This window comes from Coptis chinensis, chromosome 2 (assembly GCF_015680905.1).
Source record: "Coptis chinensis isolate HL-2020 chromosome 2, ASM1568090v1, whole genome shotgun sequence".
In the NCBI taxonomy this organism is placed as follows: domain Eukaryota; kingdom Viridiplantae; phylum Streptophyta; class Magnoliopsida; order Ranunculales; family Ranunculaceae; genus Coptis; species Coptis chinensis.
In genome coordinates this window covers 101,765,600-101,834,204 of record NC_141457.1, presented here as the reverse complement: position 1 = coordinate 101,834,204, position 68,605 = coordinate 101,765,600, and the positions used below count along the sequence as shown (strand labels likewise).

The 68,605-nt window shown below is 38.2% G+C and overlaps 2 protein-coding genes and 1 pseudogene across 7 annotated transcripts; 2 read left to right on the top strand and 1 right to left on the bottom strand.

The window, feature by feature from the left end:
* Window positions 1-34,213: 34,213 nt before the first annotated feature.
* Window positions 34,214-44,056, top strand: LOC147519730 (glutathione S-transferase L3-like). Of its 4 annotated transcripts, none has more exons than XM_086591285.1 (10): window positions 34,214-34,422; window positions 34,499-34,570; window positions 34,692-34,752; window positions 35,386-35,472; window positions 35,643-35,741; window positions 36,214-36,316; window positions 36,412-36,488; window positions 42,805-42,912; window positions 43,629-43,709; window positions 43,819-44,056. In XM_086591285.1, exons 1-10 carry the CDS (start codon window positions 34,406-34,408, stop codon window positions 43,828-43,830), a joined length of 717 nt encoding a protein of 238 aa, XP_086447411.1. In that variant the 5' UTR covers window positions 34,214-34,405; the 3' UTR covers window positions 43,831-44,056. The 4 variants fall into 4 exon arrangements, with proteins under 4 accessions (XP_086447411.1, XP_086447409.1, XP_086447407.1 ...); XM_086591283.1 differs by having other exon boundaries at window positions 34,496-34,570; XM_086591281.1 differs by having other exon boundaries at window positions 34,496-34,570; window positions 36,394-36,488.
* A 199-nt stretch (window positions 44,057-44,255) lies between these two features.
* On the bottom strand, window positions 44,256-45,479 carry LOC147519729 (uncharacterized). 2 transcript variants are annotated; one of them, XM_086591286.1, is made up of 2 exons: window positions 45,325-45,479; window positions 44,256-44,928 (listed from the first exon to the last, which is right to left on the bottom strand). In XM_086591286.1, the coding sequence occupies exon 2, from the start codon at window positions 44,917-44,919 to the stop codon at window positions 44,461-44,463; it is 459 nt and encodes a 152-aa protein (XP_086447412.1). In that variant the 5' UTR covers window positions 44,920-44,928; window positions 45,325-45,479; the 3' UTR covers window positions 44,256-44,460. The 2 variants fall into 2 exon arrangements, with proteins under 2 accessions (XP_086447412.1, XP_086447413.1); XM_086591287.1 differs by having other exon boundaries at window positions 44,256-44,924; window positions 45,325-45,458.
* A 13,081-nt stretch (window positions 45,480-58,560) lies between these two features.
* Window positions 58,561-68,387, top strand: LOC147519728 (chaperone protein dnaJ 10-like; annotated as a pseudogene). Its single transcript, XR_015212331.1, has 9 exons — window positions 58,561-58,748; window positions 58,820-58,879; window positions 58,959-59,041; window positions 59,140-59,308; window positions 59,394-59,523; window positions 60,522-60,681; window positions 60,778-60,950; window positions 61,132-61,200; window positions 68,068-68,387. The product of XR_015212331.1 is annotated as a chaperone protein dnaJ 10-like (transcript).
* Window positions 68,388-68,605: the final 218 nt, after the last annotated feature.

Here is a 68,605-nt window from a genome sequence, read left to right as displayed (position 1 = left end):
TATTTTACCAACTACCAACTTGGTTTATAACTGATTTAGTCTTTATTCTCATTCCAAATGTTTTACCAAAAAAAAAACCCCCCCTTTGCTTGCCATTAAGTCTCTTAGAGCATTCCCAATGCAGGTGGTTTTGGGGGGTTTGTGACTATAGTCACCGGTTTTTGTTCAAAAGGGTTGTTCAATGCAGAGGTGAAAAACTGGTGACTATTTTCCAAAATAAAAAACCAAGTGAAACTTTCAACCGAGATAGTGCCTGACTTGTGAACTTCGGACGGGATGTTAGATTCCGTCTCGTGTGTTTTTTTTTTTTTTTTTTTCGGACGGAATGTTTCATTCCGTCTTGCGTGTTTTTGCGGTCTTTTTTTAACTTTAGACAAAATACCGGACGGGATGTTACATTCTGTCTCAATCAAAATGCCTCCAGACGGAATCCAACATCCCGTCTAGGATTATTTTTCACCTTTGTATTGGGCAACCTCACCTTGCTTTTCGCCAAAATGGTGAAAAACTTGGGAAATACTGCCTACGTGGTAGTGATAAGAGGGGAAATAAATCAACCTGCATTGGGAATGCTCTTAAGCTTGGATCCACTTTCTTTCACGTATACTGCAGCCTTTACTTCAAGAGGAAGGTTAATAGCAACCCCTGCCCTGAGGAAAAACAAATTTTGGGCTAAACTTGGGGCTTGATAAAAGCACCTTTACAAAATTCGCACCTAATTAGTGGAAGTCGTCACTCATTGATCTTGGTTCGAATAAACTCAATGGTCCACTTCCTGATAGTCTCTCCTCTTGTCTAGCACTGAGAGCTATTAATTTTGGTAGGAATAATCTCAACAGTCAAATTCCCGAAAGCTTCAAGAATTTGCAGTCCCTCTCTTACCTCTCGCTTTCTAACACCAAAGCATTCACAATATTTGTTGCTCTTCTTGGCCGGTTTGCAAAGAATGCGAGAACATAAAACCCTTGTGCTCACCTTAACTTCCAATCTGAAGTGATGCGGGTTGAAGATCTAAAGTTTGAGAACCTTACAACTCTTGTAATTGCATATTGTGGCCTAACCGGATCTATTCCACAGTGCGTGGCTAAGAAATTCCACCAAATTGCAGTTGTTGGATATATCGTTGAATCACTTGAGTGGAACCATTCCAAATTGGTTAGGCAGGATGCAATCCCTATTTTACTTGGATTTGTCGAACAATTCTCTTTCTGGATAAATCCCAAGTAGCTTGACCAAATTGGAAAGCCTCATTGACCATAACATCTCGTTGGAAGAACCGTCTCCTGACATCCCATTTTTCCTTAGACAAAACCAGAGCAGTGCTAGGCTGCTGCAGTATAATCAGATTTTGAGCTTCCCACCATCTTTGGATCTTAGCTATAAGCCTATAACAACCTCACTGGACCTGTTTGGTCAGAGTTTGGGAATCTAATTTGATTTTCAACTTATACTTGCGATTAATTTCTATGGATTCATTGTTGATTGTTAGACTGTACACTCTTACGCCAATTTAGTTCTTTCTAAAAGTGGTTCCCTTAAAATTAAAGAGCATGAGATATATATTGTGTTGCTTCTTGATCGTAGTAGTTAATATTCTTCACAACAGTACACAATACACAAATGATAATTTCATGAAAAGAAAAAGTACACAGTACATATGATATGCTTAATGCCGTTAATGGTGATGAATCAATCAAAATGCATGGATGCTGGTGGAGTTGCATTGGTTACTGCCCCACGAGCAGATGTTGAATCAGTCAAGTATTAGCTTGCCCTTGTATCAATCAAAATCGAGGCAATCGCTAAGACCCTTTGACAAATCCCGGTAGTCCAGTCGAGGAAATCACCTTTTGCGTAGGGATAAACGGTGCAAAATAAATCTGTCGCTGCCTTCAAATTTTTAGTAACTTTGATGTGTAAGCCATTTGGAAATACTATCCCCGAGTCTTGACTACTTCTCCCCCTAATTTTAGTCCCACGAAATAATTTTATAGTGTTAAACTGGTAATACGCGTTAATGCATTATGCATGTCTTATCCACATACGCACAATTTTTTATTATTATAAAAATGGCTTGAATGATTATTACCTATATTTCGTTACCAATGAATGGAGAACAACAGACATTTGCAACTTTGTGAATTCTGCTCCAGCACATAATCTCATTCCTCCGAAAGCCATGAAACTCTTGCTACAAGTCCTTACATGATTGCAATCTTTAGGTGGAGCAAAATTGGGTGGATATACTATCTAGCAGTGGAACAGAAAAAGAATTGCTGGTATCAGAAAGGCAACCTCAGAAACCTGCAGTGTTGTACTCCTCGCAGTCTCAGGGCTAACAGGTCCAAATGCTGAAAAAGGAGTGATTGCCCCACTCCTGCCCGATCTAGAACTGTTTTCAACAGATAAAAATTGAAGCATTCAAGTAAGTAAGAGTTGAATCAAGACAGGAGCAGATCTATTAGGGAAAAAAATTGACTAAAATATGCACCTTCCGGCAAATACACACGAACCATGACCTGCATATCGACAAAAATATAGAAAAAAGACTGTCAAATGGCAGGATTTCCAATAGAGAAAGATAATCAGTAATATTAACACGGAATGAATGGGTGCTTATGTTGGATAGTAAATGATGGTTTTATTATTGTTATCTTTGTCATGTTGTACACATAGATTTTCTCAACCTATTTTGCATTTACTAATGAATATCTACTTGCACCAAGCGAAAAAAAAATAACAATAAGAAAGTTAAAATTAATATAAATCAGGAATGAATATACGCGAAAAATGTACTGAAAAAGAAAAGGTGTATGGTTGTTGATAACAGTCTCTACGTTCAAATTTCTAACAACCCGAACTGAGTACACTACACCTGAAGTTTGCCAAAAATCAAATATAAAGAATACATAATTTGGCCTTTCCAGTTATTTAAGACACAACAGCAAGTCAACAATTTCAAGTGTTGAGTGCAAGGTGCAAGTGTTGAGGATCTCTTACTTTCACCTCCATACCAATCAAAAGAGTTAATAACTTAATATTTTAAGACATTATAGACATCACCTTTGATGCTTAACATAGAGCAAATAACATGAAAACTCTTCAAGGTTTTTGAAGGACCCCAGCCTTTGCCTTTCTAAAAGATTTCTAATAAGCATGCACATTATGACGGAGAATGTTTTTTGGGACAATCTAACCAGAATTACAGCCTGGGTAACATCTTCGTTTCTTCCTGTTTTTTCAGAAGACTGAGACATGGCAGCCCTTCTTCCTGTATTTTAAGAAGACTGAGACATGGCAGCCCGTGTAACTAAATCAACACATCTGTAAGAACTATAAATATTCCCGCTTTTCATAATAGATTCTAACGGATGCTAGCCCAATTGTGCAACAAACACCGAAGTCACGGGAGGGTGGGATGTACGCAGCCTAATCCCTGCAGTTGGAGATGTTGTTAACAGGACTCAATCATGTGTCCGGGCCACAACGGGGATTGGTTTTTAGATCCTAATTATTAGCAACCATAGTGAACCTGCTGCTCCAAAAATCACATACTCAACTTCCACTTTTTCTTTTCTTCCTTATTTCTACATCTTACGTAATCGAGCTATGCGTATATTACTTCAACCATTCACAATAAAATAGGGTACATACTACCAAACAAAGTCACGATCTAAACAAACAGATGAAAAAAAATAGGACACTATTGTAGCATCATATCACAAAGGATATCAGTCGGTACCACTGCACTGAAGTAGTCGCCTCTACAATGTCATTCATCTCAGAAATTGTTGGGGGGATCAAAATCACTTAAAGAACAAATCGCGGATGACAGAAGTTAACAAACTTTTAGAAAATAGGGTACATAATACTAAACAAAGTATGACCAAAATAAAATAAATGAACAAACAAAAAATAAAAAAAAACAGAGGGCACTCTTCAGATAATGAATCAAATCATAAAAGGATATCGGTCGGCACTCAGATCAAGAAGTAGTCTCCTCTATAATGCCATTCAACCGAGGACACTGCGAGAGCCCATGAAAGTGGTCCAATTGGAGTCAACAAAACCCTAAACCTAACGATAGTATTAATGCAAACAACAGATGATTTTTATATAGAGATGATAGAAGAATAGTGTCACCTTAAGATGCTTCAACCTTATACCGTCGTACTTGTTATGATGAAGCCAGTTCACAGCGGATGTGACATGGCCTATAAAAATAGAAAAAGGATAAGCAACCATAAGATATAATAATAAGATGAAAGCGGATATTCAATTTTACCAACGGATTCATCAAGTGGTTGAGGAGCCTCAATATGTAAAGTTTTTTAATCTTTTCTGTTCTTCTTCATTACCAAGTCCGAGTTGGGAAGAAGCACATCGTACCCCTAAAAAGTTAAGATAAGCTAAGAGTGATGTTCCTCAAGTAGCTGCAAATACAGTTGGTAAGCTAAAAGTAGAAACAGCAGACAGACTAACATAGAGGCTGCCAAGATTCTTAGCTCCGGTACTGGGTTCCAGGCAACATAGTGGACAGCTTCACCAACTTCCCAAATTCTAACACATTGACCAATTTCAACCTCCCATACGCGTACAGTTCCATCACTCGAACCTTTAATCAGATTGGAGACGAATGTGTAATTTATGACATGGAAAACCAAATGAAGAGAAGAACTAAAGTATAGATTTCCTTAACAGAGGTCTTAATGCATCGAGACCCTCAGTTTCACAAATGATTTGATTGTAATGCGAGAGTACACAAACATCAAGCAGATTTTGTGAGGAATCCGCGGTATCAGACTCGGCCAGCTATAAACACATAGTACTTCAATTAAAAAGGATTTCCAACACACACGAGGTTATTCATCCATGAAAATCACTAAATATACACTGCACATCAGTCAAGCTCAAGTAAGTCATATTTTGGCGTGAATTTCTCAAAAAAATTATTGAATGAAGAATTCATTTATCTTAGGGAAGGATGTAGCTTGTAAAAGTTGAGCATTCCCGATACGTTGGAGATGTCTAAATCTGGACTGAACCACTATATAATGAATCAGTTTTGTCCGTTACGTAGACTTATATCCACATGTTTCTCTCACAATAAGACTACCATACCGCCATTACAAATGGTGGTTCAAAATTCAAATCTTGGAGATCCTAAAAGAGTAGAAACCGAGCACATCGCTTGATCTTTTCCAAGTTAACAATTTCTTTAGTAATCTTTGTATGCATGTAAGATATTTCTGAGTTTATATTGTAGGTGTTGATGAAGGGTTGAGAACCCAGGCAGGTAAATTCTTAGGGTTTAAACATCGAACTTGAGAACTCGAATCCCCAAAAATACCCACGGCTTCAACTTCTTGTTGATGGCTGTAAACAACCACCAAATTTAACGGACGCTTTACATAAGTTGCACAAATGGCGATTGTCCAAGCATACCGCAACAATATGCTACTTGCATTTTTCACTTGAACACGGCAAAATGAATCTCCAAATAATAAATATCCTCAGTTCAAAGTAAATAGCCTTCTTGAATTCTGCTATTTTTCTTTATACATATATTTCTAATAATATCAGCTAGTTAGTCCCAACTATTTCAACTTGTGATATTCATATGATACTACCCCTCATGAGTTCACTGAACTATGCGAATAATTTACTTTAGCACCAATTTTTGAGTTATGAAAAAATGACGACACAAAGAAATTAAATGTAGAATGAGTACAAAGAAATTAAATGTAGAATGAGTACCTTCAAATTGTGATATACTTCCACCCCCATCTTCATTGCCTCTTTGAAAGAGGAGGCTCCCACTGGAAGGATCATGAACTCCTGAAATTGAAGACCAAGTCAAAGTCAGAACTTAGAAACTCACAAGAATAATGAAATTTCTTCAATGAAAAAGATTTGGATTGACAAAGTCATTACCTGCATCGCAAGCTTGTTAAAATTCAACCAAAATGAAACTTAATAGATAATACTATACCCACACCCACACACACACAAAACACGATACACACATAAGAGAACCTTCATTGGTCCATCAATGTTATCCGGTTGTTACCTTTGAGAAGTAAGCAACAATGTTTTTGCCTCCGTGTATTTCATCTGTTGAACCAAAGAGCAAAAAAGATGATTGTATCCCAACTCAAAGCTTCTATCCGCTTTGACCTTAAGCTTAATCCATCATTCCTTGAACTTCGGATGCTCTTCCAAATGGATACCAAACATGCAACAATGTTGACTTTAAAAAGACACGATCTTAAAACTTCGAAGTCTTTGATAGACATCCATACACGCATCCATTCTTCCTAAACGATATAGAACCTGAGTCTCTAACAACATAGTAGCAGATGTTTGCTCCTGAGAATGCATACACTCCAGAGCTTCATCCAACTTGTTTTGTTTCCAGACAGCAAAGATGCCTACTTAGATAAAAAAAAAAAAAAAAAAAAAATTGTTCAGCTCTAATAGATATATATAGGCCAAGTCATTATCAAGGACACATTTCACAATTAAAAACACCAAACAATCCAGTTTTCTCCATGGATGATTCATATTCACAAAAATACAGTTAAATCTGAAACTCATGTAACTATAGACCAAAAAATCCATACAGTTAATCCTTATAGATTATTGTTATTACCTTATAGAAATTGAAGGCGTTGAGAGTAGAGGGTAGATTTTGAATGGTGGAAAGAGCCTTATCATAATCATCCACCTTAATCAACCCCACAATTTTACAACGCAAAGCGTCAACGTCACCAGGAATAATACCAAGAACTGTAAAATAAAATAAAATAAATTAATAGTCTGAAGAAAAATATAAAATTGTAAAAAGATTAATTAATATAAAAATACCTTGATCTGAAACTTTAACCGCTTGTTCGAAATAAGATCTATGGATATGTCGATTGAGGGTAGAGAAAAGATCTTCGGGTGAAGGCATTGAACAAAGGTAATAAAGTTCTGTATATCAGTAACCACGCATAACAGTGAAATTTTTCTGAAGTCCTTCTTTAGTTCTGTTCGATCTAACCGGAATTGGAAGCATAAAGCAAAAACCAGTACTGGAAAGAGTTCATGGAGAAAAGAGGGGAAGTTGAAAGAACTCAGTATTAATGGTAGTTAAGTGGGTATTAATGGTATTTAAGTGGGTATTAATGGCAAGGTAACACCGCAGCATTACATGTCAATATAAGTGGATTTGGGTTTTGCCCGAATTTACATAAAACTCCTTTGTCTGTGTGTTGTAATTGAAGGGTATAAATAGAAATAAAAAATTAAATGACGAAATAGTCCTTTTTTAAGACATTGAATAATATTTTTTTGTATTTAATTAGGGGTATTAGGTGGTAGAAAAAAGGCTGGTCTAATTTAAAAGGCCAGGTTAATTATGGTGTATTTTACTAATAGAGAAAAATACAAACTTAAATATCCTTAATCTAAGTTTTAGGTCTAACTAGCTACCATTAACAAAGAGCTAAGCTTTAGTTTTTATATGTTCAGATCCAAAAATCGTGCATGGGCTTGGATCCATGTTTTGGGCCAGAGAATCAGGCCCAAAACCCAATTCTTTTAGTCCAAAAAGGCCTCTTCAGCTGCAGTTGGCTTCAACAGACTTTTCGTCCACTTCTGCTCCTCTGATTGGATCAAGGCTTAGACCATTGGAAAGCTCTTTCCGAGCTGGTCGTCTTGACATAAGGTAGGCCCCATTCTGAGGTCTGAGTCCAAAGATACGGCCTTCGGAAGTTCTGCTGACTTTGTGTCTTTGTTTTACGCCCGCGTCGACTTTTCAGCTTTTGACCGGGATTTAGAAAGGCTTTGTCTTCTTGAATCTTGGCCTTTAATCACGGAACTCTTTAGTAACCGACCTTTGCTCCTTTATCTCGCTAAAGTGGCACATTTATGCACATAATGGACTTTGAAGCCTGAAATGCATAAAAACACGTAATCAGTGTTAACTCTTAATTATTACTCACATAATTGGTCTAAAAGTATGACTGTTACTGGGTTAAAACTACAGTTTTGGGCTCTTATCAATACACCTCCACAATGTCACCTATTAATCCTACAAACATTTTGTTTACCAAATGCTGGTACGTGGCCCCTGCATTTTTCAGTCCGAACGGCATGACCTGATAGCAATACAGGCCATCCTCGGTTGTGAAACTGGCATGCTTGTGGTCCTCCTCGTGCAACGGGATCTGGTTGTAACCAGACGACCCATCTGTGAAGGATAACAGTTCATGTCCAGCCGTTGCATCCATCAATTTGTCAATTCGTGGCAGAAGGTAGCTGTCTTTTGGACATGCACGGTTCAGATCCGTAAAGTCGATACAGATTCTCCATGACCCATTCTTCTTTCTCACTGGGACAATATTAGAAATCTAAGAGGGGAAATTGATTTCTCTGACAAATTTAGCTTCCTTTAGCTTTTCAACTTCGACTTTTACTGCCTTGGATCTGTCAGCACCTATTTTTCTTGGTTTCTGCTTGACTACTACTACATCACTGCAGACATTGAGTCGGTGGCATGCCACATGGGGATCAATTCCTAGGATTTCTTCGAATGACCAAGCAAACACGTCCTTGTACTCTCGGAGGAACTGTATCAGAGTCATGCGCTCTTCATAACTCAACATGGTGCTAATGAAAGTGGTTCTTGGCGAGCTGCCTCCCCCAATATCCACTTCCTCTAACGTCTTTAGTGAGGGGGGATCCTTCCTTTCTCTTGGGACCAGGTCCGAAAGAGGGGGATCCAACTGTAATTGCTATTTGGCCGGTTTCTCTACCTCCATTGGTTCAAAAGGGAGTGGGGACTGCTTCGTCGCCAGAGCGTAGCATGTTTTGGCAGCCACCTGATCTCCTCTGATTGTCTCAATTTTCCTGTTAAGTGGGAATTTTAGACATTGGTGATAGGTGCTAGGAACGGCACAGAGTCTGTGCAGCTAAGTCTTGCCCAAAATCATGTGATAAGGTGTATTAGCTTTTACCACAACAAAATTTATGATGAGAGTTACTGGACCAAAGAGCTCAAGTTGGATCTCCCTAATTTGTTAAAGCTTTGTTCCCACTGAATCCATATAGGTTGGAGTTGGTGGCAACCATCTCAGCATCTGGGATATGCAACTTTTTTAATGTGTTATAGTATAACACATCTACCGAACTTCCTAGGTTAACCAATATGCGGTGCAAATCATAATCTCCAAAAGAAAGTGTGAGAACCGGTAGCATCCTCATGTGGACTCTCGGATCTTTGAGACGGTCGACCCTTTCGTGAAAAGAATGAGAGGATCTTTCTGAGGTACCGCGTTGACCTGAGCACCCGTAGTCAGTTCGCTGTTCATGATCCTCATCTGCTTGGCAATGCGCATCTGATATCACGCACCCTTTTCAGCGACCTGCCCACTTCGCTTACTTGCCTTTCCGGAGATCATATTTATTTGGAGTCAGCCATTGAGAGGTCCAGTTCCTGGAGGATCTTGAACTAACGTGTTGATTTCCTCGGGTTATCGCGCATTCGCACCATTTTAGGTGTCCACAAACCGCTTCAAATACCCCTTTCGATCGGATCCAGTGGAGTTCATTTTTCGTGGTCCCGCAAGCTCGCATGCGTGACCCTTACTCTTATGGAACTTGCAGTAAGTCCTTTGGTCTCGGGTACCCAAGGAGCATGGCTTAAGAGGAGCTTGCCATTTGAGGTAACTTTGATTCTTGATTGAATCCATAACCTCATCCGACATTTTGTTCAGAGGGACGAAGTTCTGGTCCATCAATGGAAGAGCTTCTTCAGCTCCTTCCATACGTGGCTTCTTTTATGGCTTTCCATCTGCACTACTGGCTACATTTTGGTACTGCCCTCTGGGCATTCATCCCTTTGATGGGGATTCGGCCCTTTGGTGACCACAATTACGGTCTCTCTTTGATTTTTGAGGGGAAGAATTCCCGTTCCCTTCTTGGGGGACCACAAGAACTACCCGATTAATCTTCTTCGCTTCCTGACTTCTATTCAGGACATCCTCTTCCCACCTCGCATGAGTTTCAACCCTGTCTAGGATTTCCTCTAAATCACGGGGTGGTTTCCTAGAGAGAGATCCGAATAAGGCATTGTTTTCATCCAACCCTTGTTTGAAAGCTATTATAGCCATTTGTTCGTCACAAGACTCTATTTGGATTGAAATTTCCATGAACCATTGCATGTAGGACCTTAATGCCTCCCCGTCTTTTTTCTTGATGTTGAACAGTGCATTGATCCGTTTTGGTCGATGCTTGTTGCACGAGTACCTATCTCTGAAGGTCCTAAATAACTCCTCTAAGGACCTGATCTGCTGCTTAGGTAACCTGTGGTACCACTGGAGCGTAGATCCAGACAGAGAGGCTTTGAACTCTTGACACATGACATGGTCATACCTTTCATATTATCACATAATGACACGATACCTGAATATGTGATCCACCAGATCTGACTTGCCACTAAAGACACAGAACTTCGATTGTCTATAACCATCGGGATATGGCTTCCTCATCACCCGTGATGCGAAAGGAGATCTTTCTGCCCCCATTATGGCGGATTGAACAAGGGAGTCTTGCATTTTTCTCCCCTCGCGGCTCGTCATCCGATGCATTTGGTGGATCAGTCATTCTTTTCAGTTTCTCATGCACTTTCTTTGGTAAAAAGTTTCCTGTCTGAGTTCTTTTTCAGTGTCGAGGGTTGACATCATGATCTTGGTCAGTTAACTCTAGTTCTGAGGCTATTCCTGAGTCCTCATCTGAGTTGTTGTATTCTGACTCAGATGGCTCGCACCGCACTGGATCCCCACGACTTGGGTTCCTAGCACGACCACCTTCTGGAAGGTTGTCATCATCGACATCGATGAGTGGCTCCTTCCCAGTGTCAAACTGGTATAAGTGCCTCAGCAGCTGTAACTCTCGCTCAAGGTTGTTTCTTCTCTGATAGCGACGCTGCGTGTGGTAGCGCCACCTTTCGTTTTTTTTGCTCCTACCATCACAACAGTAAGAGTGTTTAGACTAAATCAGTCATTTGGAATGAATATTTACCTGCTTTCATCCGCACAGACGGTGCCACAAGATGTAAGGGATTTTCCGAGTATCCCCTGATCTTCCTATGTGCCTTGTGATCTAGAAGCCCTTACTAGGTAGATAAAGGATGAGATGATTGTGAGTTCAGGGTTGAACCGATTAGCGGCTGCCGACGTATCTCCTTGTTTTTCGTTGGAGAATCAAACCCTATTTTGCGTAGTTCCTAAGAGTGGAATCCCTATGGTTTATAAAGGAAGAGCTTTGAGAGTCCTAGGGTTAGGGCTGTCTCTACCGCTTGTGAGTCCCCTTCCATCTCTAGATTCTATCTTCCTATTAGGAATTCCCTCTTTATGGAAGTCTGAATCTAGACCATATCTTATGAGAGGTAAGTTTTCTTGTTGATAATAATGTCTCATCGTTTATGGGAAGATTATATCTAAAAGGTAACTCTCCAAGATATGCCATCACGATTCCTTCCTTATCATCAAAGATCTCCCTCATCAGTTTCTCTCTGTTCAAGAACCATATCAGTTCCGAACGACTTGGAGAACTGTTGTGCTTAGAGGTGGTCAGTCACGTGCCTGGCACATGTCCACTAAACACTCGTGCGAAGCGTGAGTTCACTTATCCATAGAACTAATCCGATAGTCCTCGTCTCATTCTGGACATCTATAGTCCTAGGTTATTTCCCATGCACGTGTCATCTATCTAATGATGGGAAATCCCCCTTACACCACTTATGAAGGACGAGAGGGAAAGGGGTGTCGAGGGATTAAAAACTAATATTGTAGATATTGTGGATTACTAACTAATTAAATTAAACGAAACTAAAAATTGAGATTTGGAAATAGAGAGAGAGAGAGAGAGATTCAAATCCACTAATACTTTTGATTCAAGGACCTTTTACTTCATGTTGTTCTCCCAAGTTATTATTATGCATGTGTTATTAACATTCCGTTTACGGACTTGTATCTTGAACAACTTATATAGTGTCGTGAACAACTTTTATAGTGTCTTGAACAACTTTTTTAATTTATGCTTATTAACTTTTTAATTTATGCTTATATATGACACTATATAAGATGTGCAAGACATTATATAAGCTACGCAAGACACTATATAACATGTCCGTAAACGGACGTCCGTTTAAGAGCCAGGCTGTATATATATATATATACAGTCATTCTCTAAAAAGTAACTACTTAAGTTAACTTAAAATAAGTACGTAAGTAAAACTTCACCTAGAAAATGAATTCCAACCTAATCTTTTGTGGTTATGAAGCACTCACCATAAAGATCATCTCCACAAAATTTCAACTCATTTGGAAACATCCAACATAAATAAAAATTGTTGTCATCTTTAATAAGAAATCTAACGGTCCAGAAATGTCGAGTTTTTGCAATCATTTTTTACCAATGTAAAAGGTTTCCAAATGAGCTGAAATTTTGTAGAGATAATCATTATGGTGAGTATATCATATCCACAAAAAATTATAATTAAATTTATTTTATAGGTGAAGTTTTACTTACATACTTATTTTAAGTTAACTTAAGTAGCTACTTTTAAGAGAATGACTGCATATAAGTTTGGGCAGCCATTCAATAAATCACCATCCAAGGCAAACACAAGGAATACTCCTCTTACTCTAAAATACTGATAATTGTAAAATTGAATAGTTTTACTCACAAATATGCGATGAAACTCTAAACGCAAGTAAAACTAAAACTAAAACTAAACTTGTACTAGATTTATCAAAGATTTCTACTCTCGATACTATTGAAGTAGAGTTGGAATAGAAAATTCGTTCCACTCCTAGTTCTTTAGCATTCAAGTTTCCTATGACTATCAATCTTACCAAAGTCAATGAGAGAATTATGAATTATACTATGAAATGCTAGGGAATACTAAGGTTTGAATCTAGAATACGAATTAGGGGGGAATTGAGTCCACCTTGAATCCAACTTAAGAAACTAGCATAGATTGTTGTAATCCAATTCTTACGTTCTTACGGTAAGAATTGGTCGTTCTAATCGCTAATTATACATGGCATCTCTACCAATTCATAACTAGCATGTGAGGATGTCCACCCATTCTCATGGCAAATCAGTGACCTTCTAGAGTGGAATAGACTCTTACAACGACTCACCGCTAACAAAATCAAGTTTTCATCAAGGCTTCATTCAAACCCCTCTAATGGAGGTTTAGTCTCGATTCATCAAACTATCATTTCCAAATGAAATTGAATAAGACATAATATAAAGATTCTAAATTTATTAAATTTAACTAAACAATAATTGAAATCAAAATTAACAACTAAGAAATCAGTAAATAACAAGAATCGAAATTAATCTAAACAATCATTAAATAACAAGATCAAATTTAACAAGAACTAACTATTTTATTTATCTAATGAATGATATTTAATGATTCAAATAACTAATCTAAAATAAGGAATGAAATTAATTAATGGAATGAAAACTAATTAATTAAATCCAAAAACTAGATCTATAACTAAGCTTTTTAATGGCTACTTTCTAACCTAAGCTAATTGATTCTTTTGAGCTAAGTCTTGTGTGTGGAAATGGAGGAGACCAAATCCACATTTTCGTGCATGGGCTGAGGGTCCATGTTTTGGGCCGGAAAATCGAGCCCAAAGCCCAATTTCTTCAGTCCACAGGCCCCTTTTCAGCTGGCTTTGACTTCAACAGTCTTTTTATCTACTTTTGCTCCTCTGATTGGGTCAAAGCTTAGACCATTGGAAAGCTCTTTCCGAGCCGGTCGTTTTGACATAAGGTACGCCCAATTCCGAGGCTTAAGTCCAAAGATATAATCTTCGGTTCTGCTGACTTTTGTGTGCTGTTTCTGCCCGTCTTGGCCTTTAATCCCATAACTTCTTAGCAACCAACCCTTTGCTCCTTTATATCGCCAAAGTGGCATATTTATGCACATAATTGATTTCAATGCCTAAAATACATAAAAGCATGTAATTAGCATTAACTCTTATTTATTACTCGCATAATTGGTCTAAAAGTATTATTGTTAAGGGGTTAAAACTACAATTTTGGGCTCTTATCAAACCACCCCCAAACAGCATTTTGCTTGTCCTCAAGCAAATATGAGAAATTAGCATAAGTGACCAAAAGTGGAGTTCTAACTAATCTCGTTTCGCCGAGTACGATTGCATTGATCATATTCAACAAGGCCTTAAACCACTAGGAATTCCCTAGTGGACGAGTTATAGCCTCGTGAGAGTTTTCCAGTGAAGGTACTCACAAACTTCATCTATACTACAACGACTCAAAAATAAAACTATTGTTTCCTTATCTATATCTCAATTATCTATACATCTCACTAGCAATGAATACAGAATAATCAAATCGAAACCTAAGCTAATATATGCATAATAATCAATCATCTACGAATAAACATATATACAATGAGTAATACTTTGAGATGAACTAGCAGGTCTGTTTCTAAAAACTCGGAATAGCATCCTTAAATAGGTCCTCACATAAATGTCAAGACAAAAACCACTCTGATTTTTCCGCTCAAGTTTCGCTACTCCAGTGTGTAGTGGACACATTTTACCTTACAATCTCAATGACACACAAGGAAGCCGGAGTCAATCAAACACATCTACCACTTACTATCACACTAACCTATTCCTAATTGAGCTAGAGGTCTTTATTAGGTGTTGCGGGAATTAGGAGATGGTTTAAGAAGGAAGGAAATGGATATTCAAAGATGACAAGTCTGAGATAATAGAGTCTTCATATTATGTAATTAGAGAAAGTCTTATTCATTACTTTGCTTCTACACTTTGTTTCCATCCTTAGCCATTTTTTTTTTCTTTTTCTTTGGCTTTTGACTCCTTGATTCTATTTTTGGAGTTCTAACTCTTTATTTCCTTTTTTTTTTATTTTTTTTTATTTTTTTATTTGGATGGAAACTTACTTTTTTCTTCTGAAGCGACTAACGAATTCTTGATTTCAAAGGTTCTTCTCTTTTCTATTCTTCATCTCTATTCTCAGACTTATTCAAAGAATTGGGTAGGTTGATTTTTTATTCTGTTTTGTTTTGTAACAGGGTAACGGATTTGTGGTTTGTGAAAGGCTCAAAGGGGCGACTAGCGGAAAATAATTCATAGGTTTGAATTTCTGGTTATATCAATCCAAAGAGGGCCTAAATTCTTGCTTAGGATATGGTATAGTAATCAAGCAAGTGGACGTGTGATTTCTCTATCCGGATTTTACTTCTCCCTTGTATCATTTCTCAAATATTCACTCATATAAGGCTTTAGGCTATATTCTCACAGGATTTGTAGAATAAGTACTCTAGCCTAGATTTTAGAAACTTACTGCCAACAATCATAGATACTCATGTAACATATTTATAGATAGATCCAAGGATTATTACCTACATATCTACATATTAGCCTAAGTTTCTAAAAACTATTCTAATGCAAAAGCTATGTGAGACTTCTAGATTATTGAGAGCATAAAAAAAGAAAACAATACCAATATTCCTAAGTGCATAGCATACTTTTTATTTATATTTTTTAAAATTTTTGAATTTTTTAAATAGAAAACAAGTGCATATTATACATATCTATATCCTAACAGATGCCTTAATTATACGTGTTTCTATGCTCCTCCCCCCCAAACAAAAAGCATGCTTTGTCCTCAAAGTATTTAAATAACTAGGGTAAAGAAATACCATTGAAACGCGTGAAATTCTGGAGCATCTGCAAAATAAGGTTAAACATACTAATATAGAAAAGAAAAACTGACGCAATTCTATAAGAGTTCCACCCGTTATAAGGTTAATGAGAAATAAATTGCTTGGGACATAAGCAGACACTAACTGAAATAAAAACTAACCTTAACTCCCGTTTAAGCATTTCCCTCCACATCCTTAATAAAGAAATGAGGTTCATTCGCATCCTGCCACGCCATGGTAATTTGTCAGGCTTCACGCCACTTATCGTCTACTATAGCTAACCTGTCAAGCGCCACTTGGTCGGATGGGGTGTAAGGCGCAACCTGATGAGGTTATATCCTCCACCCTTGCCAAGTCATTGCACTGAAGGATCGAACAATACAATTGGTGGGTCTCACAATGTCGACCCCAACCCAATCCGTGAAACGGGTACAAAAAACAGGGAAGAAACTGAGCATTATACGGCAAATTAAAACAAGCATAAGAAGGTACTCATGCCTCTTGCGATGGGCTCGGGCTAAACTAGACATTAAGGTCTGGGGAATATCATAGAGTGTACGTCCCCCAGCTAAAGCAAGGAAAATATCACAAGTTTCATCATACACAGAAGAATAACGTTATTCCCCTCTAATATTTAGCATGATCCAAAACATAACAGTGCCCACGTTCATAGACAGGCTACCAAGGGCGACGTTATAATCCCCTTGGTCTTATATCCTAAAGATTCCCGACCCGTAATGCTCATGCAAATCATCATAGTTATACATGTACATATTATCTACCAAATAGGCCCATAAGTCTTGTATTTCGGCCGGCATAACAAGTCCAAGCACAAAAGCTATCAAGAACCTGGAAATTTCCATTGGTTCATCCCCAATAGTGATGGAGAACACTTGTTCTCCATCTGGTCTATCAAAGAACTTACAATTATCATAAAAATAAAATGTAAGTGTGGGAGAATAAAGTTCATCAGGACTTACCAATAGTGGCTCCCATCCTACGAGAATGATCACTTCGCGAAACCAACCACCATAGGTGTCACTTTGGAACAAGTCTTCAAAAGACTGTTATGGTATGATACGAGAGAATGTCATCCCCAATAAACTTGCTGGAATAGCTGCGAAGGATCCTGGAACAACCCACAAAAAAATGGAATTTTTCTTGCCTACAAGGTTTTGGGCGCGGGGTGCGCTCCACCTATGCTTGGTTAGGGCGCGGGGTGCGACTTGGTAATTTTCGAGTTCCAGGCGCTTGGGCGTAGGGTGCGCTCACTTTGTGCCTGGGATGGGCACGGGTCGCGCTCAGGATGAAAACTGGAATTCCAGTGTTGTGGGCACAGGTCGCCCTCAGCTCAGGGCTTGGTAGGGCGCGGGTTGCACTCTGATGAAATTCTGTCAGAGAGTGCCTAGGGCGCAGGTCACGCTCCACTAGGGCGCAGGCGCGCTCCGAGCTGCTGATAGTACTAAAATGGATAAGAAGATGGGAATCGTGGGAGTGAGAGGTGAGAGATGAAAGTGAGGTGTAGTGTGGATGAGTGAGAGGTGAGAGATGAATGAAGTTTTTATAGGTTTTAAATTGCTAAAATGAATCAGGAAGTTACCAAAAAGTTTTAAGGCAATTGCCGGAAAGAAAAAATTTCCAAAACCGAAAACGGAAACAACCCATATTCTCTATTCCAAAACAAACCTAATATCTTTTAGGTTGAATTTAGGATAGAAACTGCCTAATTCATCGAGATTTCATCCTATCACAATATCTATTCATGGTGATGCCCATATCGGCAATATTCTCAACCCTCACTCCAACACAAATTCTAAACTGGAGGATCATATCAAAAATCATGCTAGAATACATAATACCACCCCCAAACAATTCGGGAAGGTGGAATTAATGATAAAAACAATGCACAATTTAAAAAGAACTGAATTATATTAAAACGGAAATTCAAACAACATTTAACAACCAAATTCAAAATTAAATACAGAATTCATAAATTAACATTTGAACTAAAATAAAAAGCAAATACAAAACAACATCAACTCATAATATTCCTAAACCACTCCCTACTGGTAGTGAAAGGGACATGGGAAGGTGATGTCTCCTGAGCTCCTGATGGGCCAGAGCCATCCGTCCTGCGGCGACGACGCTCGTGCCTCACAAACTAGTCCTCAGAAGAAGCATCCCCTTGGGGTGGAAAGCATGCAAGCATATCATCTCGGAATATGCACTGAGCTTCCATCTCGGCCCTCGTCTGTTCCCACCGCTCATCCTCGCGTTGGGCACGAGTCTTGAAGTTATGATGCATGGTAGCCTATCGAGTTCGGAGGTCTTCACAAATAGTATTGAGAGGACGCATGCCACAATGAATCACAGCCATGCGTTCTGCATCCGACCTACACCTCTCCAAGGCATCGGCATCAAAACATGTCGTGTCCTCCTCATCCTCCGAGTCATCCTCATCGACTACCCTCTCTTCAAGCAACCTCCAAACTCGTTGGATACACTCCATATAAATATGGGGATTTCAGTGCTCTTTCAGGAAAATCCTATCAGAAGTCGGAGTCACTCTCAAGGTCAACATGATCTTGGTTATCAAAATGGGGAGAGGTGCAATACTCTTCCCAACTCCCCTAATTATGTTACCTAAAACTCCAAAATACAAAACTCGTACTTCTGCTGTTGGAGTATCCATAGAATGCGAATGCAGTTCAGACCGATGTCACTAACTTTCTCCTTCCCTATGACATTCCTACCAATCTACTGAGCTACAGCCAGCTGGTTGGTTCTGAGAGACGACTGGCGAACACAATGTGAGCTCGCATTGTAGTTTCCTTCCGAAACAGTCACGTTCATCAAAGGTTCTACCCCAGTAAATTGGGAATCCTGTAGTGTGGCATCGAGATGGCGTCTAGGCGGAATGCCTAAAATCTCAGCTAACAACCCAATAGATACTTCCCTCCTCCTCCCATCCACCTTAATAGAAATCCTATTTACATCTAACTACTTCGTCCTATAAAACTGTCGAACCAAATCTTCATGGTAAAAATCTTCTGTCGAGTACCACAAACCACTCCAATCTCTCCTAACCATCTCGTCACCATAAAACTGCGCGAAGTGGTCGGCATTAAACGCGTGCTCCGGCAAAATCCGACGTCTTTGAGCCATTTTAAGATTTGGGATGAGTTGGGGCTTTAAATTGAATGTGGGGATGGTGTTTGAGACAACCTCACTAACCAAACAGTGGTGGTGGCACTGTGGTGGCGCGGCAGTTCAAATTCCTCAATTTTTTTTTGTTTTTTTCTAATGTTTTGGTGGTGGGAATTTGTGGGGATGGTGGTGGGTGTAGTTTGGAGAAGATTTGGGGTCGATTTAATTGATTGGCGTGGGTGTAATTAGATTTCTTTTTTTTTTTTTTATTTAGGTTAGGTTTTTTAAGCTTGTTAATGGCGGTGGTGGGAGATGGAATCGCGAACTGTTGGTGTGAAGGAAAGGGACACACGTGCGTGGCACATGCGCACGAGTTTGGGCCCAAGCCCAATTTGATTTTTCAATTTTTGTCGAGTTTTCGCGCAACTTCAAACTAAAATTGCCGCTTCGTTACCGGTCCGATTTTTGCGAATGAGTTATAGAAATGATCAGGAGAGAATTTCCAATCCAATGATCCATAAAACACTCTATTCTGACCGTGGATGGACATATAAGAAGATGGAAAATGCCTCAAAGTGCGTGCATGACGTAAGTTATGCGAACGAATGAACTCTAATTTCATATATAAAGTCAACTCAAATCGAAATACAATTAAACGGCCTACACAACACAAATGGAAAGTGGAACAATCCAGTACATAAACAAACACCCCACCCCCAAACAATTTTTTTTATTTTTTTATAAATAAGGTTTAATATAAGAAAAACAATAAAGCAATAAATGCATAATTCACACCATAGAAGAACATGACTCAAAATCCGAGAAAACATGTAAGAGTGGAAAACGTGAATTATGTTTAACGTGGACTTAGGATCCGGTACTTACAACCACACACTCCATAAGGAGGGCTCGGTTACCTGAATGGTGCACTTACCAATATATGGAAATGAAAGGAAGTACACCAATGAAAAAGGTCAGTCCTCATAGACAGGGCCCTGTAAAAGGACTTCCTCTACATCAGGGGACAATAGCTCGTGAAAATGTTTCAACCGTTGGCCATTGACTTGAAAGGTATTGTTATCCTTGAGATTTACCAAGGTGATTGCCCCATGAGGTGACTTCAGTAACCAGAAAAGGACCAGACCAACGGGTTTTTAATTTCCCTGAAAACATATGTAGACGGGAGTTGTAAAGCAAGACTTTTTGACCTACCACAAACTCTTTGCGCAAGATTTGCTTATCATGAACAAGTTTCATGTTAGCTTTATAATCCTTCACGAGATCATAAGAATCGCTACGGATTTCTTCAAGCTCATTCAATTGCAACTTGCGCTTGACACCCGCCTCATCGACATTGAAGTTAAGGATTTTTATAGCCCACATAGCACGGTGCTCCAATTCAACGGGCAAATGACAAGGTTTCCCAAATACAAGTCTAAAGGGAGACATACCTATAGGAGTTTTGAAAGCCATCATATATGCCCATAAGGCATCAGATAGACGCTTTGACCAGTCCTTCATATCAGGATTTACAGTTGTTTCTAATATCTTTTTGATTTCCCTATTAGAAACTTCTACCTGTCCGCTAGTTTATGGATGATACGGAGTTGCTACTTTATGTGTAACTCCATACTTTTTCACTAGAGATGCAACAACTCTGTTGCAAAAATATGTTCCACCATCACTAATGATGGCTTTGGGAATGCCAGATTGATAGAAAATATATTCTTTAACAAAAAACACAACTGTCTTATGGTCATTGCTACGGCAAGTCATGGCCTCTATCCATTTAGACACGTAGTCCACGGTGACTAGAATATAAATGAAACCGTGGGAAACTGGAAAGGGACCCATGAAATCAATGCCCCATCCGCCAAAAATTTCTACCACCATGATTGGATTCAATGGCATTATATTACGTTCGTGATTAAGCCCAAGTTGTTAGCAACTAATGCACTTCTTGCAATGCACTTGGGCATCTTTAAAGAGAGTAGGCCAATAAAACCCACATTGAAGAATTTTAGCAAATTGTGTTTTCATACCACTAAAATGGCCACCACACTCTTTTGTCATGCCGGAATGAGAGAACCTCATTATATTCCCAATGGGGAATACAACCACGAATAATCGATCCGCACAATAATTGAAAAGGTAGGGCTCATCCCACAGAGTATAGCTTAACTCGCCAAAAACTTCTTACGTTCATTTCTTGACCAATCATAAGGAATAACATCAGACGCTAAATAATTCACAATGTCAGCATACCGTGGTGCATAAAAAATAGCATACAAATGCTCATATTGAAAAGAGTCCGGTATAGAGTCAGAATCACTATCATCGTCGTTTGTAAGTCTAGATAAGTGGTCGGCAACTACGTTTTCGACCCCTCGTTTGTCCTTTATTTCTAATGTGAATTCTTGTAGGAGAAGAATCCATCGGATTAATCTCTGCTTAGCATCCTTCTTTGCGAGAAGGCACCTAAGGGCTGCATGGTCTGTGTAAACTAGAGTCTTAGAACCAACCAAATAAGGGCGAAACTTATCTAAAGCATAAACGCATGACTAAGAATTCTTTTTCAAGAGTTGTATAATTCCTCTAAGCATCGTTTAGAGTTTTACTAGCATAATAAATAACGATTGGATTTATTATCTAGTTTTTGTCCCAAGACGGCACCAATGTATAATCACTAACATCACACGAAGTTCGAAAGGTTTAAACCAATCGGAGGATGTATAATGGGTGTAAAGTCCTGAATTATTATTAGGGGCAGTAAATTTCATATCAACTCTAGGGCCCTTTCAAATTGGTCGTGGGGTTTATTTTTCACCCATACGTAACTTACTAAAACTTAACTCCGACTCATAAGTCACGTTAGGTAAGCGACTATAGGCGGAAATTTGGCAAAAATGTCGGTTAGCGGCTTTTCCGCGTCGAAGCTGGCACGAGTTAACAGCTTACACGCATGAGTGGGTTATTGTTATAGCCTGCGGAGAGATAGAATATAGAAGATTAAATTTAGCGGGATGAGCCGGAAAAATAATTACGACGCGACGTCAAACGAGTGGTGGTTAGGCGTATTAGGACCTTAAGTCCAATTGGAATCGATCGGGCTTGGGCCCAAAAATATCGGCCGAAATCGCGAAAATAGAAATCGCACTTCATCTTCTCCAATTCGACAATACTCAAACCCTAGGAGAGAGAAATCTCAAATCGCCAAATTCAACCGATTCCACCCAAAAATTTAAACCCCCAATCACTAGGAACACTAAACTGAAGTGAGAGAATTCAAAATCTCTTGGAAATTCGAGCATACCGAAGCCAAAAATGGCCGGTTGGGTGGGTTAGTTCCTTCAATCGATTCAAACCAAGAATTAGAGCACCCAATCCTTAGAAACCTATAAAACCAAAGTTACGGCCGAAAATTGAGTTGAATTTCAACAGAAGTTAGCGAAAGGTAAGTTTGAATTCGTTTCAATTAATAGTTAGCTTCAATTTCGGTTGCACTGATAATTGAAATGGATTATATTAGGGGTGTTGAAGTTCGGCGGTGCTAAATTTCTTAGGGAATTTCGAGCATACCAAGCGAAATTGAAGTGAAAGGTGAGTGATTTTGCCTCCATCAAATAATTTAAACTCGATAGCGTTAACTTGTGATGTATTGATGGAATTAATTGGGTTGGGGTGATGTACCGCGGCAGTAGCTCGGTTGGAGGCGCTAGAGTGGAGCAATTTTGGTGGAGCTGCGAGCTAGGAGCGATTGTTGCTTGCTGACTCGGTAAGAATTTGATTATTCATTACAATTTCAAGAGATTTATGTCGATTTATAACTGTATAAGAGTTGATTGAGTAATGACCGAGGGATAAGGAACACCCACCGATTTTATTAATAGAATTAATGTTAATTGAGAGGTGTAGAATGGGTTGTAGTTAAAATTTGGAATTTGAATTGAGACGTGATAGGATTGACGTTGATATGAGGGCCTGCCATGGTCGAAATAGCCCGTAGAGACCGTCCGTAATAAATCGAAATGGCCTGTAGCTCTGTTAACGGTAGTTAGATGGAAAGTTATCCGAAACCCAATTCTTAACATCGAGAATTCTTCTCGACTTACACTAGATAAGAATTCCTCGTTGTTCGATCAATTCTAATAATCGGCGATTTGTATATGCTATTATAGGAATTAATTCGAGTGGATTGGGTTAAGCGGGATTGATTGGTTTAAAGTGGGAGGAGAAGCGGAGCTTGCTAAGGTAGGAACCTACATACCAATATATAGTCCGCTTATTTTCATGCATGATTTGAGTTGTTTAAAATGTTAAGAAATAGTTTGCATTATCAACCATGCATGTATATATGATATTCATGTTTTGCATTGTAGTTTTCCTCGATATGAATTAAGTATATGGATAGCTTTCAAAATGAAATGGTAGAAAAATCGGGGGTAGCGAGGGATTGTTTTTTACGGTTAAAAGTGAAAAACTGGTTTTGGGGAAAAGCGTCTCTTGTCTCAATAAGGAGACAAAGAGATGGATTTTATATCGGGTAAGGATTACCGGTTGTTTGTAACTAGGTCGCGAAGTTCGGATTGGTCCGGGATAGTCGTGTTATTTACGATGATTAGCCGTTTGGGAATCATCGGTTGTTATTTACTATGGACCGCCCGTTTGGGAGTCATAGGTTGTTCGCTTTCGATTTGGAAATCCGGGAACTCACACCTATATAATCAACAGTTTTAAAAGAAAATCTAGATATGTAACTAGAGTATTTGAAAACAATCGGTAATATCTGAGTATATATATATAGATATTACTATGTTTATCACGAGGGGATTTAGAAAAGGAACTGTGAATTCTATAAAGAAGGAAGCGTTGTCGCATTTCGGAGGCAATGGCGGTTGCTCTAGGATTCCAAATGGTGTACACCTTCGAGGTGGTGGGCCACCTTTAAAGGGATGCATCACTGGATGTAGTCCGGGAATTCCTTTTCTACTTTTCTAGATAACCATGCTTGTAGTGTCACTATTTGTATGGTGATTAGCTTGAGTGGGGTTACATGTTACCTCGATGAGGTTTTAGGCCGAGTGAGAGTTTAGTCCACTCTGGATGTGTGTCGAGGATCCTGGAAAGCGGTCTCATGGTCGTCGAGCGGTTGACCACCGTAAGTTAGGTGACAGCCCGTATGGGGGTCTCGTGGTCACGGGCCCACGAGCCCTAAAAGCTTTGGGGAAACGAAACAACAACGGCATTCGACTCCGCCGGTGAAATCAGGAAAACAACGGTGCATGGTTCACACCGGGAAGAAATCTTGAACCGAGATTAGATCGAGTACCCGGTCGTAATCTCACCATTCTAATAGGATGCAGCGGCCACAATAGTTGTATGATGATTGTGAAAACTCTATTTTGAATATAAATGAAGCATGTCGAGATGATTTCTGCTAGTTAGTGATGTATATATACATAGTCACAATATTTGAATACTATTATAGAAACCCTGCATGTTTTAAATGTTTTCTATAAGTAGCTATTTATTGGTTATGTGAGTTTCTACTGGGCATAGTTGTTTGCTCATCCTACTTAACATTTCAGACGAGCCAGTTGCGGAGGAGGGTTTCCCTAACCCTAGGGATGACGGGTATGGTGATTTGGGAGGATTTCCCATGCTTGACGAGAGCGAAGTCAAGTTTATATTTTGGATCGTATAGAGATGACCTAGGTTATTCTTTTCTTTGTATATAATGAGCCTAGCTCTTTTCCTTTGGTTGTATAGAAAGAGACTAGTTTCTTTTGTTGTATATATAGAGAGCTAGGTCATTTTGATGTAATAATCGTATTTGGCAACGGTTCTCCTTGTTTTGTAGTTATATCGTCATATCCCTGTAGTAGTTAGAGTTAAGTGTGGTATATATGGTTGTTGGATGTATGTATGGTTGGAGGAATGAATTATAAGATGTCCAGGGTTTATGACAGGTTTTTAGGGTTTACGAACGTCGATCAAACAAAGGAAACTCACACGAAATTTCGGTAGAATCGGGATAGGTGACTGCCTCGAGATTCATTCCACGTCCTCGGGATGTGTGTTGGGTCTCGGGGCGTGACAATGGGTGCAGAAGTTAAGGCGGCTTTTAAAGTATCAAAAGCCTGTTTACAGTTAAAATTAAAATCAAAGATGGCCTTCTTTAAAAGCAAATTAGTTAAGGGTCTAGCTATTTTAGAAAAATCTTTAATAAAACGCCTATAAAAACCTGCATGGCCTAGAAAGGCTCTAATATCACGGACAGTCCGTGGTATAGGTAGAGTCGCTATCTTATCTAGTTTGGCCTTATCTACTTCGATGCCATCACTAGATACGATGTGACCTAGTACTATGCCTTTTTTCACCATGAAGTGACATTTTTCCCTATTTAAAACGAGACTCTTCTCTTCATATCGTGTTAAAACTTTAAACAGGTTAGACAGGCATTCAGTGAAAGAGTCTCTATAGATAGAAAAATCATCCATGAGCACTTCCATGAAACGCTCTACCATGTCACTAAATATATGAAGCATACACCGCTGGAAGGTACCAGGAGCATTACAAAAGCCAAAAGGCATTCATTTATAGGCGTATGTTCCAAAAGGACATGTGAAGGTAGTCTTTTCTTGGTCATCAATATCAATAATAATTTGGAAATAGCCAGAGTAGCCATCCAAAAAACAATAAAAAGCATGACCAGCTAGACGTTCAAGCATCTGATCTATAAAGGGTAAAGGAAAATGATTTTTCATGTCATGGCATTTAAACGTCTGTAATCAATACAGATCCTCCATTTCATAGGACCATGTGTGGCAATATATTCACCCTTGGTGTTACGTACCATGGTAATCCCTGATTTCTTTGGAACTACATGAATGGGACTTACCCATTCGCTATCAGAGATTGGGTATATGATACCCGCATCGAGTAACCGTAAGACCTCTTCCCTGACCACTTCTTTCATGGCAAGGTTTAAACGACGCTGATGTCGCGGGAAGTCTTTGCGTTATCCTCTAAATGGATACGATGAGTGCACACATTAGGGTCAATTCCCTTTATGTCGGCTAGGGACCAACTAATCGCAGAACGATGTTTCCTAATCACCCTGATCAACCGTGTCTCTTCCTCCTTAGATAACAGAGAAGATATAATTACCGGATGACTACCATCCGGAACAAGTTGAATATACTTTAACTCAAGAGGAAGAGGTTTAAGCACCGGGGTGGAAGAAATATCGATAAATGCTTTTGGAGGGTCCTCATCTTGAGTAATGAATACTTGCTTAGGCAGCAGGTCTTCAAACTCTGTATATGGAGCAACCGAAGGGTCTACAATTTGTGTAGACTCGAAGATGGTGTTGACTTCCTCTATGTAGGAGTCATCAACAAAATCTGAACTTCCAAAAGAAAGGAATTTATGCATATGGTTTTTCGGAAACGTGTTATTAAAGTAATATTGAGCTAAGCTCTCGATCATGCTAACCTCTCCATCTATAGACAAATCTGGTAATTGTTTCATCATTTTAAAAACATTTACCTCAACCGAAAGATGGCCAAAAGACAAGGACATCGAACTATCGCGGCAGTTTATAAGCGTGTTGGTAGTCGCTAAGAAGGGACGCCCTAAGATGATCAGAACAAAGTCGTTAGCGACTTCTATATCGAGGATAACAAAATTAGCAGGATAGTAGAAATCCTAGACCTTAACAAGCACATTTTCAACCACACCCTTAGGGTACTTAATAGATCAATCCGCTAATTGCAACGTCATTTGGGTTGCACTTTCTCTTGAGCTAACTGCTGTAAGGAAAGTTGGATGGCTTGTAAAATCTATTGTTGAGATTGCATAAAGGTATCAAAACGATCCGGTTGTGGAGTAGTATTTGCTACTGGTTGTGTGACAAGAACTATGTCACGTTGATTATTAATGGGTGGATTTTGGTAGTTATTATTTACTAGAACGATACCTCTATTAGTATTATAATTATTATTGTTATAATTATTATAATTACCCTGACCTTGTCCTTGTCATGGTTGAACTTTGTTGTTATAATTATAATTACCCTGACCTTGTCCTTGACCTTGTTGTGGTGGGCCTTGGTTATAATTATTTGTTGGCCTAACATTTTGATTATTAAATCCTGGAGGTGTTACTTGTTGATTATTTCTCCAACTGAAATTAGGATGTGGTCTCCAAGGGGCGTTAGGAATAGGAAAACTATTAATCGAGTAAACATTATCTTGTTGTGACTGTTGTTGTTCATAGGCGAAAGGACAATAGGAGTCGGGATGCTCTGGACTCAAACAGAAATTACATAGATTGAAGTTGACATTCATGACAGGGATCGCGTTTGTTGAACAGAAATAGCCTCTACCTTTTTAGTTAGAGATTCGATTAAATTTTTAAGTTCCGGATCGGGTTTCATCTCAAACATACCCGCAACTTTAACTGTTGTAGAAGAACTAGCGGAACCATCCCCCTCCCCCCCAGTTATTATTACGCTTAGTTTGATCTTCTAAAAATTTATAAGCCTCTGAGGCTCCCTTAGTTAGGAAACCACCCCCATTCATTATGTCAAGCACCTCCTTGTGGTGGTGTAACAGTCCCTTGAAAATGGCACGAACTAGCGTGTCTTTCGCCAGGTTATGGTGTGGACACTCTATAAGTAGATCGGTGAAACGATTCCAAGCCTCTGAAAATGATTCATGAGGATTTTGTCGAAAGAAATGAATCTTGGAAAGCATTTCATCGGTCTTCAGTGGTGGCCTGGGTAAAAATGTTCCATAAACAGTTGAACAAGTTTAGCCCACGAGTCCACAGAATTTAGCGCTTGGGCAGTTAAGCAAGACGCCGCCTTATCGGTTAAAGTGAAGGGAAATACCCTCAGTTTAATTTGTTCATCACCAACTGTAGGATGGTGGAATGTAGTAAGGACTTGGTCAATCCTATGCATGTGTTGATAAGGCTTTTCATGGTCTAACCCATGAAAAACGGATAACAAATTAAATATATTTGGGGGGATTCGGAAATCCCCCACTGGGTCTGATAGAACGATGCAAGATTTAGGGCTATCGTTCAAGGCTTTGTAAAAGTCAGAGAGAGGAGACTCTCTTTCTTCAGCCATTACTTCAGGTGGTGTGTGTTGTATATTAGTTAGAGGTGTAGTCAGTGGTATACTAGAAAGGCGTGTTTGTTGACGTTGCCGGTTGATTATGTTAGGCGTTTTTCTACGACTTGACCTTAATCTCATGCAAGGCTAAGCCAATCTTAATGAAACACAACAACACTCCAAACAATCATGATATGCTAGTATTAACCTCTAACAGGAGATGCGAGGTGTGGAAGAAAAGAGTACCTGAATGCCTCCTTGCTTCGCTTATAAATAGCGTCTTGTTTACGTATGCTCAGTGTGTATAACAAGTTAAAACACTGAAAACTATGAAGAAATGGAAATTTGAAACAAACCTATGGAAATCGGGCAGTTTCAGCAGAGGGCACAGGTAGCGCTCCGGTTTGAGCTAGAGTTCCAGGCTCTTGGGTGCGGGTCGCGCTCCAATTTAGCCTTGGTAGGGCGCAGGTTGCGCTCAGGGAAAACCTCGAGGTCCAGGCGCTTCAGTGCGGGGGGCGCTCGTGTTTGCCTTGGCAAGGCGCAGGTCACGCTCAGCCAAAGAGTGGAGTTCAGCGCTTTGGGCAGCGGTCGCCTCAATTATGCCTACCGGTATGGATCGCTCGTGTAATTTTTCGAGGAAAATTTTCAGTCTTTGAAATGGACAACCACAGTGAGAATCAAACAAGGGTGGGTGGGTTATGGGACTTTGGAAAATTAACAATTCTAAAGAAAACAATGCTAAAGGCAACTAAGATGGCAGCAGCGCCATTTGATAATCGTAAAATGATAGTTTTACTTATGAATAAAGCGATGCAACTCTAAATGCAAGTAAATATAAAAACTAAACTTGTACTTTGTACTAGATTTATCAAAGATTTCTACTCTCGATACTATTGGAGTAGAGTTGGAATAGAAGATGCGTTCCACTCCTAGTTCGTTAGCATTCAAGTTTCCTATAACTATCAATCCTACCAAAGTCAATGAGAGAATTACGAATTATACTACAAAATGCTACGGAATACTAAGGTTTGAATCTAGAATAAGAATTAGGGGGGAATTGAATCCTACTTAAGAAACTAGCATAGATTGTTGTAATCTAATTCTTACGTTCTTATAGTAAGAATTGGTCGTTCTAATCCCTAATTATACATGGCATCTCTACCAATTCATAACTAGCATGTGAGGACGTCCACCCATTCTCATGGTGAATCATCGACCTTCTAGAGTGGAATAGACTCTTACAATGACTCGCCGCTAACAAAATCAAGTTTTCATCAAGGCTTCATTCAAACCCCTCTAATGGAGGTTTAGCCTCGATTCATCAAACTATCATTTCCAAATGAAATTGAATAAGACATAATATAAAGATTCTAACTTTATTAAATTTAACTAAACAATAATTAAAATCTAAATTAACAACTAAGAAATCAGTAAATAACAAGAATCGAAATTAATCTAAACAATCATTAAATAACAAGATCGAATTTAACAATAACTAACTATTTTATTTATCTAATAAATGATATTCAATGATTCAAATAACTAATCTAAAACAAGGAATGAAACTAATTAATGGAATGGAAACTAATTAATTAAATCCAAAAACTAGATCTATAACTAAGCTTTTTAATGGCTACTTTCTAACCTAAGCTAATTGATTCTTTTGAGCTAAGTCTTGTGTGTGGAAATGGAGGAGACCAAATCCACATTTTCGTGCATGGGCTGAGGGTCCATGTTTTGGGCCGGAAAATCGAGCCCAAAGCCCAATTTCTTCAATCTACAAGCCCTTTTTCAGCTAGCTTTGACTTTAACAGGCTTTTTGTCCTCTTTTGCTCCTCTGATTGGGTCAAGGTTTAGACCATTAGAAAGCTCTTTCCGAGTCGGTCGTTTTGACATAAGGTACGCCCAATTCTGAGGCTTGAGTCCAAAGATACAATCTTCGGAAGTTCTACTGACTTTTGTGTGTTGTTTCTGCCCGTCTTGGCCTTTAATCCCATAACTTCTTAGCAACCAACCCTTTGCTCTTTTATATCGCCAAAGTGGCACATTTCTGCACATAATTGACTTCAATGCCTAAAATATATAAAAGCACGTAATTAGCATTAATTTTTATTTATTACTCGCATAATTGGTCTAAAAGTATTATTGTTAAGGGGTTAAAACTACAGTTTTGGGCTCTTATCAAATACTACACAACTAGAAGAAAATTAAAGAACGGTAGAATGACATTCAATTACAATAAATAAACCATATTCTAGCATTATATTCAATTGCAATAAATAAAACCCTAAACTAGCGCAATAAATAAAAACCCTAATATATTACTTCCATCCCCTGGTCTGGGCAATGGAACTAATACTAAGCAAAACATAAGAACTAACATGATTGAAAAACATCATGAACCAAAAGAATCACCAAACCCCAAGTCTAGCTTCATATTTTCCCTTGAAAGAGATCAAAATTTTGTTTTCCATAGAAGTCGAAGAACAAGAAGAACATAAGACTAACGAGATTAATTTACTACGATTATGCTAGTAAAAACCTAATATTTTATTATTAATCTCCATCTACCTCAAGTTTTGGAAACCAAGAAGAATGAATGAGGTGAATGAGATGTTTACAACTCACACTAAGGTGCTATTTATATAGGGGTTACAATGAGTTCTCGAAACATATAAAATATGGGCTTTTGGGTCCAATTTCCTATTCCATCAACTTTGACCAAGTCCCAACCGACATTGAATTTTCTTTTACCTAAAATTAGGGTTTTGTTGTTTTTCGTGCGTCTAGGACATATTGACTGCTTTATCGCATGACACAAATCTTGTAAACTTAGTATCTTTTGAATCGTAAGTCCGTTTGAGTCGTGTGACCTATCAAAATGACCATTGCGAAGAGATCTAAGCTACAATATATGGCATTGCAATGTTTGACAGAGAAATTCTTGCTGAATTTCTAAACAATGTCTCAGGCATCCAACATGGCTTCCAAATAGGTCCATCTGCGCGGGTTTTGATCCAATCAATGAGTCCAATGTCTTGGGCTCCCAAATAAGCTTTAAAATAGGTTCAAGTGCATTCGTTTCATAAGTTTATAAATCTTGGGCCTTCTCCATAATATTCCATGAGTTTCACATGATCCTTAATGCTCTAAATTGTTTTTTTTCCCCCCTTTTTCTCCAATATTATACAAATCTCTATTTTTCACCTGTAAAAACACAAAGCTTAACATATAAACATAATTAGTCCACTAAGTGGGACAAACAAAATACACTTTTTGAGCACTTATCAACCATCGCTAAATCTTTGATCGAGGTTTGTTTTCCCGTATCAAATTAACAGGCCCAGTTTCTCATTGATCAAATTCTATGCTCTGATACCACTTATGTTAGTTGTAGATTCAGCCAAAGTAGTTTGAAAATAGAGAATAAGTTGAAAAGTTGGAGAACTCTTTCTCTAGAAAATAGGTTCATTCATGTTCTTAATATTATCAAAGAACACACTTATAAAGGACACACTAACTTATAGTTTATAGGCATAGAAAATACATTATGAACCTACTAGACATTATATTAACATTAATTAGTAAGACATAAATATTCAATAAAACATGGCATTAGTTTTAACACTAGTTTCAATTGATAACACCTGCATTGTTCTCCACTAATAGCACATACCTTTTTCTCCACCTAAAAGATGACTTGCCCATCTATCTTATAGTTTTGAGACACATTTACTTGATTCTAATTTTGTACCCAACATCTCTAACCACGTTTGAAAGTGGCAGTAGACCATAGTACACAATACCACGATATTTCACAATATATATCGAGAAATAAAAAAATATATATATAAATATCACGATATCCCGTGGGATATATTTCAATATAAATATCATCGCTATTTTAGATATATCACAATATTTCAATGATATGATGGATATGACAATATATCACTAAACATTTGAATTTATCACGACATATCCAAGATATTTCAACGATATCAACTCTATTTTTCATTATTGGTGGCAATTTCTAAATGTCAATCTTTTTGCTAAGTGTGGAATTGAACCTTGTAAACTCAAATTGTACACTACCTTACCTACCACTAGTGCCAACAACTTCTTGTGATAACTATTGGCTCTCAAAATATTCATACAATTTGTGGAAATTAAGAAAATAGAGTTTTTAATAATAATTAAGTGCGCTGCTTGGTGAGATTGAACCTTAGCTTTTAGGTAAAATAGTATGCACACTAAAACATGGAGAATGAACAACATTAATATACCTAGACCAATCTATTAATTTATATCTATTGATGAATAAGCCAGTAACCCAATCCCTTTACTGGGTTGAGGTCCAGGCTAGGTCTGCTAACATTGCTTGGTGGTGGTGGTGGTAGTGGTAGATATTGAGATTATAAAAAATAAATGGTGGTAATTATTGAGTTGATTTGAAAGAAAGTAGAGGAGAGTGAAACTTGAGTTGAAAAGAGAGTTGATGACCAAAATTCATTACAAACAGACGAATTCTCAAGGCTACAAAAAGATAAGTTCTCTTCTCTCAATATTCATCGCTTTCTCAATCCTCGAAAAATTGTGGATTAACTCCTTGCTTTGTGGATATTCATATGTCAGTTTTTATAAGTTTTCTTTGTTTGTTTTCACTTGATGTACTTCCTAAAATATTTGAACTTATATTTGGAACTTAAAACATGACTTTATAACTATATAGAACAATCATAAATATGTGCAAATAAGTTAGTTACCATTTTTGGACACTAGAGTACAGTAGCTCATATTAAAAATATTACAATATTACTATATTTAAAGAAAATATAGACAATTTGCCGTAAAAAAATACTCACGCATAGTCTTGTGTTGATATTTGTCGATATATCCACAATATTTGCAGTAAAAAATACTCACACATAGTCTGTCGATATTTGTAGACGGGTGATGAGTCCCCCAATTACATATTGTACATACTGCACCATCTTAATGTTAAATTTTTTGTTGGACAAAAAAAGTTCTTGTTTGTTAATGATTGCACCCACTTTAACAATTAGAATTTTTTTCCTCTCTATGCACAAAACGTAAATAAAAAATAAAAATAAAAATAAAAATAGATGATGTATTCTTCTTCTTTTTCTGTTGACAATTGGGATCTTGGAATTGAACTATCATTCTTTCATCTATGTCGAGATACATTTTAGTCACAACTTTACAATCTTGAATAGTAGGGTTTGTATAAGATGTTTGACTGAACTCAGGTCGGTGTTCTGAGCTGCCTACGTATCCAGTTCTCTGATGAACTGGAATCAAGTCAGATGTAGTTCATCTTGAGTGATTGAGTTGGAGATGGAGAGAATGTGAGCCTCCTCTTTAGGAATGGAGAAGACGTCTCCTTTTATAGGCGTAGATTCCCTTTTTGCGCTGTCTTGATGATTGCTTTTACTCCCTCCATTATGAAATAATGATCTGTCATTAATGATGCTGTTGACTAGCTTGCAGCGGTTACGTATCCTAGGTCGTTTGGACGACTAATCTTAGGTCGTATGCACGACCTGCTTGTAGTCTGGACACGTGGTCTGCCACGAGTGTTTGAGAATGGAGGGTACTAACAATCTACGTACTTAACGTCCTTAGTCGAGCTAAACAACTAATTAAATGAAGCTCATAAGTTTATCATAGAAGAGTATAAGAGCATGTACTCTATATGGGGTTCTTGGTTAGGTTTTTTAATTTTTGTTGTTTGTTTTAGGGAGTTTATATTTTACCAAGGTTATGACTTGTGAATTGCTTCATTTTCATAATGCATTATGGGTATATTTATGTATTATAGATTGGAGAAAGTATTGGCCTAGTTCATGATAGATGATAGGAAAAAAATGAAATAACAAAATTTGAAAAAAAATAATAATAAAAAAAATGGGTTTCTTAATCAAGTGAGTGCAAATCTCTAGTCACGTGGGTTTAGTCAATAAAAGTAGGTGTAGATATTTGTGGATATTTGTCTCGATACATCCACAATATTTGCAGATGTCGCACTTCCAATGTAAAATATCCCATAAAGTATTATCGAAAAAAAAATATCCATCCCACACAGGAGGTGGAACACTTGGCAGTTAACACTTGGCAGTTCTTTCTAGAAAAAAGACCCAAACCATCATCCATGGGTACATTCATTGTCAGCAACAAGTCGTCATTCCTTACGCTTTCTTCTTCTACTAATCCTACTCCCACTTATCAACACGTAAAAAGAGTTCCAGCCTATAAATTCATAACAACCACCACAAGATTTTTATTACCTTCACTTTCACTCCTCCTCCTCCTCCTCATACATCAAGAACAAAACAACAGTAACTATGGCCACAGCAACTGGGTGAGAGCTTGTTTCTTCTTTGATATATGTGTGTTTATGTGTTTTGACCAGTGAACTAACTAATGATTTGTAGTAGCTTTCCGGAAGTTCTTCCACCTATTCTTAATTCTACCTCAGACCAACCACCTCTTTTTGATGGAACCACAAGGTGTGCTTTTATATTTATATGACATTTCTGTTTCTTGTAAAAGTAATCATTGGAATTGTGTTTCTTTATGTACTTTCTGACTTGAAATGAATTGATTGGTTTTGTATTAAATTTGTTCAAGGTTGTATATATCTTTCATATGCCCCTACGCCCAAAGAGCCTGGATTACTAGAAATTGTAAGGTACCTATCGTTCCTCTCGTTTACTATTTACGATTTATTAACTTTTGATTTTGGAATTGCCCTTCAAACTTAAGTTAGATATAACCAAATTATTTAGTATAAAGAAAATTTACCCATAACATTGAAATGTTAATTAGATATGACCACCACAAGATTTTGCTATTTCTTCTCGAATTACTGTGTTATCTAAATTTAAGTAGGATTAGGGAAATCTTCCCTCTTGACTTTATTGGTTGTCATGATTGCAAACTTCAACAATGGATTTTCTACTGTGCTACTTGAAGAGAACTAATCCCTCTCTCGATAGAGTGTTAACCCTAGCCTACTTATCGATGGAAAGATGAGAGGTAGGGGCTCACGAAACTCCGATAAATTTTTGTTTGAAACTTGGATAGCTCCTTCTACTGAGTATTTTAGTGATATATGCTATTATTTATTGTTTGGAGGTGTATTCATATACCATGTTTAATGACATCTTATTTTACGATTAAAAAAAAAATGTACAGTAAATAAGAGCTTAAACTTACGTATGTGAGTATCTTTCTTATATATGCTTTTGATTAATGTATCCTGTATTTCGTTTCTAAGTCAACTTGTGGACTTTGTTTTTCAAATCAATGTTTGGCGTACCAGGGATTGCAGGAGAAGATAAAGTTGGTTCCCATTGATCTACAAAATCGACCCGCTTGGTACAAGGAGAAGGTTTACCCACCAAATAAGGTAATGTTAGACTGTGTTGCTCTTATTTATCATTTGTGAACTTCAGCATTAAATTTGATTAAATTCTGTGATATAACGGAGTCTCCTTGTTTAAGAAAAGGGAAAACAGTAGAGCTGACAAGCCTTTTCCCCTTCCTTTCAATACTTATTGTTGAGTTGCTTTTTTTTAGGTGCCTTCATTGGAACACAATAATGAAATCAAAGGAGAGAGTCTTGATATAATTAAGTATCTTGATCAGCACTTTGAAGGGCCTTCTCTCTATCCTGATGTAAGCAAAATATTCACTCTTTCTACGGCTTCTGCTTTAAAAGGGTGACGTTGAGGATTAATCTTCTTATTTACCCGCTCTCAACTATGGCCAAGTGGTTGGGTGAGCATATTTATAAGGCCACATTGGCATTTTTGAAAAAGAGGAATAATTGAATGTTTTTTTTGTGGTGGGAAAAGGAGAGGATTGTTTGATAACAAAGAAAGAGAATTGGATGTATTTTTATTCGTTTGGGCAGTAGGGGATCCCGCTTTATAGATTTTACTATAATACTCTGTTTTTAATTGGATTTTATGATTCTGTATATGTTGGATCCTTCTCTTGTTTTTAGGATCTCCTGCCACCTTACTTCTAGTGAGTATGCAGACCCAAATGATTTTTGGGGGTCATGCGGGATGTGTTTGCACAATGATTTTTTTTACTGATCACACAAACAAATCTCGACTCTGAGGTTACTCTAAAACTTTGTTAGGATCCCTCCAAAAGAGAATTTGCTGAGGAATTACTATCCTACACAGAGACTTTCAATACAGCTGTAACAACTTCATTTAAGGAAGATGCAGAGACTCAAGCTGGTAAGTTCAGCTACTCTGTAAGGGTGAGGACATTGGGAAGTATTGTTACTTAGAACATACAGTTATTGGATGATTAGTTGGCTACTCTGCATCAGGTGCTCCTTTTGATTACTTGGAAGGAGCTCTATCCAAATTTAACAATGGACCTTTCTTCCTTGGCCAATTCAGCCTGGTAAGTTGTCGATGTGATGATTTTTACTGTTTTTGTCGTTATTGTTTTTTAATTCGACTTGTTTAATTTAACCCCTTGTGATTATTATTCCCATGCTTGTCTTTGAAAAATTAAACTCAACTAGTTTAGTCGTTTTCCAGACTTGTTAAATATCTTAAGATTGCGATATTACATGGCATGTTTTATGATTCATATTCCTTGGCTAACCAAGCAGTAAGGGGTTAAGTCGTGAATCAACATGAATGGCTACCATGTATTAAAAGCAAAGCCATAAGTCACTATGAAGGGCACCCCTTATGTTGGAAGTGAATAAACACATTAATTGGATACGGCAAAATTTAACTTGCCCCAACACAACATCGATTTGTCGATTTTTTCTACACTAGAAAAATGAATTATGAAGTAGTGGTACTACGGCCGTCAAGTATATGGCTACCTATAATTAGTGAGTGGTCGTGGAACCATCTTTGTATATCCGTGATTATTAGTTTCAACTTACGTGTGTTGGAGTTATCCCTCACATGAGGAGAAAAGGATTTATGCTTGCGTGCATAAGCTGGCGATCCGCCTTCGAATAAAGCTCGGGTCAAGGCGACCAGCATTCATTCCTTAGTCGACCTCAAGATTACTTTTCAAACGACCTTGACCAGCGACTTTGCCTTTAACGGCGACTAGCGACCATGTCTGTCTTTTCGGAAGAATTCTATTTTTTGTGAATTTGCGAGTTTGCAAAAAGGTTGGGGTTTTAGCAAAACCTAACACCTCGGAAAAGAGACACGAAAAATACACAAGAACAAAAAGAAACCCAATCTTGAAAGCAATCAAAGATCGGAGATAACCTTTTACGGAGACAACCCTATAAAAGAGAGGAGTGATGATCTAGTAAGTGAGAGAAAAGGAATGATTGTAATCTTCCTTTCCACTTTATAAAAGGACTAGTTCTTGTTGTTTTAAGAATAGGCATTAGCGGGCCACGGTATATTTTTATATTTTGTTGTGGTTTGTTTTTGTTTTTACATTATTATTAATATTATTAATAGTTATTTAGCGAGTTGGATATGCTAGTTTGGTTGTAGGGAATATTAAGAAGTTGTCTGGAGTTGAATTGTGTTCAAATACAAGTTATCTGTGTAGTGGGGAATCGATTCCAATCGGTGCTTAATTCCTCAACAAGTGGTATCAAAGCCAGGTTAGATTAGCCTAGGGGTTATCCAAATCTTGGTCGGAAGGTGTTTGACAAAACTCCTAAGAGAAGATTTGAGTTTAAATAACTTGTAGAAATGGATCATTCCATGAACACTCGCATGACGAGTCTAAATAAGAAAAACTGCACCATTTGGAAAGTCAAGATGGAAGACTTGTTTTATTGCAAGGACTTAACACAACCCATTGAGAATGGAGGAGAAAGATCGAAAACGGTTGCTGCGGCCGAGTGGAGCAAGTTTAACAGAAGAGCAATTGGATACATTCGACAATGGATTGACGACAGTGTCTTTCACCATGTATCCCAAGAGACTACAACTTTTGGATTGTGGAAGAAACTTGAAGACTTTTATGAGAGAAAGTGGCTAAAACAAAGTCGGGTCGTTAAGAAGTTTGTCGAATAAAACGAAGTACCAAGAAAATTCTTCAATGTCCGAAAGCATCTTAACGAAGCTAGAATGAGAATACCATCAATCGATGCATTTGATGAAGATTAATTTGGGAGACGAAGTTCGGGCTTTGTCTCTATTAGAAACCATATAAAAAAAAGCTACCGAAAGTTGGGAGACGTTAGCGCCTCTACTACATGGAGCTAAAGCCGAGGATGGAATTGTTACCATGGAGATGGCTACCGCGTCTTTGTTGAATGAGGAGACTAGAAGGAGTTCAAAATGTAGCTCCTTTCACTCAGAGATCCTTGTCACAGAGAAATGGGGGAGAGATAGATACAAAAACCATCTCGTTCTAGAGGTGATGAAACAAAGTATAAATCTAGGAGTGAAGCTTAGAACTCCTAAGGCGATAGAAGGCAATATTACTATTATGCCACAAAGGGCCATTTCGGATATGAGTCGCGAGAACAACGAAGAGGGATGAGAAGAATAAGCGTGTACATGAAGACATGGTGCGAGGAAAAAAAAACAAGGCAGATAGATATCGCACCGACTAGTTGGTCGAGGACCTAGTGGGAATCAGGTCGATCACTGTGGTGTGTGTGCCGTTTTAATATCTCATGTCGGGATACTGAGTAGGTGATAGATATCTGAGGGAGCATCCTATCCGCTATTAATCGCGACAGTGGAATTCTTCAACAACCAGCGGTGGTAAATATGGTGAAGTGAAGATGGGTAATCAACATTTCAAAATTAATCGAAAATTATAGATATTGGTAAGGTTCATGTAGAAACCTATGCGCTACACCTTGACACTTTCGAGGATGTGATACATGTTCTCGACATTCGCTAAGCCCAATTTCGGTTGGGAAGTTAGATGGCGATGGCTTTATAAACTCGTTTAACGTGGTATGGAACCCGAAAGCAAGAGGTTCCATCAGAAGTGCGAAGAAAAAAGAAACTTCTCTCTCTTTACAAAACACAAGTTATTTTGTGTAAAGTAGAAAGATGAATGTGAGAAGGAAGAAGTTTTTCCAAACCGGTAGCACAAGAGATCGTTTGTCATATGGGCCTAAAAGGGATAGAAGTTCTTGCTAAGCAAAAGGCCAAAACCCGGGACATCAAAGGTACACATTTCATATATATGTACTCACCGTTTGGTAGAAAGCAAACACGGGGTGTTTCCAAAGATTTCCGTCTCACGAAAGGACAATGTCCTTGAACTAGTAATACCTTATGTGGTCCTATAAAAGTGAAGTCCCACGGGAGCTTCATCTTGCCGTGACCTTCATTGATTATCGTCAAGAAAGATATGGGCATATAGTCCAAAACCAAGGATGAAGTATTTGGGCGTGTTTGAGAAATTTCATAGCATAGTGGAAAAAGAGAATGGAGAGAAGTTGTTGAAGTGTATTTGCTTTCGGATAATGGGGGGCGAGTACATTGGGCGTTTGAAAGTATTATTGTGAGTCATGGGATTCGTCATGAAGCGAAGACCGTTCCCAAGACTCGCAACGAATGGAATAGCAAAGAGAATGAAACAGATTACCATTGTAGAGGATGAGATGCATCTTTGTCCGCCCCACTCTAAGTTATTTAGAAGTTCTTGGGTAGAAACAATGTACATGAAAATGCTAAAATGCGTGTGATCAACCTATCGCCATCAAAGTCTCTGAATAGTAATTATCCAGAGAGAGTATGGTCAAGCAAAGATGTTGATTATGGATACTTGAGGGTATTTGGGTGCAGGGTATTTGTGCACATTCCGAAGGATGAGAGATCCAAGTTTGATGACAAAGCCAAGCAGTGCATTTTTCTGGGCTATGGAGATGAAATATTTGGTTACAAACTCTATGATCCGATTAACAAGAAGGTAATCCGAAGTCGAGATGTTGTGTTCTTGGAAGACCAAACCATAGCAGACTTTGAGGAGGGTGAGAAACTACAGGCTTTCACTAATGATCTTGTTGATTCAGAACCAGAAGTTCCTACTGTGGAACGTGCAGAAGGTATTGAGAATGCAGAGAACCATGAGTTTGAAGTTCATGATGAGAATCCTATTACTCATGATGGGATAAAACCTATTAGTATAGGAGATGCAGATGAAGTGCATGAACCATCACCGAGAAAAGCAAAGAAGTGCATCTTCCCGGGCACCGGTGATGGGGCATTTTTGCGGCTAAGTTTGGTTACAAAATGATCCGATTAACAAGAAGGTAATGGATGTTGTGTTCTTGGAGGTCAAAACAGAGACTAGCTTCAACCAGGTATCCACCACATACGTATGTTCTATTATCGGATGGTGGAGAACCTATGTACTATCAAAAGGCACTTGAAGGTACAGACAAAGAGAAGTGGTTGAAGGTCATGCATGACGAGATGCAAAGAATCACACTTATGAGTTAGTTGAGAAACCGCAAGGACGAAAAATTCTCAAGAATAAGTGGATATACAAAGTCAAGCATGAGGAGAACAATCCTCACCTAAGGCACAAAGCTCGCCTTGTTGTTAAGGGATTCGGTCAAAGGAAAGGGATTGACTTTGATGAGATTTTCTCTCCTGTAGTGAAGATGACTTCTATTCGAGTGGTATTGGGTATGACCGCAAGTATGAACCTAGAGATTGAGCAGCTAGATGTTAAGACAGTCTTTCTTCATGGAGACCTTGAAGAAGATGTCTATATGGACCCTTTCCGATGGAGGGTTTGAGGTCAAAGGCAAGGAGCACCTAGTATGCAAGCTGATAAAGAGATTGTATGGGTTGAAGCAAGCTCCGAGGCAGTGGTACATAAAGTTTGGTTCATTTATGGCGAAGCAAGAATACAAGAAGCCTGCTTCCGATCATTGTGTGTTTCTTCAGAGATTTCCAGATAGGGATTTCATAGTACTCTTGTTGTATGTGGATGATATGTTAATAGTTGGCCCAAACATCAACAAGATATCCAAACTGAAGAAAGACTTGAGTAAGTCCTTTGAGATGAAGGATTTGGGTCAAGCAAAGCAGATACTTGGGATGCGGATCACTCGTGACAGATAGGGTGGGAAGTTGTGGCTTTCTTAAAAAAAACTACATTGAGAAGGTGTTGAAGAAATTCAACATGGATCAAGCGAAGCCAGTCAGTTGTCCGCTTGGTGGCCAGTTCCGCATGACCAAAGATGTGTCCAAAGGGTGAGCATAAGCAGAGTCAGATGGAAAAGATTCTTTATGCATCCCAGCCGTGTACTTGACTTGATGACGATGGTGTGTACAAGACCGGATATTGCTTTTCGCCGTTTGGTGTTGTAAGTCGATTTACATCAAAACCGGGAAGGAGCATTGAAAGGTGTTAAGTGGATATTGAGATATCTCAAGGGCACTTCCAAATCGTGTTTGTGCTTTAGTGGAAGTAAGCCCTTACTTGAAGGCTACACTGATGCAGACATGGCAGGTGATGTTGACTCGATGAAATCTACCTCCGGTTATCTGGTTACTTTTGCAAGAGGAGCAATTTCTTGGCAATCAAAGTTGTAAAAGTGTGTTGCCCTCTCCACTACAGAAGCCGAGTATATTGTAGTCACCGAGTGTTGCAAAGAGTTGCTATGGATGAAGAGGTTTCACGACGAATTAGGGCTAAAGCAGAAACAGTTTGTAGTTTTATGTGACAGTCAGAGCGCCATCCATTTGAGTAAGAATCCGAGTTTCTATTCTAGATCCAAGCACATACATGTGCATTATTATTAGATTAGAGAAGTACTCGAACACAAGCATTTGTGTATTGAGAAGATCCATACCGACAAAAACGAGTCGGATATGATGACCAAAGTCTTACCGAAAGGTAAGTTTGATGTTTGTTGTGCTGCCGCTGGAATGATAGCAGACTCCTCCTGTTGAGTTGGAAATTGCATGTAGGTATCCCCCTTTACTGTTCGGGAGGGGGAGATTGTTGGAGTTATCCCTCACATGAGGAGAAAAGGATTTATGTTTGCGTCATAAGCATAAGCCCGACGCGCCGACTTTCGAGAATAAGGCTCGCCTATGGCGTGACTCCGCCATGCCGGGTCGACCTCCAACTTTTCGGCGACCGACCGCTTCGACGACTTGGCCTTGCTTGGGCCGACCATACTCATGTCTATTTTCAGAAGAATTCTATTTTTTTGTGGACCGCGAGTTTGCAAAAAAGGTTGGGGTTTTTGGCAAAACCTAACACTCAGAAGAGACACGAAAATACACAAGAACAAAAAGAGAAACCCAATCTTGAAAGCAATCAAGATTGAGAGATAATCTTTACAAACAAACAACCCTGTAAAGAGAGAAGAGTGATCTAGTAAGGTAGTAAGGTGAGAAACTACAAGGAGTGATTGTAATCTTCCTTCCCACTTTATAAAAGGACTAGTTCTTGTGGAAATAGGCACCATTGGCCGAACCACGGTATATCTTTGTGTTGTGGTTTGCTTTTACTGCTTTACATTATTATCTGTTGTTAATAGTTGTTTAGCGAGTTGGACATGTTAGTTTGGTTATAGGAAATATTGAGAAGTTGTCTGGAGTTGAATTGTGTTTAAATACAAATTATCTGTGTAGTGGGGAATCGATTGGTATCGGTGCATAATGCCCCAACAACGTGATGTTAACAAAAGCACTAAATTGCAATCAGTACTTATAGCGGAATGTGATTTGAAGTTAAATATGTTCTTTTATCCATTTTCATTGTTATGTTTATAAATATAAATGTTACATTGTAGGTGGATATAGCCTATGCTCCATTTATTGAAAGGTTTCAGCCGTTCTTATTCGATTTTAAGAAGTATGACATCACGGAAGGAAGACCAAAACTGGCAGCATGGATTGAGGTACAACACTAACTTTCTTTGATCATTTACTCAATATTGTGACCTTATAATTTTGTTGCCCTGGTGAATTGCTCCCTCCTATCTTTTTCTTGAAACTATTATTAATTTGTGTACTTTATATAAGAATTTATCTGATTAGGCTAAGGTGAGTATGCCTGTAAATTTTTTGGATTTTCAGGTTATGAGATTTACCCATTAGTCTCAAATACCTGAAATTTATTTTTGACGGATTGGTTATATGGTTGTAGCGAAGTTATTAACTTGTCATACATAATAGCAAAGATTTAGGCTTCTCGTTAATGATTTTTTGGCATTGCCTATGGCTTAGTGAGTAATTGGCTTTTTATAAAACTGAATTTGTAAATTATTTTGTCCTATAAAGATGGCGCCAATTATTATTCCCTGGCTGATCACACTTGCTTTGGATACCTGTGTTAGAGTTCTAAGGGATATCTTCCAGAGTCCCAGACCCGGATTTTTCAAGAAGTTCCTATTATGTAAAAACCTTTTATGTTCTTATATATATTAGAGTGATATAAGGCCAAAACTAACTAAGGCCGTATCCTCTCTTTTTTCTCCAGATTTTCTGCTTCCTGATTTCCAGCAATAATATATTTTAACTACTTGATTGAATTGTGATTTCATTGGAATACTGGAATCCTTTGTTCATAACTGGGCAAGAGGTTGGTTTTGATCCTTACTCTGATGTTATGCAGGGGATAAACAAGCTAGAGGGTTACAAGCAAACCAAACGTGATCCCCAGGAACTTGCGGAAATATACAAGAAACGCTTTTTGGTACATATTCGCCCTTGATATTAATCTTGATTCTTGTAACATTTGATAATTGAAAGATACATGGTAACTGGTCTTCCTTTCAATTTTTTGATTATTTGTTGTTTTGCAGACACGGGTTTGAACAGTAGCAGTCATGAAAACGAGCTCTAGGCAATTGTCAAGCTAGGAAAATATGATTATAAATCTGTAGAAATAAAATCCAATTGCAATCGTCATGTAAGGTCTAAACTTCGGTGAGCTTGTTTCTCATGTTGGAGGCTGTCAATCTAGGGTTTGAATCGGAATATGTAGTTCAAAGTTGTACGATGGGGCACTTTTCTATCATAAATAAACTTTTTGCACTGATATATGTACTAGAATTTGTCTGCTTCAGTTGGACAATGATAATCAATGGGCAAGCTCGGTTGAATTAAATAATAATGATTAGATGATTTAAGTCTTGAAGTGTAACCCTGGAAAATTCGGTTGGCTAGGGCTAGCTGTTCTTTTTCGAGTACTATTCAGGTGAGCAACCTGAATCCAACCTAAATAAGTGAACAGAACATGCAACCCAGAATACTCTATGTTGCAATCCAAATAGAAGGCACTCCTTGTTCGTTACACTTTACCAGTCCAATACGTCATTAGTGTTTAAGTCATTACACATTTTGTCGCTCCCACCCAGTTGCACAAACTGTTATTTGACATACTTCCACAGGGCAAGTTTGTGCCTTCGGCGTTTCAATCTATTTCCATTGCTTGAATGCGTGTATCAAACATTTAGTGCATCCTTTAGCACACAGGTGCAAAAAGCAGTACCATTCACATCGTGTCCTACCGAAGCAATATGTCTAACATCATCAACACCATTGCCATTCATAGAAGAATAATAACCACCAGCTTGAGTAGAATCAACAGCTGCATTTTCCTGGCTAACAGGATTCCCAGTAGTATCAACCACTGGTACAGTTGACGTAACAGGAGCATCTTGCATGACTACATTTGGATCTGAACCATATGCACTTCCATCACCTAAAGTAGACCCGTCTGACACGGCATATACACCCCCATCCGTCATCTCAACCGAATTCAAATCACCGGTAACAAAAGCACCACCATCTTCAGTAACAGCATTAGAGTTTATTGTATTGTATTCTGCTGGAGTATATCCAGTTGATGCATAGTCCTTGCCAGTTGCTGTTTCAGCAACTACAGTTTCACTGTCTCCCATTACACCTATCTAGACAAACAAACAGATATCTTTCAAAACACCAAACCACTAAACATCAAACTAACCAAATTACACAAACACGATAGAAAACTATCCATAAAGTGGGAAATTCAATCTTGCTTCTTAACTTATAAAACCAATATATAATGCAAAAAAATAGACTTAATAATCTAATTACCATGTCCTTTTTTCTCAAGTATTCAAATTCAACGTAATAGTAAACACATCTTAAACCGTATCTTGCTTATTTAATCAATCAAGTATAACTTCAGTGAAGTAATTTAATAATCAGATTCAAATACACTTGATAACAGTAACGAGATTTAGCTAAAACCCTAAAATCATAATTAACTAGGGTTTGCAAATACAACACTGAAACAGAAATTAAATAAAAAAAATGGTTACGTCAGCGAGAACGAGAGTGGAAATGAATAACAAGTGATGTGAGAAGAGTTTTGAAAAAATAGGTTTTTGGGTTTGCTTTTTATATAGATGGGTTTTTTTGGAGTGGGGAGAATTTTTTTGGAGCGAGAGTAATAACTAGGGCTGCTATCGCATCCTCTTTTTTAGATTTATACTTACACGTGTTATTCGCACGTGTCGGGTTTTTTTTTATCTAGAAGATTTTATTACTGTTATCTTATAGAGATACGAGTTTTCATGGATTTAATTTTTCGAGAGACGGATCTTACGGACTCCAAGAAGTTATGCTACTGTTGGATTATTGAATATATATTCCGATTTGAAGGGTAGCTACTTAACAGTCAACCCATAGGCTTTGCCCCTATTTATTTATACTAGCAAGATGCACGTGCTATGCACGCGATGTTAAAGTAAACTTGCCGAAAAGTGTAAACATAATTTTACTACGCCATTTTTTATTAATTTTCAAATTGGGGTTTTTGGAAGCAGCAAATTTTGAGAGAAAGCACACAATTTTTTTTTATAGGAGAGTGTAGGTTAGTACGTACGTGTGTTGTGTCTTGAACTCACAATAATTAGACCATGGATTATTCGATGGAAATTGGAAGATCATCTTTCTATCACCTAATTAAACGGAAAACCTGATTCTACTCACGTGTTGTGACAATATGAAGCTTCAGGAACTCTCAATTCACAGCATGCTAATTGTTTTAGATGAAGTATAGTAAATAAAAAACATTATAGAAAGGCATAAAGCAAGGTACGTACAGATTCAAGTATGAATGAGTTTTACCGATGAGTACACGAATAAATGTTCATACGTGGTTGGTCTGTAATGCCAGAGGCCCCACTCTCCAGTTGAGGTGTGCCAACTCTCTCCCACCGATGGGGGGACTTCAGACTGAGAGTTCACAAATGCGTTGTTGTTTTCAATAAGTTCTCCCCGTTATGTTGTCTCTCCATGTGAGTTTTAATAGCAGAAGGGAAACCTCTTCCAATAGACGCATCTTTTGTTGGTGCAAGAGAAACCAATTGAGGTCCAGTACATTGAACTGGTACACTTTCATCTCTAGTTTGAACACGACTCAAACAATGATACCCTTGCGAAGGCATCAAGGCAGATTCCACATCAACGCACTGAGGCATTTTGCCTTTCTTTTTTATGAGAAGCGACTGTTGATCTCACGCAACAAAGATTGACCAGATTCTCAGGTATAGCCTTTTGGAAACTCATTTGCAAGAAGTCGTCTTCATCGGGAATGACATTTTTATTTTTCTTAGCCACCTGCCTGGTGGGACTAAGATTGGGATCAATACCAAGTGATACATCAGTTCCATCACTTGATTGTATATTACTTTCATCACTTGATTGCTCAGCCTCTACCTCGGTCATATTGATGTTGTTATCTTCTTTGAAACCATAAGATTGGCCGGACAGAGCCGGAGGAGCGTTTTTTAAGTTGTCATTAAACATACGCACTTTCCTTTGCCTTAGCTTCTGGGAATTTCTGCTCGCATTACTATTTTCAAAAATCTCGTTGTCACTCTCCTCCAACTCCTCAGTATGGACTTTACTTGTTTCACCAGTGAGAGCATTTTGAGTGTCATTTTTAAGTCCACATCCACAACCTCGTGTGCCTCACTATTTGAAGCACCCCACATAATAAGTTGCATATTTATGACCTGTCCTTCACCATTGCTCTTGAAACCCCACTGCTACTTCCTCCGTCACCTCCCATTCCACTACCACCCCCTAACGAAGTCATGCCCTGAACCGAAAGAGTTTGCAAAATCTGCAGTAGAAGATGCATGGGTTAAAACAATAAAGAGAATTTCATTTTTTAATCTTGCTTTGAAATCGACATGGAAGAACCTAAGATTTGAAATTTGTTTCCAATAGTTTCAGATTAGACACCATGAAAACATTCAAAACAAAAGAAGCGGATACGAGGCACGAGTGATTAGTAAGAAGAGTTTCATATAAGACGAATCAACAACTATCCCTTCTCTTCATGTCCTCTTAATTGATAGATGTCGCAGAGATTGTTTTGTTTACACTCTCACAATGCATGGAATTGCGAGAAACTGGTACAAAATTCATAAACCTGGGGCAGAATTCCCTCAACTTCTCATGGATTTATCTCCTACACCACATAACAATTGACTACGTCAATATTTATTGATCTCAAGCGACGATTTGCGAAGATGATATTCAGAAATCAAGCGGTGAAGAATATTTGAGGGTCTAGGCACTCTAAATAATTAAAAAATATATATATTTTAAAAGTTACTCCACATCAAACTCAAGTATCACGGTTAAGGGAAAACAAAGTATAAGTTGCATTTTTACAGGGCTCAAGAATTCACAGTAACGCCCCACCATCATTTACCTTTATTCCTTGGGCTACGTAACTTCTTCTCATTTTCCCTCTCTAGTCTATGAATTTTTTTCAATCTAGCTTCACGCGTTTTAAGCGGAGTGAACCGCATCGTCCCTTCTACAATTGTACTTTTCTCTTCTTCCACATTGATTGTCACTTGTCTATCATGTTGTAGCTCCACATTTTGGTCTGAAACTAATAATAAGCAGACATCATAATGGAGAAGCAGCCAAGGAGCAACACAAATATTAACAAACAATGGAAAAGTTGGGAAGAAGAAACGAAACCACGGAAGGAGTTGAGACAAAATATTGGCAAAAACAAAGCTTTGCTGCTTCTTTATTTTGCATGTTACTTGACCATATGCCAATGTTTGCGGAGCTCACCTTCACAAACTTCATCCATGGTTGAATGCCGGAGATTTGAATAATTTCAGTCTGTACCGGGTCTTCTGCTGCTCCTGTGCTCACATCTGGACCGTGAGGCTTTTCCTCAAATCTGCTTTGTTCCATGGGCTCGATACTGGTGAACTGTGTATGCACTTTCTTTGAAGCCCTTTCCTCAATTTTTTGTGCTCTTCTTTGTTGTGAATCACCCCAACTTTGCTCCTTCTCCAGATAAGACATATACAATGACCATTGCTGCTCGGTGAATTATGGGCATTCATGACATGCCACAGCCACCACTGATGGGCCTCATACATCTGCCTCATTTGTACATTAGCCATCCACTGGAACTTTGCAAAGATAACGTTGTTTTCTTCGTTCACAAGTCCTCGGCATTCGTTGTTGGTGCAATAGAATGACGATCTTTTCGGTGCCTCGGGCAACTGTATGAATGATGATGGTGATAGTCTTTGTCGATTATTAAATGGTGCATGCACTGCATTCATTTGTGAACTACACTTACGTTCTCTTATTTGGAAATTCCATTTGCCCCGATCGAACTTATGCGCTTTAACTTGTCTTTGTTGATCGCGATTACTTACGTGCCCGTAAGGTTTTAAGTTCTTGGGTCACATGCGGCCGGTGAACAATTACATTGCTTTCCCACAGAATGTTGCTTTAACTCTTCAAGATTTACTTTCGGGGACTCAGCCAAGCATGCTTGTATACTTACTTTTTTCGTTCCTTTGGACCTTTTGCAACAAAAATGGATGCAGCGTTGGATGAAGTACATACAATTTAGCAATACAAATTTGAGGTAATGTATAGAACTCTGTTAAAAAAAATTCATAACTTTGACCCATAATAAGTATAAGGTAAACAACCTAAACAATTAATATTTTCTTCGATTACAATCACAAAGAGAACTAATCTTTCAAACGAAAGCTAGAATTTAAAAAAATGAGAGAATCACACTGGACAAAGATTATCTAAGAGCCTACACACATTGATAACAGTTGGCACAGCCCAATATAATTCATGTCACTATAGTACAGAAAATAAGCTGCTGATATATGCATGAGAATTAATCTCAATTTCAACAGAGCAGGGGAAGACAAAGCTGAATGGTGCACAAGAATAATAGGAGCAAGATGCACGTGCTATGCACGCGATGTCAAACAAAACTTACCAAAGAGTGTAAACATAATTTTGGTGAGCACACTTACAATTGATGATTGCTTTGGAAAGGCACCTAATCTTGGCAGACCATTTAAAATTTGAATTGAATGGAACTCCATTCCTATTTGATTTCCAGACATACGTTAGCAATAAACTTCTAAGTATAGCTCCAAATCACATGTAATTTAAGCTTCTCATTCTAGCAAGTGCATGTTGCAAATGACAAAGATAAAAAGTTAGTGCATCAAAAGCATCTATGTAACTTTATTCACTGAAATCAAAGATATCAAACCTTAGGTAAATAGGTAATATGTAACCGCAAGTATTAAATTGAAAGAATGGGACATACCCTCCATAGTTGAGTCATTTGGTTTGTTAATCAATCATCCAAAATGGAGTTACAATGGCATATGCGGCACAATGGCATACTCAGTCTACATAGGATATTACATCAATATAAGAATTAAAGTACACCAATAACAAAAAGAAGTAGGTCGCTCTAACTTGTCCTCCACTATAATAGCTGATATGTTGTAACCAGCTACTCGCAGGTAGAGTGAAACGGGTGGGGAATCTATGGAAGTACGTTCTTCTTATGAGTGTTCATGCATTGGGCGTTGGCTTCAAACTGGGTCCCAGATACGACCATAAACTTAGCAATTGTCAAAAGGAATGATTCTCGTATTGTAACTGCATTATGAAATGGAATGCATCATACTCACATATATGCAAGAAATCATCAAGAATACAACCCATTGAATCCATTGATACTCCAATATTAACCGAGTATATTAGGGATGAACTTAATTCAATTAGAAAATATTTCATTACTTATTTAAAGAGATTAAATTTCAGATTGTTATAGTTATCTAGAATTATAATTGGATGACCTTTTTATAATTCATTGAATTAGATATTTCCTATTCTAACATGGATATTTTAGGCGTTGGATTTATCGCCAATTTTCTCCAATAAGCACCACCAAATATAGTAATATACCATAATTGTTTTTTTTATTGTACATTATTCACGAAGATTATAGATGAAAATTAGTTAAGGGAGGTGAAAAACGATAAATACAAAAGAGTTAAGTAAATAATATATATATATATATATATATATATATATATATATATATATATATATATATATATATATATAACAAAAAATAAATTAAAGAACACATAAATTTACTCCAAAAATTTTAAGTTTCTTTGAAAAAAATATTTTGACATAATCATATTGCTATACGACATCATTCCTAACCTCTTCCCCAAGGCATATTTTACCAACTACCAACTTGGTTTATAACCGATTTAGTCTTTATTCTCATTCCAAATGTTTTACAAAAAAAAAAAAAAACCCCCTTTGCTTGCCATTAAGTCTCTTAGAGCATTCCCAATGCAGGTGGTTTTGGGGGTTTGTGACTATAGTCACCGGTTTTGTTCAAAAGGGTTGTTCAATGCAGAGGTGAAAACGGTGACTATTTTCCAAAATAAAAACCAAGTGAAACTTTCAACCGAGATAGTGCCTGACTTGTGAACTTCGGACGGGATGTTAGATTCCGTCTCGTGTGTTTTTTTTTATTTTTTTTTCGGACGGAATGTTTCATTCCGTCTTGCGTGTTTTTGCGGTCTTTTTTTAACTTTAGACAAAATACCGGACGGGATGTTACATTCTGTCTCAATCAAAATGCCTCCAGACGGAATCCAACATCCCGTCTAGGATTATTTTTCACCTTTGTATTGGGCAACCTCACCTTGCTTTTCGCCAAAATGGTGAAAAACTTGGGAAATACTGCCTACGTGGTAGTGATAAGAGGGGAAATAAATCAACCTGCATTGGGAATGCTCTTAAGCTTGGATCCACTTTCTTTCACGTATACTGCAGCCTTTACTTCAAGAGGAAGGTTAATAGCAACCCCTGCCCTGAGGAAAAACAAATTTTGGGCTAAACTTGGGGCTTGATAAAAGCACCTTTACAAAATTCGCACCTAATTAGTGGAAGTCGTCACTCATTGATCTTGGTTCGAATAAACTCAATGGTCCACTTCCTGATAGTCTCTCCTCTTGTCTAGCACTGAGAGCTATTAATTTTGGTAGGAATAATCTCAACAGTCAAATTCGAAAAGCTTCAAGAATTTGCGGTCCCTCTCTTACCTCTCGCTTTCTAACAAAGCATTCACAATATTTCACCGCTCTTTGCCGGTTTGCAAAGCAATGCGAGAACATAAAAACCCTTGTGCTCACCCAGAACTTCCAATCTGAAGTGATGCCAGCGGTTGAAGATCTAAAGTTTGAGAACCTTACAACTCTTGTAATTGCATATTGTGGCCTAACCGGATCTATTCCACAGTGCGTGGCTAAGAAATTCCACCAAATTGCAGTTGTTGGATATATCGTTGAATCACTTGAGTGGAACCATTCCAAATTGGTTAGGCAGGATGCAATCCCTATTTTACTTGGATTTGTCGAACAATTCTCTTTCTGGATAAATCCCAAGTAGCTTGACCAAATTGGAAAGCCTCATTGACCGTAACATCTCGTTGGAAGATCCGTCTCGACATCCCATTTTTCCTTAGACAAAACCGAGGAAAGTGCTAGAGGCTGCCGCGGTATAATCAGATTTTGAGCTTCCCACCATCTTTGGATCTTAGCTATAAGCCTATAACAACCTCAATTTGGACTGTTTGGCGAGTTTGGGAATCTAATTTGATTTTCAGCTTATACTTGCGATTAATTTCTATGGATTCATTGTTGATTGTTAGATTTGTACACTCTTACGCCAATTTAGTTCTTTCTAAAAGTGGTTCCCTTAAAATTAAAGAGCATGAGATATATATTGTGTTGCTTCTTGATCGTAGTAGTTAATATTCTTCAACAAATTACACAATACACAAATGATAATTTCATGAAAAGAAAAAGTACAAGTACATATGATATGCTTAATGCCGTTAATGGTGATGAATCAATCAAAATGCATGGATCTTTGGTGGAGTTGCATTGGTTCTGCCCCACGAAAGCGGATGTTGAATCATCAAGTATTAGCTTGCCCTTGTATCAATCAAAATCGCAATCGCTAAGACCCTTTGACAAATCCTGTGTAGTCAGTCGAGGAAATCACCTTTTTGCGTAGGATAAACGGTGCAAAATAAATCTATCGCTGCCTTCAAATTTTTTAGTAACTTTGATGTGTAAGCCATTTGGAAATACTATCCCTGGAGTCTTGACTACTTCTCCTCCCCTGATTTTAGTCCACCTGAAATAATTTTATAGTGTTAAACTGGTAATACGCGTTAATGCATTATGCATGTCTTATCCACATACGCACAATTTTTTATTATTATAAAAATGGCTTGAATGATTATTACCTATATTTCGTTACCAATGAATGGAGAACAACAGACATTTGCAACTTTGTGAATTCTGCTCCAGCACATAATCTCATTCCTCCGAAAGCCATGAAACTCTTGCTACAAGTCCTTACATGATTGCAATCTTTAGGTGGAGCAAAATTGGGTGGATATACTATCTAGCAATTGGAACGAAAAAGAATTCTTTGGTATCGAAAGGCAACCTCGTAAAACCTGCAGTGTTGTACTCCTCGCAGATCTCGGGGCTAACAGTCCAAATGCTGAAAAGGAGTGATTGCCCCACTCCGCCCGATCTAGAACTGTTTTCAACAGATAAAAATTGAAGCATTCAAGTAAGTAAGAGTTGAATCAAGACAGAGCAGATCTATTAGGGAAAAAAATTGACTAAAATATGCACCTTAGAGGCAAATACACACGAACCATGACCGCATATCGACAAAAATATAGAAAAAAAACTGTCAAATGGCGGATTTCCAATAGAGAAAGATAATCGATAATATTAACACGGAATGAATGGGTGCTTATGTTGGATAGTAAATGATGGTTTTATTATTGTTATCTTTGTCATGTTGTACACATAGATTTTCTCAACCTATTTTGCATTTACTAATGAATATCTACTTGCACAAAAGCGAAAAAAAATAACAATAAGAAAGTTAAAATTAATATAAATCGGGGAATGAATATACTTGAAAAATGTAATTGAAAAAGAAAAGGTGTATGGTTGTCGATAATGTCTCTCCATTCAAATTTCTAACAACCCGAATCGAAAGTACACTACACGAAGTTTGCCAAAAATCAAATATAAAGAATACAGAATTTGGCCTTTCCGGTTATTTAAGACACAACAAACAAGTCAACAATTTCAAGTGTTGAGTGCAAGGTGCAAGTGTTGAAGATCTCTTACTTTCACCTCCATACCAATCAAAAGAGTTAATAACTTAATATTTTAAGACATTATAGACATCACCTTTGATGCTTAACATAGAGCAAATAACATGAAAACTCTTCAAGGTTTTTGAAGGACCCCAGCCTTTGCCTTTCTAAAAGATTTCTAATAAGCATGCACATTATGACGGAGAATGTTTTTTGGGACAATCTAACCAGAATTACAGCCTGGGTAACATCTTCGTTTCTTCCTGTTTTTTCAGAAGACTGAGACATGGCAGCCCTTCTTCCTGTATTTTAAGAAGACTGAGACATGGCAGCCCGTGTAACTAAATCAACACATCTGTAAGAACTATAAATATTCCCGCTTTTCATAATAGATTCTAACGGATGCTAGCCCAGTGTGCAACACCAGCGCTGAGTCTGGGGAGGGTGGGATGTACGCAGCCTAATCCCTGCAGTTGGAGATGTTGTTAACAGGACTCAATCATGTGTCCGGGCCACAACGGGGATTGGTTTTTAGATCCTAATTATTAGCAACCATAGTGAACCTGCTGCTCCAAAAATCACATACTCAACTTCCACTTTTTCTTTTCTTCCTTATTTCTACATCTTACGTAATCGAGCTATGCGTATATTACTTCAACCATTCACAATAAAATAGGGTACATACTACCAAACAAAGTCACGATCTAAACAAACAGATGAAAAAAAATAGGACACTATTGTAGCATCATATCACAAAGGATATCAGTCGGTACCATCGCGACTTTGAAGTAGTCAGCCTCTACAATGTCATTCATCTCAGAAATTGTTGGGGGGATCAAAATCACTTAAAGAACAAATCGCGGATGACAGAAGTTAACAAACTTTTAGAAAATAGGGTACATAATACTAAACAAAGTATGACCAAAATAAAATAAATGAACAAACAAAAAATAAAAAAAAACAGAGGGCACTACTGTATAATGAATCAAATCGCAAAGGATATCAGTCGGCACTACTGTACTGAAGTAGTCTCCTCTATAATGCCATTCAACTGAGGACACTGCCTGCGAGAGCCCATGAAAGTGGTCCAATTGGAGTCAACAAAACCCTAAACCTAACGATAGTATTAATGCAAACAACAGATGATTTTTATATAGAGATGATAGAAGAATAGTGTCACCTTAAGATGCTTCAACCTTATACCGTCGTACTTGTTATGATGAAGCCAGTTCACAGCGGATGTGACATGGCCTATAAAAATAGAAAAAGGATAAGCAACCATAAGATCTAATAATAAGATGAAAGCGGATATTCAATTTTACCAACCAGATTCATCAAGTGGTTGAGGAGCCTCAATATGTAAAAGTTTTTAATCTTTTCCTGTTCTTCTTCATTACCAAGTCCAAAGTTCAGAAGAAGCATATCGTGCCCCCTAAAAAGTTAAGATAAGCTAAGAGTGATGTTCCTCAAGTAGCTGCAAATACAGTTGGTAAGCTAAAAGTAGAAACAGCAGATGGACTAACATAGATTTTGCCAAGATTCTTAGCTCGATCGGGTTCCGGCAACATAGTGGGCGGCTTCACCAACTTCCCAAATTCTAACACATTGACCAATTTCAACCTCCCATGCAGCGTCACAGTTCCATCACTCGAACCTTTAATCAGATTGGAGACGAATGTGTAATTTATGACATGGAAAACCAAATGAAGAGAAGAACTAAAGTATAGATTTCCTTAACAGAGGTCTTAATGCATCGAGACCCTCAGTTTCACAAATGATTTGATTGTAATGCGAGAGTACACAAACATCAAGCAGATTTTGTGAGGAATCCGCGGTATCAGACTCGGCCAGCTATAAACACATAGTACTTCAATTAAAAAGGATTTCCAACACACACGAGGTTATTCATCCATGAAAATCACTAAATATACACTGCACATCAGTCAAGCTCAAGTAAGTCATATTTTGGCGTGAATTTCTCAAAAAAATTATTGAATGAAGAATTCATTTATCTTAGGGAAGGATGTAGCTTGTAAAAGTTGAACATTCCCGATACGTTGGAGATGTCTAAATCTGGACTGAACCACTATATAATGAATCAGTTTTGTCCGTTACGTAGACTTATATCCACATGTTTCTCTCACAATAAGACTACCATACGGTTACAACAAGTGGTTCAAAATTCAAAATCTTGGAGATCCTAAAAGAGTAGAAACCGAGCACATCAAGAGATCTCTTTCCAAGTTAACAATTTCTTTAGTAATGTTGTATGCATGTTAGATATTCTGAGAGTTTATATTGTAGGTGTTGATGAAGGGTTGAGAACCCGTGCAGGTAAATTCTTCGGGTTTAAACATCAACAACTTGAGAACTCGAATCCCCAAAAAATACCGGCTTCAACTTCTTGTTGATGGTGTAAAAACAAACCGCCTAACTGTGGACGCACAAGTTGCACAAATGGCGATTGTCCAAGCATACCTACAACAATATGCTACTTGCATTTTTCACTTGAACACGGCAAAATGAATCTCCAAATAATAAATATCCTCAGTTCAAAGTAAATAGCCTTCTTGAATTCTGCTATTTTTCTTTATACATATATTTCTAATAATATCAGCTAGTTAGTCCCAACTATTTCAACTTGTGATATTCATATGATACTACCCCTCATGAGTTCACTGAACTATGCGAATAATTTACTTTAGCACCAATTTTTGAGTTATGAAAAAATGACGACACAAAGAAATTAAATGTAGAATGAGTACAAAGAAATTAAATGTAGAATGAGTACCTTCAAATTGTGATATACTTCCACCCCATCTTCATTGCCTCTTTGAAAGAGGAGGCTCCCTTGGAAGGATCATGAACTCGAAATTGAAGACCAAGTCAAAGTCGAACTTAGAAACTCACAAGAATAATGAAATTTCTTCAATATGAAAAGATTTGGATTGACAAAGTCATTACGCATCATCGCAAGCTTGTTAAACTTCAACCAAAATGAAACTTAATAGATAATACTATACCCACACCCACACACACACAAAACACGATACACACATAAGAGAACCTTCATTGGTCCATCAATGTTATCCGGTTGTTACCTTTGAGAAGTAAGCAACAATGTTTTTGCCTCCGTGTATTTCATCCGTTGAACCAAAGAGCAAGCAAGATTGTATCCCATTTCAAAGCTTCTATCTGCTTTGACCTTAAGCGAATCCATCATTCCTTGAACCGGATGCTCTTCCAAATGGATACCAAACATGCAACAATGTTGACTTCTAAAGACACGATCTTAAAACTTGAAGTCTTTGATAGACATCCATACACGCATCCATTCTTCCTAAACGATATAGAACCCGAAGTCTCTAACAACATAGTAGCGGATGTTTGCTCGAGAATGCATACACTCGAGCTTCATCCAACTTGTTTTGTCGGGAGACAGCAAGTATGCCTACTTAGATAAAAAAAAAAAAAAAAAAAAATTGTTCAAAGCTCTAATAGATATATATAGGCCAAGTCATTATCAAGGACACATTTCACAATTAAAAACACCAAACAATCCAGTTTTCTCCATGGATGATTCATATTCACAAAAATACGATTAAATCTGAAACTCATGTAACTATAGACCAAAAATCCATACAGTTAATCCTTATAGATTATTGTTATTACCTTATAGAAATTGAAGGCGTTGAGAGTAGAGGGTAGATTTTGAATGGTGGAAAGAGCCTTATCATAATCATCCACCTTAATCAACCCCACAATTTTACAACGCAAAGCGTCCAACGTCACCCGGGAATAATACCAAGAACTGTAAAATAAAATAAAATAAATTAATAGTCCAAGAAAAATATAAAATTGTAAAAAGATTAATTAATATAAAAATACCTTGATCGGAAACTTTAACCGCTTGTTGAAATAAGATCTATGGATATGTCGATTGAGGGTAGAGAAAAGATCTTGGTGAAGGCATTGAACAAAGGTAATAAAGTTATGTATATCAAGAACCACGATAATGATGAAATTTTTTTCAAGTCCTTCTTTAGTTACATTCGATCTAACCGAATTGGAAGCATAAAGCAAAACCAATTACTAGAAAGAGTTCATGGAGAAAAGAGGGGAAGTTGAAAGAACTTCGATTATTAATGGTAGTTAAGTGGGTATTAATGGTATTTAAGTGGGTATTAATGGCAAGGTAACACGCGTACATGTCAATATATAAGTGGATTTGGGTTTTGCCCGAATTTACATAAAACTTCTTTTAATGCGTGTGTTGTAATTGAAGGGTATAAATAGAAATAAAAAATTTAAATGACGAAATAGTCCTTTTTAAGACATTGAATAATATTTTTTTGTATTTAATTAGGGGTATTAGGTGGTAGAAAAAAGGCTGGTCTAATTTAAAAGGCCAGGTTAATTATGGTGTATTTTACTAATAGAGATAATTGGAATCTATAAAATACCCGACCGTATGCACGAGTGATTGAATTTGTTGTTGGAGGTGTAGTTGTGGAGTTGGAGTTCAAGTGTACGTTCAACTATGGTACACACCATCAAGAAATTCAATGGACATAGAAACTTCAATCAAGTATTCACAATTCCACCGCCGTCTCATCATCGTTCTCAGCTGACAAAAGATGCCGAGTTTTTAGGAATTCTTCGTTATAATCAGTTTCGTGTAATATACATACTAATTGTGAGGGACTAATATACCCAACCAATATATATTATATACGTGTCCATCAACCCACTAATAATATCGAAAATTTTATCGTCAAATTTGGCCACGATGTTCTTTGTTTACAATGTTTCCTCCACCAGGCATCATCTTCATTTGTAGCGAATGGTGAATCGAATCTTAGAAGACGGACTTCTTATGAGGAGAAAGGCCCATGGGTCACAATCAAATCATTGGGCCCAGGTTGTGACGCTGACGTTAGAGCATAGCACGTGTCCTTCTCAACAAGTCAAAAGTCAATTGACCAATCGCTGACCAACAGCCATAATAAATGAGTTATTATAATAAGTTGTTGTTCTTCTTCTAAATCTATCATACCAGCTTAACTAGGTAGCTGAAATTATCAATTTCTGTGTCAATTGTGAGTTAATTTAAAATTTCAAGTGATGGTGAAAGAAAGTGAATATTATGACATACTGGGTGTGAGTGTTACTGCATCTCCAACTGATATCAAGAAGGCTTATTACATCAAGGTATTAAAATTCCATTTTAACCACCCTTATATTCAGTAAATTTTTTATGCCAACGGTTATTTCATTTGTAGGCAAGGGTCGTTCACCCAGATAAAAATCCTGGAGATCCTAGCGCTGCGAAGAATTTTCAGGTAGGGGCTCCTTAGTGTTTTGTTTTTGAGTAAATTTGTTATGTTTAATGAAACTGACTTTGTTTTATATATATTTTAGATACTTGGCGAAGCTTATCAAGTTCTAAGTGATCCTGGTAAGCGTGAAGTCTATGACCAGCGTGGGAAAATTGGTGTATCCGGGTAAGTTTATAACGACCCTTTATTCGCTTATGGGTATTTGTGTTGTAGAATGACGAGGATGACTTATAGTATGCATGCACTGACTTTGTTTCCTGCAGGGAATCATTGTTGGATCCTGCTGCAATATTTGGAATGATTTTCGGGAGTGACTTCTTTGAAGATTATGTTGGACAGCTCCTCTTGGCTTCTTTGGCATCTTTGGAATTTGAGCAAGATGCACAGACTACTCCAGAACTCCGACGACAAAAGATTCAGGAAAAGATGAAGGTATTACATTAACCGTCATCTTTCTCAAAGAGATCAACCAGCTGCAATTATTTTGGTTTGTCATTGTGTAATTTGGAAAGTGCAGGAGTTACAGAAGGAGAGGGAAGCGAAGCTTGTACAACACCTGAAAGATCGCCTTCAGCTCTATGTTGATGGTCAGAAAGAGGAGTTTGTAAAATGGGCCAACACAGAAGCTTGCCGTCTCTCAGAAGTTGGTAACATTTTCTTCTTATCTGTTTCTTACTAGACCCATTTTGATATGATGATTGATGATTACTCATGGAGAATTATATGTTTCAAACTTACAAAAGCTTTTGGGTTGTCTATCTATTCATGTTAAGTGAGTCTTGTCTGTAATTCAAGCAAGTTCAGGTGGACCTGGATTCATTTGACTGGTCCAATAAAGCTAATTGAGTCTCCTTTACATCATGGATCCCGATAAGTGCATGCAATAAAACAAATATATTACTAGCTGCGTCTTTGGCCCACCTTTGTATCAAAAGTATTGTTCGTAAACGTTCACACATTTCATCTAGGATCCGAGTTGAGGCCCATTATATAAATTCAAAGAAACAAAAACCGAGGATAGAGTAAGCTGAAATAATGCAAGAGACTATATATAGTGCAAATCATTTTCACTTTTGTTGCTATATAAAGTCCTCAAGATATGGTCAAGCAGTAAGGACACACTCAGGTGAAAATTATGATCTTATGATCATCTGTCCATGTATCATTAAAACCTGTTGTTTTGCGAAAAAAAAAAAAAAAATATCATTAGAACCCGTCCACTGTTCTTGTACACTAGAATATATACATTTATATTTCAGTGAATGGATTGTTATTTTCCTTAACTTGATCCAACGTTGTTAAAATTCAAGCTATATTGTAGAGAGTCGATTAAAATGCTTACCCATATGGTAAAACCACTGGAGTGCATTGGTTTTCACCTATATTACATTGGGGCTCCATGATTTCATAAATTCCATGTTGGATATGGCATACAGACATATTGAAGGTTATATACCTCAACTTTTTGCATTTCGCCGCGTGGGGTACTTCGTACTGGCGTCGATACTGATACGTGTACGGATGTACCGTGTTAGTTTCATTTACGTTTTCACCACTTTATTCCCTCCAGCCAGTTTGGATTCAATATTGGTGAACCGCAGGGGATGATCTTTGGATTTCAGAATTACATTTCTTTCAATTTCAGCTTTTGGTGAGGCTATGCTACACACAATTGGTTATATTTACACAAGGCAAGGTGCAAGAGAGCTTGGTAAGAACAAAGCTTTTGATGGGGGTGCCGTTTTTAGCAGAGTGGGTACGAGACAAAGGCCACCTTATAAAATCACAAGTAACAGCAGCCTCAGGTCAGAATTGTTTCCACGACCAACGAGCTTTGTTGACCTCAATTTTTTTGGAATTTGTAAGACCAATCAAACTTGCTATCCTTTTTGAACATGTAGGTGCGGTGTCCTTGATTCAAATTGGGGAAGGGTTGAGGAAATTGGATCAAGTTGAAAACAAAGAAGAAAATATGCTTAAACTCATTGAAGAAAAGAAGGATGTCATGGTTGATTCTCTTTGGAAGATCAATGTGGTCGACATTGAATCAACTATATCACATGTCTGCCAAGCGGTAAGCTCTGTTACTATTTTTCAAGTTTCGAGAGAAGAACATTATTTTCCACATATGAAATCACACATACCTGGAATCGAATAATTGGTAAATCTCGAAATATAAGCAGAAGTTCTCTAAAAGCTTTTGCTTGTTTCTGACGTGCTAAGGAGGAGCTTGTTTTCATTTGATGATTGTGTAGGTTCTTAAAGATCCTGGTGTTTCGAAGCTACGTGCCAAAGCTTTGAAAAAGTTAGGAACAATATTCCAGGTAAGTCATCTCAACTTTCTTCAAAGTGCATGTTTTATGCTACAACATACTTAATATTAAATGGTTTCTTTCTAGTACGAAATTGGTTTAGGAATGGAATTGATGGATAGTTGCACTTATCTTGGCATGACCTGGCTTCATATGTTCCATTTCCTGGCTTAGTTTGTTTATCGTGAGAGTCATCTCGAAACATCCCACTATAGCTGAGTTTTGATGTAGATGCTATGAGTTGTTATGCAACTCTTGTAATAAGAATCCTTCTTTCATCTTCTATTCAAATCTTCTTTTCCATAGGTTACCAATAGTTATCCAGCCATACCTAAATCTCCAGTTAAGGACGACTTGTGAGTGATGTGACCTTCGCCAAAAGTGGTTTGATTTAATCCACTTCAGATCTAGTTATGTTTGATTTAAACAACTGTACCTACAGTCAAGCTGAAATTGAGGTTTGAGCTTTAGACACCAGGTTATGAGGTTATCTGATTACCTTAGAGGCTTTCTTTAGTAAGCTGACTAGCTGAGAAACTGTTGGCCTGGAACAACAAGCTCAATTTATTCATGTAGTGTTCAGTTTTTACCTAGTTCCTACACAAGCATTCTTTTTCAAATGTTTCAATTTCTTATTTGTACTTTGTTATATTTTCTTTTGAACTGTTATATAAGCTGTGATACATCATTTGAGGAATGGAACAATAATTAAAGGGTACTTGGTTTTTTTTTTTTGATAAGTGATCTTTATTACGAGGGTTGTGCATAGCACAAAAGATTCAAAAGAAAACAAAAACGTAAAACATTGAGTGAGGACCTCACTTGTTTACACATAAAAAAACAGAACAAGCTAACTACCCTCCAAAGACCCCAACATCACTCTCTTGTTAAGACATGTGACCAGTCTAAAACAAGGTCTTTGAACCTTTAATTCCTTCTTTGATATGTAGTGAACATCCAATGCCACAGTAGCCCTTTAACCTCTAGCACAGTATTCCGAACTGCTAACATTTTACCCCTGAATATATGATTGTTTCTTGTTTTCCACAACACCCAAATAGTAGCATACGGTAAAAGACGCCATATCTTTTCCTAGGCCATAGTGATAGAAAATCTTGTAACGATTCAGCTTGAGCAAGAAGTGGAAAAGCTATTACCCTTGGTTGTGTCAACTCTGCCCACACCTCTAAAGCAAAAGAGCAGTGTAGGAAATGATGACCAATATCCTCATCAAAAGTGTCCCACATTGTACATACTGGAGACACCATAGTTCCTCTATGTCTGAGTATATCAGCAGTGAGAATGCAACTCGAAACGGCCTCCCAAAGATATGGGAACCCGCCACACCAACTTAGTCGGAAAAGAGGGGGTTGGTATTCTTGGTCTCTACCTTCAGCAGTTAGTGTACCATAGAAAGTGCTTACCGAGAAGATACCATCCTTCGTTGAGCGCCACAAACACCTATCTTCATGGTCAGTTATCACCACCGTTTCCAAAAGCATGGCCAAGTCAGCATATTGTTGCACCTCCCAATCGATGCTACTTCTTCTTAGAAACAAGTTCCACGCCATTTGATTGTTTACGAATTGTGCATGCTCACGGATTAAGCTCCTTTTGTTATTAGATGCTTTGTAAATATGAGGAAAAAGTTCAACCAAGGACTTATCGCCGACCCAATTATCCAACCAAAAAAGGCATTTGTTACCACTACCCACTTTGAACTGAATTCCTTTTTTGAAAGTGGGTAAGACACTAAAGTTACCTCTTCCTAGGCTACATCCATAGGGTTGGTTTACACTATTAGGTCACCAACAATGTTGAGCATATCCATACTTTGCGATAATCACTTCACGCCACAGGGAACCCTCTTCTGTTAAGTACCTCCATAACCAACGACCTTTAAGAGCTTGATTCAATGTTACCAAACTTTGGATCCCCATACTACCTTACTCCTTAGATGCACAAATCTTTTTCCAGTGGACAAGATAGTACTTACTGTGATTTTCTATAGAGCCCCATATGAAATCCCGAATCTTTCGCTCAATCACTTCCACCACGCTTTTTGGAATTGTGAATAAGGACATAAAGTATATAGGCAGACTAGAAAGAACAGTACTGGCTAGGATCAGCCATGCACCTTTAGATAATATTCTACTACGCCATCCTCCTAGACGTCTTTGTACATTCTCAATAACTGGTTCCCACACCCTCCTATTCTTGTAATTATCCCCTAGTGGTAGCCCCAAGTACCGACAGGGTAAAATCCCAATAGAGCATCCCATTACTTTGTGCCAACGAATTCATGTTATCCACCTTATCCACTTCGAATATCAAAGTCTTTGACATGTTGGTTTTCAGCCCAGAAACTACTTCAAAAATGAGGAGAGCTTTGACTATAAGCAACTGCGTTATTGAAGCTCCAATCAAGAACAAAGTATCATCGGCAAATTGAAGCACTGCTATCTTTGGACCATTAACTGCTGGTTTGAACCTTTTTATGTAGCCCAAAGACATTACTTTCGTAACCATCTTGGTGAGAGCTTCCATTACTATATTGAACAAGAATGGCGAGATTGGGTCACCTTGACGCAAACCCTTTTGTTTTCTAAAAACCCGGTTGGTGAGCCATCCACTAGAACAGAGAAAGAAGCTGAAGTAATGCACCTACGAAATCAATTCCACTATTCCAGTATCTCTCGCTGAACCCCATCCTTTTAAGTAATCCAGAAAAGACCAATTTACATGATCGTAGGCTTTCGAAATATCAACCTTACATAGGATGCCATTCTCTTTGTTCTTCATCCTAGTGTCAATGCATTCATTTGCAATTAGTGGCCCATCCAAGATTTGTCTACCACCTATGAAAGCGCTTTGTTGCATTGAAATAATAGATGTCAGTACCACATGCAGCCTGGTTGCAAGAACCTTGGAAATTACCTTATAGATACCTCCCACCAAGCTTATCGGTCTGAAATCCATGAGTGAACGGGTGCCCACCTTCTTAGGTATTAGTGTGATAAAAGTTGTGTTATTTCTTCTATCCAAGGTTGCATGATCCTAAAATTCTTTAATTACCGCCATGATATTGTCTTTCAGAAAATGCCAACACTTCTTGAAAACACACATCTGAAAACCATTGGGCCCAGGTTTTTTACCACCCCCTAGTTCAGAGATAGTTGTCAACATTTTTTCTTCAGTGATTTCTGCTTCCAACCCCCTTGTTTGTTCCTCTGATAACACATTAAACTCCAGTGCATCTAAGTCCGGTCTCACTAATGGGTCTTCCGAGTAGAGAGCTTCATAGTATTCAGCTACGTGCTCTCTAATACAATCTTTGTCACTGACCTCGCTGCCGTCGATCATTAAGCTATTGATACTGTTGATCTTGTTTCTTGCATTGGCGGTTTTATGGAAGAAACTTGTGTTACTTTCCCCCTCTTTAAAGTACTTCGTTTGAGATTTTTGCTGCCAAAAATCTCTTCCTTTCTCATCAAAATTTGTAGTTCACATCTAAGGTTTGCTCTATGAACCTCCTCATCTGAAGACAAAGATGATACTTCCTCTTTATGATCTAGCTCATCTATTTCCTTCGATTTGTTTTTTATAAGTTGATCCACTCTCCCAAAGCAATCCCTGTTCCACACCTTCAACTTGTTCTTTAATTCTTTAATCTTGCACCACCAAACAAAACCTGGAGAGCCTTCAAAAGAAAAGGACAGCCACCACTCCTCCATGAGAGTAATCAACGCAGGGTCTTCAAACCACATGAGCTCAAATCTGAAGGGAATAGGGCCTCTTTGTGAGTGAGAGCTGTCCAGAACTATCACCCTATGATCTGAAATAAACTTGGATTGTGCAAACTCCTTTGCATTCGAAAACTGATTATCCCATTCAATGGATGCAAGAAAACGATCAATGCGACTAAGACCTCTTCTATCAGACCGTGTGTAAAGTGCACCATTCAAAGGAAAATCAATTAAGCAGTTCCTTGTAACAAAATCATCGAACAATTGCATAGGCCTTGTGATTCTACATCCTCCAGCCCTTTCATGACTAAAACGGACAAGGTTAAAGTCCCCACCCAGACACCACGGCAATTGAGACCACGCCCTTACATCTTCGAGTTCTTCCATGAAATGATACCTGTTAGTGTCGTCATTAGGACCGTAAACACTTCCACAGAAAGAGAATATGCCCCGTGTAGTTCATCCAACACTTCCATTACATCTGAGTCCCAAGCAATAACAATACCCCCTGATAAACCCATAGCAGGTACGTGAATATACTTCCATGGATGTCTCCACAGATCCCCGAGCACTATATTTGAATCCATTCCCAACTTTGTTTCCTGTACAAGGAAAGCTACAGGTTTATTTTCGTTCATAACCCTTCGCACATTATTACCAAGACCCCTTACATTCCAAGAAATCAGTTTAATCGACATGATCAACGTCCATTTCCCTTATCTGAACCCCATTGTGTACACTCGATTCCACACTCAACTTGTTCGCTTCCATAAAGTTTTCCTTTGCTAACTCACCGAAAAGTTTTTCCAACCCCATTCTTCCTGTTCGAGAAGAAATACCCAAATTTCTAGCTATAGGGACAACCATAAACTTTATCCAGTCATTGATATCTTCCAAATTCTTGCAATTATATAATCTTCCCGCCAAAACTCCGACATCCATTGAGCAACCTGATTTTGATCTTCTTGTTCTCTCCTTTGATCTGAAAATGGACGAAGCACCAGCTGGGATGTTTCTCCTACTTCGAGCACTGGAGTGGAAGGATTAGACTGTATAGGTGGTGGCTCCCTCTCGTGTGCTGGTGGGGGAGCAAAAGAAAATTCGCTAACCTGTTGCTGAGAAATCTGATTTTCGAACACCACTGGTGGGCCTGGGTCCAACATGGCGACACCCCTCTACTTGGCCTTTGACCCCCTTTCTTGGACTTCTTTCTGTTCTTGCTGGGCCTGCAAAGGCCTTTCCACCTCAAAAACCCATTGGACCAAGGAAACGGTTCCACTCAGCATTTCTATTGACTACTCTGCTGGGTGGATTATGCACCCTTCTTTGAGCCCCATTGGCCTGGCCACTCACAACCGGATTCGTAACTGGTCCCTCTGGCCTATCATTGATAGTTTGTGCTAGGTTCAACCCAAAAATCGAACTAGTACTCCCACTTTCTAAAACTTTTCTCTGTCCATCTACCATATGAGCGACATCTGTCAGAAGCATTGGGTCACGCGTCCCATCTCTAGCGTTATATGGTGTGGGAATAATGTTCCCCTCACAAACAAATTCAAAATTTGAACTCAAGGAAATTCCCCCTCGTCTCTCTTGTGAGCCTGGTGAATCCACGTGATTGTCATGATGTACTGATGAATCCACGTGATTGCTAGAACATGCAGGTGAGACCGCATGGTGGCTTGGACCCGATGGGGACTCCAGAGGTATTCATTGGTCCACCTGTCCGCCCTCAATCCTGGAAGCTGCCACCTCATCGATCCTATTCTGGTCATCCTCTCCGTACAGTTCTTCTTCCCCACTGGGAAATGGCATTTCTTCACCGCCATCGAGCTCAATCACCACCCAAATAGGAAACACGTACCCCCTCTCCTCCACGTTAAGAATGCGAGGGACACTACCAAATTCCTTCACTTGAACTTTCACCCTTATACAAGAGCTACACCAGTCGAGAGATTCTTCGTCTATTTTCACCATCTGACAGCACTCCTTGGCCAATAATTCAGCTATTCCACAATTTCTCAAGTGTAGGGGATCTCCAAAGAATTTAATGTTTGCCTCCTTTGCTAGCAAGACAACATTGGGGATTGATCCCACCTCAGGGTTCCATCTACTAAACTGAATTTCACCACCCCAGAACTCCAGTGGTGGCATCTTAGCTCTCCGCTTCCTGTTCAGTGTTAAAGAAAGCAATTGCTTCTCCCCCTTCCATAGTGTTAAAATTTGCCGGTTTGCACACATCCATAAGATTCTGCTCTACCCATCTCCAGTCAGGTGCACCTCTTGCCGATTTACACAGCACAGTAGAGGATCACCAAGAGGCATTCAACACCATTCGGTTGGATCTTATCCTTAATGGTAGGTCGTACAGTTTCCCAGGCTCAGTTTGCACTGCTAGTAACCTCCATTGCAGTTTGATCATTCTGTGTTTGGACTAAAAGAGGGTTTGAAACCCTTCCTTCAATATGTGGTCTGGTGTTTTGGTGCGGGTTGGTGGGTTCCAACAACTTTGTTAATGTCGCTCCCACTTCAGCCCAACCCTCTCTATCTACCCCGGCAGGAAAGCATAAGGTTTTAAGTCTACCTTGCCTGACTCTGGGAATCATCAACAAGTTTATGAAGTCACTCCTTCTGTTAGTACACACCGACCCAATCATTTTTATATGACCATCCCAAAAAGAAACTGGAGTTCCTTTGTTTGGTGATTCCAGAGAGCATTGACAGAGGAAACTGCCAAGCTATCTTGCTCCTTTTAGAGGAGTGGAACACTGAAACACTCCTTTGCCTCCATGCTTCGTCAAACTCACCTCAACACCATCGGAAGAGCTATTTCACCATTCGAATTCAAAAGATTTACCTTATACCACCGCAAAACTTCGTCTTCTGCCACTTCCAGTTCTAGTCATTGCATCAGCTCTTTCTCCGTCTTCTATCAGTTCTAGTCAAACCCTAGCTTGAAACCCTTGTTTCTTTTGGGTTTATCATTTTCTGTAGACCAAACTGAGCACAAACCCTAGGTGATATATTATGTTCTGGATGGATCTCTCAATTAATTAATCTAATTTGTATACCCTGCAATACCCAATTATTTGTGTAATAGAAGAGATAGCTTATATATTTGTTAAATTCTCAGGGTGCCAAGACTCCTTATAGAAGAGATAGCAGTCTGCGTCACGAGAGTGACACCAAGGCAGATGTCGAATCATCATCAAAGAGTGACACCAAGGCAGATGTCGAATCATCATCAAAGAGTGACACTAAGGCAGATGTCAAATCATCATCAAAGACGTAATGAATTAATGATGAATGGCTTGGACATCTGAATCCCACAAGATTTGTGTTTTTTGGCTGCAATGACCTCGTTTATAATGATGTGTTTGTTGAAACCAAATTTTTCATTGTTTGTATTTTGTTCTTTGTGTTGTTTAAATGCCAAGATTATTGTTTTGGACTGTTCCACTTGTGCCATCGCTGAATTGGACAATTTACTGTTGTTGCAAGTTATATCGACCTGGGTATGTTGGTCATGGTACTGGAAAGTGGAAATGCACTTTTTAATGGACGAATGCTCGTTAAATGTTTGAAGTTTAAACTGAATTTTTGAGTTTCCAACTATTTGGCACGAAACAGATTACAGTCTACTAAAAAAAGTAGAGCCAAAAAGTATAGAA

Bases quoted from the DNA above. Each gene is read 5' to 3' on its own strand.
- LOC147519730 (XM_086591281.1), top strand. The intron at 36,317-36,393 runs GTAAGTTCAGCT...TTGGATGATTAG, and splicing joins AGATGCAGAGACTCAAGCTG to TTGGCTACTCTGCATCAGGT. The intron at 42,913-43,628 runs GTACAACACTAA...GATGTTATGCAG, and splicing joins AACTGGCAGCATGGATTGAG to GGGATAAACAAGCTAGAGGG.
- LOC147519729 (XM_086591286.1), bottom strand. From the start codon at position 44,919: ATGGGAGACAGTGAAACTGTAGTTGCTGAAACAGCAACTGGCAAGGAC.